Here is a 72,089-nt window from a genome sequence, read left to right as displayed (position 1 = left end):
ATTGGACTAGGGTAACTCACTTGCGGTCAGAGAGTTCATATAAAGGGGCTAGGATAACTCACTTGGGGTCAGGGAGTACTACTATGGGACTACGGTAACTCACTTGCAGTCAGGGAGTACTTATATAGGGGCTAGGGTAACTCACTTGGGGTGTGGGAGTACTTCTATGGAACTAGGGTAACTCACTTGGGGCTTGGGAGTACTTATATGGGATTAGGGTAACTCACTTAGGGTCAGGGAGTACATATAAAGGGGCTAGGGTAACTCACTGTGGGTCAAGGAGTACTTATATGGGACTAGGGTAACTCACTTGGTTTCTGTGAGTACTTATATGGAACCAGGGTAACTCACTTGGGGCCAGGGTGTACTTATTAAGGGGATAGGGTAACTCACTTGGGGTCAGGAAGTACTTATAAGGGACTAGGGTAACTCACTTGGGGTCTGGGAGTACATATAAAGCGGCTAGGGTAACTCACTTGCGGTCAGAGAGTACACATAAAGGGGATAGGGTAACTCACTAGCGGTCAGGGAGTACTTATATTGGACTAGGGTAACTCACTTGCGGTCAGAGAGTACATACAAAGTGGCTAGGATAAATCACTTGGGGTCAGGGAGTACTTATAAGGGACTAGGGTAACACATTTGGGGGTCAGGGAGTACTTATAAAGGGGCTAAGGTAACTCACTTGCGGTCAGAGAGTACATATAAAGGGGATAGGATAACTCACTTGGGGTTGGGGAGTACTTATGAAGGGGCTAAGGTAACTCACTTGGGGTCAGGAAGTACTTATAAGGGACTAGGGTAACTCACTTTGGGTCTGGGAGTACATATAAAGCGGCTAGGGTAACTCACTTGCGGTCAGAGAGTACATATAAAGGGGATAGGGTAACTCACTAGCGGTCAGAGAGTACATATAAAGGGGATAGGGTAACTCACTAGCGGTCAGGTAGTACTTATATGAGATTAGGGTAACTCATTTGGGGTCAGGGAGTACTAATAAAGGGGCTATGGTAACTCACTTGGGGCCAGAGAGTACTTATAAAGGTGATATGGTAACTCACTTGGGTTCAGGGAGTACTTCTATGGGACTTGGGTAACTCGCTTGGGGTCAGGGAGTACTTATATGGGACCAGGGTCACTCACTTGGGGCCAGGGTGTACTTATTAAGTGACTAAGGTAACTCACTTGGAGTCTGGGAGTACATATAAAGGGGCTATGATAATTGAATTGCGGTCAGAGAGTACATACAAAGAGGCTAGGATAACTCACTTGGGGTCAGGGAGTACTTATATGGGACCAGGGTCACTTACTTGGGGCCAGGGAGTACTTATAAAGGGGCTATGGTAACTCACTTGGGTTCAGGGAGTACTTATAAAGGGGCAATGGTAACTCATTTGGGGTCAGGGAGTACTTATAAAGGGGCTATGGTAACTCACTTGGGGTCAGGGTGTACTTATAAAGGGGCTACGGTAACTCACTTGCGGTCAGAGAGTTCATATAAAGGGGCTAGGATAACTCAATTGGTGTCAGGGCGTACTATTTTGGGACTACGGTAACTCACTTGCGGTCAGAGAGTACATCTAAAGGGGCTAGGATAACTCACTTGGGGTCAGGGAGTACTAATAAAGGTGATGTGGTAACTCACTTGGGGTCAGGGAGTACTTATAAAGGGGCTATGGTAACTCACTTAGGGTCAAGGAGTACTTATATGGGACTAAGGTAACTCACTTGGTGTCTGTGAGTACTTATAAGGGACTAGTGTAACTCACTTGGGGTCTGGGAATACTTATATGGGATTAGGGTAACTCACTTGGGGTCAGGGAGTACTTCTATGGGACTAGGGTAACTCACTTGGGGTCAGGGAGTACTTATAAAGGGGCTATGGTAACTCACTTGGGGTCAGGGAGTACTTATATTGGACTAGGGTAACTCACTTTGGGTCAAGGAGTACTTATATGGGATTAGGGTAACTCACTTGGTGTCTGTGAGTACTTATATAGGACCAGGTTAACTCAGTTGGGTTCAGGGAGTACTTATAAAGGGGCTAGGGTAACTCACTTTGGGTCAAGGAGTACTTATAAAGGGGATATGGTAACTCACTTAGGGTCAAGGAGTACTTATATGGGACTAAGGTAACTCACTTGGTGTCTGTGAGTACTTATAAGGGACTAGGGTAACTCACTTGGGTTCTGAAAGTACTTATAAAGGGGCTATGGTAACTCACTTGGGGTCAGGGAGTACTTATCTGTGACTGGGGTAACTCACTTGCGGTAAGAGAGTACTTATAAAGGGGCTAGGATAACTCACTTGGGATCAGGGAGTACTTATATAGGGGCTAGGGTAACTCACTTGGGGTCAGGGAGTACTTCTATGGGACTAGGGTAACTCACTTGGGGTCTGGGAGTACTTATATGGGATTAGGGTAACTCACTTGGGGTCAGGGAGTACTTCTATGGGACTAGGGTAACACACTTGGGGTCAGGGAGTACTTATAAAGGGGTTTGAATAACTCACTTGCGGTCAGAGAGTGCATATAAAGAGGCTAGGATAATTCACTTGGGGTCAGAGAGTACTTAAAATGGGGCTATGGTAACTCACTTGGGGTCAGGGTGTACTTATAAAGGGGCTACGGTAACTCACTTGGTGTCAGGGAGTACTTATATTGGACTAGGGTAACTCACTTGCGGTCAGAGAGTTCATATAAAGGGGCTAGGATAACTCACTTGGGGTCAGGGAGTACTACTATGGGACTACGGTAACTCACTTGCAGTCAGGGAGTACTTATATAGGGGCTAGGGTAACTCACTTGGGGTGTGGGAGTACTTCTATGGAACTAGGGTAACTCACTTGGGGCTTGGGAGTACTTATATGGGATTAGGGTAACTCACTTAGGGTCAGGGAGTACATATAAAGGGGCTAGGGTAACTCACTGTGGGTCAAGGAGTACTTATATGGGACTAGGGTAACTCACTTGCGGTCAGAGAGTACATACAAAGTGGCTAGGATAAATCACTTGGGGTCAGGGAGTACTTATAAAGGACTAGGGTAACACATTTGGGGGTCAGGGAGTACTTATAAAGGGGCTAAGGTAACTCACTTGCGGTCAGAGAGTACATATAAAGGGGATAGGATAACTCACTTGGGGTTGGGGAGTACTTATGAAGGGGCTAAGGTAACTCACTTGGGGTCAGGAAGTACTTATAAGGGACTAGGGTAACTCACTTGGGGTCTGGGAGTACATATAAAGCGGCTAGGGTAACTCACTTGCGGTCAGAGAGTACACATAAAGGGGATAGGGTAACTCACTAGCGGTCAGGGAGTACTTATATTGGACTAGGGTAACTCACTTGCGGTCAGAGAGTACATACAAAGTGGCTAGGATAAATCACTTGGGGTCAGGGAGTACTTATAAAGGACTAGGGTAACACATTTGGGGGTCAGGGAGTACTTATAAAGGGGCTAAGGTAACTCACTTGCGGTCAGAGAGTACATATAAAGGGGATAGGATAACTCACTTGGGGTTGGGGAGTACTTATGAAGGGGCTAAGGTAACTCACTTGGGGTCAGGAAGTACTTATAAGGGACTAGGGTAACTCACTTTGGGTCTGGGAGTACATATAAAGCGGCTAGGGTAACTCACTTGCGGTCAGAGAGTACATATAAAGGGGATAGGGTAACTCACTAGCGGTCAGAGAGTACATATAAAGGGGATAGGGTAACTCACTAGCGGTCAGGTAGTACTTATATGAGATTAGGGTAACTCATTTGGGGTCAGGGAGTACTAATAAAGGGGCTATGGTAACTCACTTGGGGCCAGAGAGTACTTATAAAGGTGATATGGTAACTCACTTGGGTTCAGGGAGTACTTCTATGGGACTTGGGTAACTCGCTTGGGGTCAGGGAGTACTTATATGGGACCAGGGTCACTCACTTGGGGCCAGGGTGTACTTATTAAGTGACTAAGGTAACTCACTTGGAGTCTGGGAGTACATATAAAGGGGCTATGATAATTGAATTGCGGTCAGAGAGTACATACAAAGAGGCTAGGATAACTCACTTGGGGTCAGGGAGTACTTATATGGGACCAGGGTCACTTACTTGGGGCCAGGGAGTACTTATAAAGGGGCTATGGTAACTCACTTGGGTTCAGGGAGTACTTATAAAGGGGCAATGGTAACTCATTTGGGGTCAGGGAGTACTTATAAAGGGGCTATGGTAACTCACTTGGGGTCAGGGTGTACTTATAAAGGGGCTACGGTACCTCACTTGCGGTCAGAGAGTTCATATATAGGGGCTAGGATAACTCAATTGGTGTCAGGGCGTACTATTTTGGGACTACGGTAACTCACTTGCGGTCAGAGAGTACATCTAAAGGGGCTAGGATAACTCACTTGGGGTCAGGGAGTACTAATAAAGGTGATGTGGTAACTCACTTGGGGTCAGGGAGTACTTATAAAGGGGCTATGGTAACTCACTTAGGGTCAAGGAGTACTTATATGGGACTAAGGTAACTCACTTGGTGTCTGTGAGTACTTATAAGGGACTAGTGTAACTCACTTGGGGTCTGGGAATACTTATATGGGATTAGGGTAACTCACTTGGGGTCAGGGAGTACTTCTATGGGACTAGGGTAACTCACTTGGGGTCAGGGAGTACTAATAAAGGGGCTATGGTAACTCACTTGGGGCCAGAGAGTACTTATAAAGGTGATATGGTAACTCACTTGGGGTCAGGGAGTACTTATATAGGGGCTAGGGTAACTCACTTGGGGTCAGGGAGTACTTCTATGGGACTAGGGTAACTCACTTGGGGTCTGGGAGTACTTATATGGGATTAGGGTAACTCACTTGGGGTCAGGGAGTACTTCTATGGAACTAAGGTAACACATTTGGGTGTGAGAGAGTACTTATAAAGGGGGTAGGGTAACTCACTTGCGGTCAGAGAGTACATATAAAGGGGATAGGATAACTCACTTGGGGTTGGGGAGTACTTATAAACGGGCTAAGGTAACACACTAGGGTACAGGGAGTACTTATATGAGACTAGGGTAACACACTTGGGGTCAGGGAGTACTTATAAAGGGGTTTTAATAACTCACTTGCGGTCAGAGAGTGCATATAAAGGGGCTAGGAAAACTCACTTGTGGTCAGGGAGTACTTATATGAGACTAGGATTACACACTTGGGGTCAGGGAGTACTTATAATGGGGCTATGGTAACTCACTTGGGTTCAGGGAGTACTTATAAAGGGGCAATGGTAACTCACTTGGGGTCAGGGAGTACTTATAAAGGGGATATGGTAACTCACTTGGGGTCTGGGTGTACTTATAAAGGGGCTACGGTAACTCACTTGCGGTCAGAGAGTACATATAAAGGGGCTAGGATAACTCAATTGGGGTCAGGGAGTACTATTTTGGGACTACGGTAACTCACTTGCGGGCAGAGACTACATATAAATTGGCTAGGATAACTCACTTGGGGTCAGGGAGTACTTATCTGGGACTGGGGTAACTCACTTGCGGTCGGAGAGTACATCTAAAGGGGCTAGGATAACTCACTTGGGGTCAGGGAGTACTCATAAAGGGGCTATGGTAACTCACTTGGGGCCAGGGAGTACTTATAAAGGTGATATGGTAACACAATTGGGGTCAGGGAGCACATTTATGGGACTAAGGTAACACATTTGGGGGCAGGGAGTACTTATAAAGGGGCTAGGGTAACTCACTTGCGGTCAGAGAGTACATATAAAGGGGCTAGGATAACTCACTTGGGGTCAGGGAGTACTATTTTGGGACTACGGTAACTCACTTGCGGTTAGAGACTACATATAAATGGGCTAGGATAACTCACTTTGGGTCAGGGAGTACTACTATGGGACTACGGTAACTCACTTGCGGTCAGAGAGAACATATAAAGGGGCTAGGATAACTCACTTCGGGTCAGGGAGTACTTATAAAGGTGATATGGTAACTCACTTGGGGTCAGGGAGTACATTTATTGGACTAAGGTAACACATTTGGGGGTCAGGGAGTACTTCTATGGGACTAGGGTAACTCACTTGGGGTCTGGGAGTACTTATATGGGATTAGGGTAACTCACTTGGGGTCAGGGAGTACTTCTATGGAACTAAGGTAACACATTTGGGGGTGAGAGAGTACTTATAAAGGGGGTAGGGTAACTCACTTGCGGTCAGAGAGTACATATAAAGGGGATAGGATAACTCACTTGGGGTTGGGGAGTACTTATAAAGGGGCTAAGGTAACACACTAGGGTTCAGGGAGTACTTATAAAGGGGCAATGGTAACTCACTTGGGGTCAGGGAGTACTTATAAAGGGGCTATGGTAACTCACTTGGGGTCTGGGTGTACTTATAAAGGGGCTACGGTAACTCACTTGCGGTCAGAGAGTACATATAAAGGGGCTAGGATAACTCAATTGGGGTCAGGGAGTACTATTTTGGGACTACGGTAACTCACTTGCGGTCAGAGACTACATATAAATTGGCTAGGATAACTCACTTGGGGTCAGGGAGTACTTATCTGGGACTGGGGTAACTCACTTGCGGTCAGAGAGTACATCTAAAGGGGCTAGGATAACTCACTTGGGGTCAGGGAGTACTCATAAAGGGGCTATGGTAACTCACTTGGGGCCAGGGAGTACTTATAAAGGTGATATGGTAACTCACTTAGGGTCAGGGAGCACATTTATGGGACTAAGGTAACACATTTGGGGGCAGGGAGTACTTATAAAGGGGCTAGGGTAACTCACTTGCGGTCAGAGAGTACATATAAAGGGGCTAGGATAACTCACTTGGGGTCAGGGAGTACTATTTTGGGACTACGGTAACTCACTTGCGGTCAGAGACTACATATAAATGGGCTAGGATAACTCACTTGGGGTCAGGAAGTACTACTATGGGACTACGGTAACTCACTTGCGGTCAGAGAGTACATATAAAGGGGCTAGGATAACTCACTTGGGGTCAGGGAGTACTTATAAAGGTGATATGGTAACTCACTTGGGGTCAGCGAGTACTTATAAAGGTGCTAGGGTGACTCATTTGGGGTCAGGGAGTACCTCTATGGGACTAAGGTAACTAACTTGGGTTCAGGGAATACATATATGAGACTAGGGTAGCACACTTGGGGTCAGGGAGTACTTATAAAGCGCCTAGGATAACTCACTTGCGGTCAGAGTGTACATATAAAGGATCTAGGATAACTCAGTTGGGCTCAGGGAGTACATTTATGGGACTAAGGTAACACATTTGGGGGTCAGGGAGTACTTATAAAGGGGTTTGAATAACTCACTTGCGGTCAGAGAGTGCATATAAAGAGGCTAGGATAATTCACTTGGGGTCAGAGAGTACTTAAAATGGGGCTATGGTAACTCACTTGGGGTCAGGGTGTACTTATAAAGGGGCTACGGTAACTCACTTGGTGTCAGGGAGTACTTATATTGGACTAGGGTAACTCACTTGTGGTCAGAGAGTTCATATAAAGGGGCTAGGATAACTCACTTGGGATCAGGGAGTACTACTATGGGACTACGGTAACTCACTTGCAGTCAGGGAGTACTTATATAGGGGCTAGGGTAACTCACTTGGGGTGTGGGAGTACTTCTATGGAACTAGGGTAAATCACTTGGGGCTTGGGAGTACTTATATGGGATTAGGGTAACTCACTTAGGGTCAGGGAGTACATATAAAGGGGCCAGGGTAACTCACTGTGGGTCAAGGAGTACTTATATGGGACTAGGGTAACTCACTTGGTTTCTGTGAGTACTTATATGGAACCAGGGTAACTCACTTGGGGCCAGGGTGTACTTATTAAGGGGATAGGGTAACTCACTTGGGGTCAGGAAGTACTTATAAGGGACTAGGGTAACTCACTTGGGGTCTGGGAGTACATATAAAGCGGCTAGGGTAACTCACTTGCGGTCAGAGAGTACACATAAAGGGGATAGGGTAACTCACTAGCGGTCAGGGAGTACTTATATTGGACTAGGGTAACTCACTTGCGGTCAGAGAGTACATACAAAGTGGCTAGGATAAATCACTTGGGGTCAGGGAGTACTTATAAGGGACTAGGGTAACACATTTGGGGGTCAGGGAGTACTTATAAAGGGGCTAAGGTAACTCACTTGCGGTCAGAGAGTACATATAAAGGGGATAGGATAACTCACTTGGGGTTGGGGAGTACTTATGAAGGGGCTAAGGTAACTCACTTGGGGTCAGGAAGTACTTATAAGGGACTAGGGTAACTCACTTTGGGTCTGGGAGTACATATAAAGCGGCTAGGGTAACTCACTTGCGGTCAGAGAGTACATATAAAGGGGATAGGGTAACTCACTAGCGGTCAGGTAGTACTTATATGAGATTAGGGTAACTCATTTGGGGTCAGGGAGTACTAATAAAGGGGCTATGGTAACTCACTTGGGTTCAGGGAGTACTTCTATGGGACTTGGGTAACTCGCTTGGGGTCAGGGAGTACTTATATGGGACCAGGGTCACTCACTTGGGGCCAGGGTGTACTTATTAAGTGACTAAGGTAACTCACTTGGAGTCTGGGAGTACATATAAAGGGGCTATGATAATTGAATTGCGGTCAGAGAGTACATACAAAGAGGCTAGGATAACTCACTTGGGGTCAGGGAGTACTTATATGGGACCAGGGTCACTTACTTGGGGCCAGGGAGTACTTATAAAGGGGCTATGGTAACTCACTTGGGTTCAGGGAGTACTTATAAAGGGGCAATGGTAACTCATTTGGGGTCAGGGAGTACTTATAAAGGGGCTATGGTAACTCACTTGGGGTCAGGGTGTACTTATAAAGGGGCTACGGTAACTCACTTGCGGTCAGAGAGTTCATATAAAGTGGCTAGGATAACTCAATTGGTGTCAGGGCGTACTATTTTGGGACTACGGTAACTCACTTGCGGTCAGAGAGTACATCTAAAGGGGCTAGGATAACTCACTTGGGGTCAGGGAGTACTAATAAAGGTGATGTGGTAACTCACTTGGGGTCAGGGAGTACTTATAAAGGGGCTATGGTAACTCACTTAGGGTCAAGGAGTACTTATATGGGACTAAGGTAACTCACTTGGTGTCTGTGAGTACTTATAAGGGACTAGTGTAACTCACTTGGGGTCTGGGAATACTTATATGGGATTAGGGTAACTCACTTGGGGTCAGGGAGTACTTCTATGGGACTAGGGTAACTCACTTGGGGTCAGGGAGTACTAATAAAGGGGCTATGGTAACTCACTTGGGGCCAGAGAGTACTTATAAAGGTGATATGGTAACTCACTTGGGGTCAGGGAGTACTTATATAGGGGCTAGGGTAACTCACTTGGGGTCAGGGAGTACTTCTATGGGACTAGGGTAACTCACTTGGGGTCTGGGAGTACTTATATGGGATTAGGGTAACTCACTTGGGGTCAGGGAGTACTTCTATGGAACTAAGGTAACACATTTGGGGGTGAGAGAGTACTTATAAAGTGGGTAGGGTAACTCACTTGCGGTCAGAGAGTACATATAAAGGGGATAGGATAACTCACTTGGGGTTGGGGAGTACTTATAAACGGGCTAAGGTAACACACTAGGGTTCAGGGAGTACTTATATGAGTCTAGGGTAACACACTTGGGGTCAGGGAGTACTTATAAAGGGGTTTTAATAACTCACTTGCGGTCAGAGAGTGCATATAAAGGGGCTAGGAAAACTCACTTGTGGTCAGGGAGTACTTATATGAGACTAGGATTACACACTTGGGGTCAGGGAGTACTTATAATGGGGCTATGGTAACTCACTTGGGTTCAGGGAGTACTTATAAAGGGGCAATGGTAACTCACTTGGGGTCAGGGAGTACTTATAAAGGGGATATGGTAACTCACTTGGGGTCTGGGTGTACTTATAAAGGGGCTAGGATAACTCAATTGGGGTCAGGGAGTACTTATCTGGGACTGGGGTAACTCACTTGCGGTCGGAGAGTACATCTAAAGGGGCTAGGATAACTCACTTGGGGTCAGGGAGTACTCATAAAGGGGCTATGGTAACTCACTTGGGGCCAGGGAGTACTTATAAAGGTGATATGGTAACACACTTGGGGTCAGGGAGCACATTTATGGGACTAAGGTAACACATTTGGGGGCAGGGAGTACTTATAAAGGGGCTAGGGTAACTCACTTGCGGTCAGAGAGTACATATAAAGGGGCTAGGATAACTCACTTGGGGTCAGGGAGTACTATTTTGGGACTACGGTAACTCACTTGCGGTTAGAGACTACATATAAATGGGCTAGGATAACTCACTTTGGGTCAGGGAGTACTACTATGGGACTACGGTAACTCACTTGCGGTCAGAGAGAACATATAAAGGGGCTAGGATAACTCACTTCGGGTCAGGGAGTACTTATAAAGGTGATATGGTAACTCACTTGGGGTCAGGGAGTACATTTATTGGACTAAGGTAACACATTTGGGGGTCAGGGAGTACTTCTATGGGACTAGGGTAACTCACTTGGGGTCTGGGAGTACTTATATGGGATTAGGGTAACTCACTTGGGGTCAGGGAGTACTTCTATGGAACTAAGGTAACACATTTGGGGGTGAGAGAGTACTTATAAAGGGGGTAGGGTAACTCACTTGCGGTCAGAGAGTACATATAAAGGGGATAGGATAACTCACTTGGGGTTGGGGAGTACTTATAAAGGGGCTAAGGTAACACACTAGGGTTCAGGGAGTACTTATAAAGGGGCAATGGTAACTCACTTGGGGTCAGGGAGTACTTATAAAGGGGCTATGGTAACTCACTTGGGGTCTGGGTGTACTTATAAAGGGGCTACGGTAACTCACTTGCGGTCAGAGAGTACATATAAAGGGGCTAGGATAACTCACTTGGGGTCAGGGAGTACTATTTTGGGACTACGGTAACTCACTTGCGGTCAGAGACTACATATAAATGGGCTAGGATAACTCACTTGGGGTCAGGAAGTACTACTATGGGACTACGGTAACTCACTTGCGGTCAGAGAGTACATATAAAGGGGCTAGGGTGACTCATTTGGGGTCAGGGAGTACCTCTATGGGACTAAGGTAACTAACTTGGGTTCAGGGAATACATATATGAGACTAGGGTAGCACACTTGGGGTCAGGGAGTACTTATAAAGCGCCTAGGATAACTCACTTGCGGTCAGAGTGTACATATAAAGGATCTAGGATAACTCACTTGGGCTCAGGGAGTACATTTATGGGACTAAGGTAACACATTTGGGGGTCAGTGAGTACTTCTATGGGACTAGGGTAACTCACTTGGGGTCTGGGAGTACTTATATGGGATTATTGTAACTCACTTGTGGTCAGGGAGTACTTCTATGGAACTTGGGTAACACATTTGGGGGTGAGAGAGTACTTATAAAGGGGCTAGGGTAACTCACTTGCGGTCAGAGAGTACATATAAAGGGGATAGGATAACTCACTTGGGGTTGGAGAGTACTTATAAAGGGGCTAAGGTAACACACTAGGGTTCAGGGAGTACTTATATGAGACTAGGGTAACACACTTGGGGTCAGGGAGTACTTATAAAGGGGTTTTAATAACTCACTTGCGGTCAGAGAGTGCATATAGAGGGGCTTGGATAACTCACTTGGGGTCAGGGAGTACTTATAAAGGGGCTATGGTAACTCACTTGGGTTCAGGGAGTACTTATAAAGGGGTTATGGTAACTCACTTGGGGTCAGGGAGTACTTATAAAGGGGCTAGGGTAAATCACTTGCGGTCAGAGAGTACATATAAAGGGGCTAGGATAACTCACTTGGGGTCAGGGAGTACTATTTTGGGACTACGGTAACTCACTTGCGGTCAGAGACTACATATAAATGGGCTAGGATAACTCACTTAGGGTCAAGGAGTACTTATATGGCACTAAGGTAACTCACTTGGTGTCTGTGAGTACTTATAAGGGACTAGGGTAACTCACTTGGGTTCTAAAAGTACTTATAAAGGGGCTATGGTAACTCACTTGGGGTCAGGGAGTACTTATCTGGGACTGGGGTTACTCACTTTCGGTCAGAGAGTACATATAAAGAGGCTAGGATAACTAACTTGGGGTCAGGGAGTACTCATAAAGGGGCTATGGTAACTCACTTGGGGCCAGGGAGTACTTATAAAGGTGATATGGTAACTCACTTGAGGTCAGGGAGTACTTCTATGGGACTAGGGTAACTCACTTGGGGTCTGGGTGTACTTATATGAGATTAGGGTGACTCATTTGGGGTCAGGGAGTACTTATATAGGGGCTAGGGTAACTCACTTGGGGTCAGGGAGTACTTCTATGTGACTAGGGTATCTCACATGGGGTCTGGGAGTAATTATATGGGATTAGGGTAACTCACTTGGGGTCAGGGAGTACTTATAAGGGACTAGGGTAACTCACTTGGGTTCTGAAAGTACTTATAAAGGGGCTATGATAACTCACTTGGGGTCAGGGAGTACTTATAATGGGGCTATGGTAACTCACTTGGGGTCAGGGAGTACTTATAAAGGGGCTACGGTAACTCACTTGGGGTCAGGGAGTACTTATAAAGGGGCTAGGATAACTCACTTGCGGTCAGAGTGTACATATAAAGGGGATAGGATAACTCACTTGGGGTAGGGGAGTACTTATAAAGGGGCTAAGGTAACACATTTGGGTTCTGGGAGTACTATATGAGACTAGGGTAACACACTTGGGGTCAGGGGGACTTATAAAGGGGCTATGGTAACTCACTTGGGGTCAGGGAGTACTTATAAAGGGGCTAGGGTAACTCACTTTGGGTCAAGGAGTCACTTGGGGTCAAGGAGTACTTATAAAGGGGCTAGGGTAACTCACTTTGGGTCAAGGAGTACTTATATGTGACTAGGGTAACTCACTTGGTGTCTTTGAGTACTTATATGGGACCAGGGTAACTCAATTGGGGTCATGGAGTACTTATAAAGGGGCTAGGATAACTCACTTGCGATCAGAGAGTACATATAAAGGCGCTAGGATAACTCACTTGGGGTCAGGGAGTACTCATAAAGGGGCTATGGTAACTCACTTGGGGCCAGGGAGTACTTATAAAGGTGATATGGTAACTCACTTGGGGTCAGGGAGTACTTATATAGGGGCTAGGGTAACTCACTTGGGGTCAGGGAGTACTTCTATGGGACTAGGGTAACTCACTTGAGGTCTGGGAGTACTTATATGGGATTAGGGTAACTCACTTGGGGTCAGGGAGTAATTCTATGGGACTAGGGTAACACACTTGGGGTCAGGGAGTACTTATAAAGGGGTTTGAATAACTCACTTGCGGTCAGAGAGTGCATATAAAGGGGCTAGGATAACACACTTGGGGTCAGAGAGTACTTATAATGGGGCTATGGTAACTCACTTGGGGTCAGGGTATACTTATAAAGGAGCTACGGTAACTCACTTGGCGTCAGGGAGTACTTATATTGGACTAGGGAAACTCACTTGCGGTCAGAGGGTTCATATAAAGGGGCTAGGATAACTCACTTGGGGTCAGGGAGTACTACTATGGGACTACGGTAACTCACTTGCGGTCAGAGAGAACATATAAAGGGGCTAGGATAACTCACTTGGGGTCAGGGAGTACTTATAAAGGTGATATGGTAACTCACTTGGGGACAGGGAGTACTTATAAAGGGGCTAGGGTAACTCACTTTGGGTCAAGGAGTAATTATATGGGACTAGGGTAATTCACTTGGGGGCAGGGAGTACTTATATGGGACCAGGGTCACTCACTTGGGGCCAGGGTGTACTTATTAAGGGACTAGGGTAACTCACTTGGGGTCTGGGAGTACATATAAAGGGGCTATGATAATTGACTTGCGATCAGAGAGTACATACAAAGAGGCTAGGATAACTCACTTGGGGTCAGGGAGTATTTATAAAGGGGCTATGGTAACACACTTGGGGTCAGGGAGTACTTATTTGGGACTAGGGTACTCACTTAGGGACAGGGAGTCCTTATTTGGGACTAGGGTAACTCACTTGCCGTCAGAGAATACTTATATTGGACTAGGGTAACTCACTTGCGGTCAGAGAGTACATATAAAGGGGCTAGGATAACTCACTTGGGGTCAGGGAGTACTACTATGGGACTACGGTAACTCACTTGCGGTCAGAGAGAACATATAAAGGGGCTAGGATAACTCACTTGGGGTCAGGGAGTACTTATAAAGGTGATATGGTAACTTACTTGGGGACAGGGAGTACATATAAAGGGGCTAGGGTAACTCACTTGCGGTCAGAGAATACATATGAAGGGGATAGGATAACTCACTTGGGGTCAGGGAGTATTTATAAAGGGGCTGTGGTAACTCACTAGGGGTCAGGGAGTACTTATTTGGCACTAGGGTACTCACTTAGGGACAGGGAGTTCTTATTTGGGACTAGGGTAACTCACTTGCGGTCAGAGAATACTTATATTTGACTAGGGTAACTCACTTGCGGTCAGAGAGTACATATAAAGGGGCTAGGATAACTCACTTGGGGTCAGGGAGTACTTATATAGGACCAGGCTAACACACTTGGGGTCAGGGAGTACATTTATGGGACTAAGGTAACACATTTGGGTGTCAGGGAGTACTTATATAGGGGCTAGGATAACACACTTGGGGTCAGAGAGTACTTATAATGGGGCTATGGTAACTCACTTGGGGTCAGGGTATACTTATAAAGGAGCTACGGTAACTCACTTGGCGTCAGGGAGTACTTATATTGGACTAGGGTAACTCACTTGCGGTCAGAGAGTTCATATAAATGGGCTAGGATAACTCACTTGGGGTCAGGGAGTACTATTATGGGACTACGGTAACTCACTTGCGGTCAGAGAGAACATATAAAGGGGCTAGGATAACTCACTTGGGGTCAGGGATTACTCATAAAGGGGCTATGGTAACTCACTTGGGGCCAGGGAGTACTTATAAAGGTGATATGGTAACTCACTTGGGGTCAGGGAGTACTTCTATGGGACTAGGTTAACTCACTTTGGGTCAGGGAGTACTTATATGGGACTAGGGTAATTCACTTGGGGGCAGCGAGTACTTATATGGGACCAGGTCACTCACTTGGGGCCAGGGTGTAATTATTAAGGGGATAGGGTAACTCACTTGGGGTCTGGGTGTACATATAAAGGGGATATGATAGTTGACTTGCGGTCAGAGAGTACATACAAAGAGGCTAGGATAACTCACTTGGGGTCAGGGAGTATTTATAAAGGGGCTATGGTAACTCACTTGGGGTCAGGGAGTACTTATTTGGGACTAGGGTTACTCACTTGCGGTCTGAGAGTACATATAAAGGGGCTAGGATAACTCACTTGGGGTAAGGGAGTACTTATATAGGTCCAGGGTAACTCACTTGGGGTCAGGGAGTACATTTATGGGACTAAGGTAACACATTTGGGGGTCAGGGAGTACTTATAAAGGGGCTAGGGTAACTCACTTGCGGTCAGAGAATACATATAAAGGGGATAGGATAACTCACTTGGGGTTGGGGAGTACTTATAAAGGGGTTAAGGTAACACACTTGGGTTCAGGGAGTACTTATATGAGACTAGGTTAACACACTTGGGGTCAGGGAGTACTTTTTCTGGGGTTTTAATAACTCACTTGCGGTCAGAGAGTGCATATAAAGGGGCTAGTATAACTCACTTGTTGGCAGGGAGTACTTATATGAGACTAGGATTACACTCTTGGGGTCAGGGAGTACTTATAAAGGGGCTATGGTAACTCACTTGGGGTCAGGGAGTACTTATCTGGGACTGGGGTAACTCACTTTCGATCAGAGAGTACATATAAAGAGGCTAGGATAACTCACTTGGGGTCAGGGAGTACTCATAAAGGGGCTATGGTAACTCATTTGGGGCCAGGGAGTACTTATAAAGGTGATATGGTAACTCACTTGCGGTCAGAGAGTACATATAAAGGGGATAGGATAACTCACTTGGGTTCAGGGAGTACTTATATGAGACTAGGGTAACTCACTTGGGGTCTGGTAGTACATATAAAGCGGCTAGGGTAACTCACTTGCGGTCAGAGAGTACATATAGAGGGGATAGGGTAACTCACTAGGGGTCAGGGAGTACATTTATGTGACTAAGGTAACTCACTTGCGGTCAGAGAGTACATATAAAGGGGATAGGATAACTCACTTGGGTTCAGGGAGTACTTATATGAGACTAGGGTAACACACTTGGGGTCAGGGAGTACTTATAAAGGGGTTACAATAACTCACTTGCGGTCAGAGTGTTAATATAAAGGGGCTAGGATAACTCACTTGGGGTCAGGGAGTACTTAGAAAGGGGCTATGGTAACTCACTTGGGGCCAGGAAGTACTTTTTTGAGACTAGGGTAACTCGCTTGGGGTCTGGGAGTAAATATAAAGCGTCTAGGGTAACTCAATTGGAGTCTGGGAGTACATATAATGGGGCTAGGATAACTCACTTGCGGCCAGGGTGTACTTATAAAGGGGCTATGGTAACTCACTTGGGGTCAGGGAGTACTTATTATGGGGCTATGGTAACTCACTTGGGGTCAGGGAGTACTTATAAAGGGGCTACGGTAACTCACTTGGGGTCAGGGAGTACTTATAAAGGGGCTAGGATAACTCACTTGCGGTCAGAATGTACATATAAGAGGATAGGATAACTCACTTGGGGTAGGGGAGTACTTATAAAGGGGCTGAGGTAACACATTTGGGTTCTGGGAGTACTTATATGAGACTAGGGTAACACACTTGGGGTCAGGGGGTACTTATAAAGGGGCTATGGTAACTCACTTGGGGTCAGGGAGTACTACTATGGGACTACGGTAACTCACTTGCGGTCAGAGAGAACATATAAAGGGGCTAGGATAACTCACTTGGGGTCAGGGAGTACTTATAAAGGTGATATGGTAACTTACTTGGGGACAGGGAGTACTTATAAAGGGGCTAGGGTAACTCACTTTGGGTCAAGGAGTACTTATATGGGACTAGGGTAATTCACTTGGGGGCAGGGAGTACTTATATGGGACCAGGGTCACTCACTTAGGGCCAGGGTGTACTTATTAAGGGACTAGGGTAACTCACTTGGGGTCTGGGAGTACATATAAAGGGGCTAGGATAACTCACTTGGGGTCAGGGAGTACTTATATAGGACCAGGGTAACACACTTGGGGTCAGGGAGTACATTTATAGGACTAAGGTAACACATTTGGGGGCAGGGAGTACTAATAAAGGGGCTAGGGTAACTCACTTGCGGTCAGAGAATACATATAAAGGGGATAGGATAACTCACTTGGGGTTGGGGAGTACTTATAAAGGGGTTAAGGTAACACACTTGGGTTCAGGGAGTACTTATATGAGACTAGTGTTACACACTTGTTGTCAGGGAGTACTTATAAAGGGGCTATGGTAACTCACTTGGGTTCAGGGAGTACTTATAAAGGGGCAATGGTAACTCACTTGGGGTCAGGGAGTACTTATAAAGGGGCTATGGTAACTCACTTGAGGTCAGAGAGTACATATAAAGGGGCTAGGATAACTCAATCGGGGTCAGGGAGTACTATTTTGGACTACGGTAACTCACTTGCGGTCAGAGACTACATATAAATTGGCTAGGATAACTCACTTGGGGTCAGGGAGTACTTATCTGGGACTGGGGTAACTCACTAGCGGTCAGAGAGTACATCTAAAGGGGCTAGGATAACTCACTTGGGGTCAGGGAGTACTCATAAAGGGGCTATGGTAACTCACTTGGGGTCAGGGAGTACATTTATAGGACTAAGGTAACACATTTGGGGGCAGGGAGTACTTATAAAGGGGCTAGGGTAACTCACTTGCGGTCAGAGAATACATATAAAGGGGATAGGATAACTCACTTGGGGTTGGGGAGTACTTATAAAGGGGTTAAGGTAACACACTTGGGTTCAGGGAGTACTTATATGAGACTAGGGTAACACACTTGGGGTCAGGGAGTACTTATAAAGGGGTTTTAATAACTTACTTGCGGTCAGAGAGTGCATATAGAGGGGCTAGGATAACTCACTTGGGGTCAGGGAGTACTTATATGAGACTAGGGAAACACACTTGGGTTCAGGGAGTACTTATAAAGGGGCTATGGTAACTCACTTGGGTTCAGGGAGTACTTATAAAGGGGTTATGGTAACTCACTTGGGGCCAGGGAGTACTTATAAAGGTGATATGGTAACTCACTTGGGGTCAGGGAGTACTTCTATGGGACTAGGTTAACTCACTTGGGGTCAGGGAGTACTACTATGGGACTACGGTAACTCACTTGCGGTCAGAGAGAACATATAAAGGGGCTAGGATAACTCACTTGGGGTCAGGGAGTACTCATAAAGGGGCTATGGTAACTCACTTGGGGGCAGGGAGTACTTATAAAGGTGATATGGTAACTCACTTGGGGTCAGGGAGTACTTCTATGGGACTAGGTTAACTCACTTGGGGTCAGGGAGTACTACTATGGGACTACGGTAACTCACTTGCGGTCAGAGAGAACATATAAAGGGGCTAGGATAACTCACTTGGGGTCAGGGAGTACTTATAAAGGTGATATGGTAACTCACTTGGGGTCAGGGAGTACTTATAAAGGGGCTAGGGTAACTCACTTTGGGTCAAGGAGTACTTATATGGGACTAGGGTAATTCACTTGGGGGCAGGGAGTACTTATATGGGACCAGGTCACTCACTTGGGGCCAGGGTGTAATTATTAAGGGGATAGGGTAACACACTTGGGGTCTGGGTGTACATATAAAGGGGCTATGATAGTTGACTTGCGGTCAGAGAGTACATACAAAGAGGCTAGGATAACTCACTTGGGGTCAGGGAGTATTTATAAAGGGGCTATGGTAACTCACTTGGGGTCAGGGAGTACTTATTTGGGACTAGGGTTACTCACTTGCGGTCTGAGAGTACATATAAAGGGGCTAGGATAACTCACTTGGGGTAAGGGAGTACTTATATAGGACCAGGGTAACTCACTTGGGGTCAGGGAGTACATTTATGGGACTAAGGTAACACATTTGGGGGTCAGGGAGTACTTATAAAGGGGCTAGGGTAACTCACTTGCGGTCAGAGAATACATATAAAGGGGATAGGATAACTCACTTGGGGTTGGGGAGTACTTATAAAGGGGTTAAGGTAACACACTTGGGTTCAGGGAGTACTTATATGAGACTAGGTTAACACACTTGGGGTCAGGGAGTACTTTTTCTGGGGTTTTAATAACTCACTTGCGGTCAGAGAGTGCATATAAAGGGGCTAGTATAACTCACTTGTTGGCAGGGAGTACTTATATGAGACTAGGATTACACACTTGGGGTCAGGGAGTACTTATAAAGGGGCTATGGTAACTCACTTGGGGTCAGGGAGTACTTATCTGGGACTGGGGTAACTCACTTTCGGTCAGAGAGTACATATAAAGAGGCTAGGATAACTCACTTGGGGTCAGGGAGTACTCATAAAGGGGCTATGGTAACTCATTTGGGGCCAGGGAGTACTTATAAAGGTGATATGGTAACTCACTTGCGGTCAGAGAGTACATATAAAGGGGATAGGATAACTCACTTGTGTTCAGGGAGTACTTATATGAGACTAGGGTAACTCACTTGGGGTCTTGTAGTACATATAAAGCGGCTAGGGTAACTCACTTGCGGTCAGAGAGTACATATAGAGGGGATAGGGTAACTCACTAGGGGTCAGGGAGTACATTTATGTGACTAAGGTAACTCACTTGCGGTCAGAGAGTACATATAAAGGGGATAGGATAACTCACTTGGGTTCAGGGAGTACTTATATGAGACTAGGGTAATACACTTGGGGTCAGGGAGTACTTATAAAGGGGTTACAATAACTCACTTGCGGTCAGAGTGTAAATATAAAGGGGCTAGGATAACTCACTTGGGGTCAGGGAGTACTTAGAAAGGGGCTATGGTAACTCACTTGGGGCCAGGAAGTACTTTTTTGAGACTAGGGTAACTCGCTTGGGGTCTGGGAGTAAATATAAAGCGTCTAGGGTAACTCACTTGGAGTCTGGGAGTACATATAATGGGGCTAGGATAACTCACTTGCGGCCAGGGTGTACTTATAAAGGGGCTGGGGTAAATCACTAGGGGTAAGAGAGTACTTACAAGGGACTAGGGTAAATCACTTGCGGTCAGAGAGTACATATAAAGGGGCTAGGATAACTCACTTGGGGTCAGAGAGTACTTATAATGGGGCTATGGTAACTCACTTGGGGTCAGGGAGTACTTATTATGGGGCTATGGTAACTCACTTGGGGTCAGGGAGTACTTATAAAGGGGCTACGGTAACTCACTTGGGGTCAGGGAGTACTTATAAAGGGGCTAGGATAACTCACTTGCGGTCAGAATGTACATATAAGAGGATAGGATAACTCACTTGGGGTAGGGGAGTACTTATAAAGGGGCTGAGGTAACACATTTGGGTTCTGGGAGTACTTATATGAGACTAGGGTAACACACTTGGGGTCAGGGGGTACTTATAAAGGGGCTGGGGTAAATCACTAGGGGTCAGAGAGTACATACAAAGAGGCTAGGATAACTCACTTGGGGTCAGGGAGTATTTATAAAGGGGCTATGGTAACTCACTTGGGGTCAGGGAGTACTTATTTGGGACTAGGGTTACTCACTTGCGGTCTGAGAGTACATATAAAGGGGCTAGGATAACTCACTTGGGGTAAGGGAGTACTTATATAGGACCAGGGTAACTCACTTGGGGTCAGGGAGTACATTTATGGGACTAAGGTAACACATTTGGGGGTCAGGGAGTACTTATAAAGGGGCTAGGGTAACTCACTTGCGGTCAGAGAATACATATAAAGGGGATAGGATAACTCACTTGGGGTTGGGGAGTACTTATAAAGGGGTTAAGGTAACACACTTGGGTTCAGGGAGTACTTATATGAGACTAGGTTAACACACTTGGGGTCAGGGAGTACTTTTTCTGGGGTTTTAATAACTCACTTGCGGTCAGAGAGTGCATATAAAGGGGCTAGTATAACTCACTTGTTGGCAGGGAGTACTTATATGAGACTAGGATTACACACTTGGGGTCAGGGAGTACTTATAAAGGGGCTATGGTAACTCACTTGGGGTCAGGGAGTACTTATCTGGGACTGGGGTAACTCACTTTCGGTCAGAGAGTACATATAAAGAGGCTAGGATAACTCACTTGGGGTCAGGGAGTACTCATAAAGGGGCTATGGTAACTCATTTGGGGCCAGGGAGTACTTATAAAGGTGATATGGTAACTCACTTGCGGTCAGAGAGTACATATAAAGGGGATAGGATAACTCACTTGGGTTCAGGGAGTACTTATATGAGACTAGGGTAACTCACTTGGGGTCTTGTAGTACATATAAAGCGGCTAGGGTAACTCACTTGCGGTCAGAGAGTACATATAGAGGGGATAGGGTAACTCACTAGGGGTCAGGGAGTACATTTATGTGACTAAGGTAACTCACTTGCGGTCAGAGAGTACATATAAAGGGGATAGGATAACTCACTTGGGTTCAGGGAGTACTTATATGAGACTAGGGTAATACACTTGGGGTCAGGGAGTACTTATAAAGGGGTTACAATAACTCACTTGCGGTCAGAGTGTAAATATAAAGGGGCTAGGATAACTCACTTGGGGTCAGGGAGTACTTAGAAAGGGGCTATGGTAACTCACTTGGGGCCAGGAAGTACTTTTTTGAGACTAGGGTAACTCGCTTGGGGTCTGGGAGTAAATATAAAGCGTCTAGGGTAACTCACTTGGAGTCTGGGAGTACATATAATGGGGCTAGGATAACTCACTTGCGGCCAGGGTGTACTTATAAAGGGGCTGGGGTAAATCACTAGGGGTAAGAGAGTACTTACAAGGGACTAGGGTAAATCACTTGCGGTCAGAGAGTACATATAAAGGGGCTAGGATAACTCACTTGGGGTCAGAGAGTACTTATAATGGGGCTATGGTAACTCACTTGGGGTCAGGGAGTACTTATTATGGGGCTATGGTAACTCACTTGGGGTCAGGGAGTACTTATAAATGGGCTACGGTAACTCACTTGGGGTCAGGGAGTACTTATAAAGGGGCTAGGATAACTCACTTGCGGTCAGAATGTACATATAAGAGGATAGGATAACTCACTTGGGGTAGGGGAGTACTTATAAAGGGGCTGAGGTAACACATTTGGGTTCTGGGAGTACTTATATGAGACTAGGGTAACACACTTGGGGTCAGGGGGTACTTATAAAGGGGCTATGATTACTCACTTGGGGTCAGGGAGAACTTATAAAGGGGCTACGGTAACTCACTTGGGGTCAGGGAGTACTTATAAAGGGGCTAGGGTAACTCGCTTTGGGTCAAGGAGTCACTTGTGGTCAAGGAGTACTTATAAAGGGGCTAGGGTAACTCACTTTGGGTCAAGGAGTCCTTATATGGGACTAGGGTAACTCACTTGGTGTCTTTGAGTACTTATATGGGACCAGGGTAACTCAATTGGGGTCATGGAGTACTTATAAAGGGGCTAGGATAACTCACTTGCGGTCAGAGTGTACATATAAAGGGGCTAGGATAACTAACTTGGGGTCAGGGAGTGCTACTATGGGACTAGGGTAACTCACTTGCGGTCACAGAGTACATATAAAGGGGCTAGGATAACTCACTTGGGGTCAGGGAGTACTTATAAAGGGGGCAATGGTAACTCACCTGGGATCAGGGAGTACTTATAAAGGGGCTTGGGTAACTCACTTTGGGTCAAGGAGTACTTATTTTGGACTAGGGTAACTCACTTGGGGTCAGAGAGTACTTATAATGGGGCTATGGTAACTCACTTGGGGTCAGGGAGTACTTATTATGGGGCTATGGTAACTCACTTGGGGTCAGGGAGTACTTATAAATGGGCTACGGTAACTCACTTGGGGTCAGGGAGTACTTATAAAGGGGCTAGGATAACTCACTTGCGGTCAGAATGTACATATAAGAGGATAGGATAACTCACTTGGGGTAGGGGAGTACTTATAAAGGGGCTGAGGTAACACATTTGGGTTCTGGGAGTACTTATATGAGACTAGGGTAACACACTTGGGGTCAGGGGGTACTTATAAAGGGGCTATGATTACTCACTTGGGGTCAGGGAGAACTTATAAAGGGGCTACGGTAACTCACTTGGGGTCAGGGAGTACTTATAAAGGGGCTAGGGTAACTCGCTTTGGGTCAAGGAGTCACTTGTGGTCAAGGAGTACTTATAAAGGGGCTAGGGTAACTCACTTTGGGTCAAGGAGTCCTTATATGGGACTAGGGTAACTCACTTGGTGTCTTTGAGTACTTATATGGGACCAGGGTAACTCAATTGGGGTCATGGAGTACTTATAAAGGGGCTAGGATAACTCACTTGCGGTCAGAGTGTACATATAAAGGGGCTAGGATAACTAACTTGGGGTCAGGGAGTGCTACTATGGGACTAGGGTAACTCACTTGCGGTCACAGAGTACATATAAAGGGGCTAGGATAACTCACTTGGGGTCAGGGAGTACTTATAAAGGGGGCAATGGTAACTCACCTGGGATCAGGGAGTACTTATAAAGGGGCTTGGGTAACTCACTTTGGGTCAAGGAGTACTTATTTTGGACTAGGGTAACTCACTTGGGGTCAGGGAGTACTTATAAAGGGGTTTTAATAACTCACTTGCGGTCAGAGAGTGCATATAAAGGGGCTAGGATAACTCACTTGCGGTCAGAGTGTACATATAAAGGGGCTAAGATAACTCACTTGGGGTCAGGGAGTACATTTTGGGACTAACGTAACACATTTGGGGGTCAGGGAGTACTTATAAAGGGGTTTGAATAACTCACTTGCGGTCAGAGAGTGCATATAAAGGGGCTAGGATAACTCACTTGCGGTCAGAGTGTACATATAAAGGGGCTAAGATAACTCACTTGGGGTCAGGGAGTACTTATTATGGGGCTATGGTAACTCACTAGGGTCAGGGAGTACTTCTATGGGACTAGGGTAACTCACTTGGGGTCTGGGAGTACATATAAAGCGGCTAGGGTAACTCACTTGCGGTCAGAGAGTACATATAGAGGGGATAGGGTAACTCACTAGGGGTCAGGGAGTACATTTATGTGACTAAGGTAACTCACTTGCGGTCAGAGAGTACATATAAAGGGGATAGGATAACTCACTTGGGGTCGGGGAGTACTTATAAAGGGGCTAAGGTAACACACTTGGGTTCAGGGAGTACTTATATGAGACTAGGGTAACACACTTGGGGTCAGGGAGTACTTATAAAGGGGTTACAATAACTCACTTGCAGTCAGAGTGTAAATATAAAGGGGATAGGGTAACTCACTAGGGGTCAGGGAGTACATTTATGTGACTAAGGTAACTCACTTGCGGCCAGAGAGTACATATAAATGGGATAGGATAACTCACTTGGGGTCGGGGAGTACTTATAAAGGGGCTAATGTAACACACTTGGGTTCAGGGAGTACTTATAAAGGGGTTTGAATAACTCACTTGCGGTCAGAGAGTGCATGTTAAGGGGACAGGATAACTCACTTGGGGTCAGGGAATACTTATTAAGGGGCTATGGTAACCCACTTGGGGTCAGGGAGTACTTATAAAGGGGTTTGAATAACTCACTTGCGGTCAGAGAGTACATATAAAGGGGCTAGGATAACTCACTTGCGGTCAGAGTGTTCATATAAAGGGGCTAAGATAACTCACTTGGGGTCAGGGAGTACATTTATGGGACTAAGGTAACACATTTGGGGGTCAGGGAGTACTTATAAAGGGGTTTGAATAACTCACTTGCGGTCAGAGAGTGCATATAAAGGGGCTAGGATAACTCACTTGGGGTCAGAGAGTACTTATAATGGGGCTATGGTAACTCACTTGGGGTCAGGGAGTACTTATTATGGGGCTATGGTAACTCACTTGGGGTCAGGAAGTACTTATAAAGGGGCTAGGATAACTCACTTGCGGTCAGAGTGTACATATAAAGGAGCTAGGATAACTCACTTGGGGTCAGGGAGTGCTACTATGGGACTAGGGTAACTCACTTGCGGTCAGAGAGTACATATAAAGGGGCTAGGATAACTCACTTGGGGTCAGGGAGTACTTATAAAGGGGGCAGTGGTAACTCACTTGGGGTCAGGGAGTACTTATAAAGGGGCTTGGGTAACTCACTTTGGGTCAAGGAGCACTTATTTTGGACTAGGGTAACCCACTTGGTGTCAGGGAGTACTTATAAAGGGGTTTTAATAACTCACTTGCGGTCAGAGAGTGCATATAAAGGGGCTAGGATAACTCAATTGGGGTCATGGAGTACTTATAAAGGGGCTAGGATAACTCACTTGCGGTCAGACTGTACATATAAAGGGGCTAGGATAACTCACTTGGGGTCAGGGAGTGCTACTATGGGACTAGGGTAACTCACTTGCGGTCAGAGAGTACATATAAAGGGGCTAGGATAACTCAATTGGGGTCATGGAGTACTTATAAAGGGGCTAGGATAACTCACTTGGGGTCAGGGAGTACATTTATGGGACTAAGGTAACACATTTGGGGGTCAGGGAGTACTTATAAAGGGGCTAGGGTAACTCACTTGCGGTCAGAGAGTACATATAAAGGGGATAGGATAACTCACTTGGGGTCGGGGAGCACTTATATAGGGGGCAATGGTAACTCACCTGGGGTCTGGGAGTACTTATAAAGGGGCTTGGGTAACTCACTTTGGGTCAAGGAGTACTTATTTTGGACTAGGGTAACTCACTTGGGGTCTGGGAGTACATATAAAGGGGCTAGGATAACTCACTCGCGGTCAGAGAGTACATAGAAAGGGGCTAGGATAACTCACTTGGGGTCAGGGAGTGCTACTATGGTACTAGGGTAACTCACTTGCGGTCAGAGAGTACATATAAAGGGGCTAGGATAACTCACTTGGGGTCAGGGAGTACTTATAAAGGGGGCAATGGTAACTCACCTGGGATCAGGGAGTACTTATAAAGGGGCTTGGGTAACTCACTTTGGGTCAAGGAGTACTTATTTTGGACTAGGGTAACTCACTTGGGGTCAGGGAGTACTTATAAAGGGGTTTGAATAACTCACTTGCGGTCAGAGAGTGCATATAAAGGGGCTAGGATAACTCACTTGGGGTCAGAGAGTACTTATAATGTGGCTATGGTAACTCACTTGGGGTCAGGGTGTACTTATAAAGGGGCTACGGTAACTCACTTGGGGTCAGGGAGTACTTATAAAGGGGCTAGGATAACTCACTTGCGGTCAGAGTGTACATATAAAGGGGATAGGATAACTCACTTGGGGTAGGGGAGTACTTATAAAGGGGCTAAGGTAACACATTTGGGTTCTGGGAGTACTTATATGAGACTAGGGTAACACACTTGGGGTCAGGGGGTACTTATAAAGGGGCTATGGTAACTCACTTGGGGTCAGGGAGCACTTATAAAGGGGCTACGGTAACTCACTTGGGGTCAGGGAGTACTTATAAAGGGGCTAGGGTAACTCGCTTTGGGTCAAGGAGTCACTTGTGGTCAAGGAGTACTTATAAAGGGGCTAGGGTAACTCACTTTGGGTCAAGGAGTACTTATATGGGACTAGGGTAACTCACTTGGTGTCTTTGAGTACTTATATGGGACCAAGGTAACTCAATTGGGGTCATGGAGTACTTATAAAGGGGCTAGGATAACTCACTTGCGGTCAGAGTGTACATATAAAGGGGCTAGGATAACTCACTTGGGGTCAGGGAGTGCTACTATGGGACTAGGGTAACTCACTTGCGGTCAGAGAGTACATATAAAGGGGCTAGGATAACTCACTTGGGGTCAGGTAGTACTTATAAAGGGGGCAATGGTAACTCACTTGGGGTCAGGGAGTACTTATAAAGGGGCTACGGTAACTCACTTGGGGTCAGGGAGTACTTATAAAGGGGCTAGGGTAACTCACTTTGGGTCAAGGAGTCACTTGGGGTCAAGGAGTACTTATAAAGGGGCAAGGGTAACTCACTTTGGGTCAAGGAGTACTTATATGGGACTAGGGTAACTCACTTGGTGTCTTTGAGTACTTATATGGGACCAGGGTAACTCACTTGGGGTCAGGGAGTACTTATAAGGGACTAGGGTAGCACACTTGGGGTCAGGGAGTACTTATAAAGCGCCTAGGATAACTCACTTGCGGTCAGAGTGTACATATAAAGGGTCTAGGATAACTCACTTGGGGTCAGGGAGTACATTTATGGGACTAAGGTAACACATTTGGGGTCAGGGAGTACTTCTATGGGACTAGGGTAGCTCACTTGGGGTCTGGGAGTACTACTATGGGACTAGGGTAACTCACTTGCGGTCAGAGAGTACATATAAAGGCGCTAGGATAAGTCACTTGCAGTCAGGGAGTACTTATATAGGGGCTAGGGTAACTCACTTGGGGTGTGGGAGTACTTCTATGGGACTAGGGTAAACCACTTGGGGTCTGGGAGTACTTATATGGGATTAGGGTAACTCACTTGGGGTCAGGGAGTACTTATAGAGGGGCTAGAGTAACTCACTGTGGGTCAAGGAGTACTTATATGGGACTAGGGTAACTCACTTGGTGTCTGTGAGTACTTATAAGGGACCAGGCTAACTCACTTGGGGCCAGGGTGTACTTATTAAGGGGATAGGGTAACTCACTTGGGGTCAGGAAGCACTTTTAAGGGACTAGGGTAACTCACTTGGTGTCTGGGAGTACTTATAATGGGGCTATGGTAACTCACTTGGGGTCAGGGTATACTTATAAAGGGGCTACGGTAACTCACTTGGGGTCAGGGAGTACTTATATTAGACTAGGGTAACTCACTTGCGGCCAGAGAGTTCATATAAAGGGGCTAGGATAACTCACTTCGGGTCAGGAAGTACTTATAAAGGTGATATGGTATCTCACTTGGGGTCAGGGAGTACTTATATGGGACTAGGGTAATTCACTTGGGGGCAGGGAGTACTTATATGGGACCAGGGTCACTCACTTGGGGCCAGGGTGTACTTATTAAGGGACTAAGGTAACTCACTTCGGGTCTGGGAGTACATATAAAGGGGCTATGAATATTGACTTGCGGTCAGAGAGTACATACAAAGAGGCTAGGATAACTCACTTGGGGTCAGGGAGTATTTATAAAGGGGCTATGGTAACTCACTTGGGGTCAGGGAGTACTTATTTGGGACTAGGGTACTCACTTGCGGTCAGAGAATACTTATATTGGACTAGGGTAACTCACTTGCGGTCAGAGAGTACATATAAAGGGGCTAGGATAACTCACTTGGTGTCAGGGAGTACTTATATAGGACCAGGGTAACTCACTTGGGGTCAGGGGGTACATTTATGGGACTAAGGTAACACATTTGGGGGTCAGGGAGTACTTATAAAGGGGCTAGGGTAACTCACTTGCGGTCAGAGAATACATATAAAGGGGATAGGATAACTCACTTGGGGTTGGGGAGTACTTATAAAGGGGTTAAGGTAACACACTTGGGTTCAGGAAATACTTATATGAGACTAGGGTAACACACTTGGGGTCAGGGAGTACTTATATGAGACTAGGGTTACACACTTGGGGTCAGGGAGTACTTATAAAGGGGCTATGGTAACTCACTTGGGTTCAGGGAGTACTTATAAAGGGGCAATGGTAACTCACTTGGGGTCAGGGAGTACTTATAAAGGGGCTATAGTAACTCACTTGGGGTCAGGGTGTACTTATAAAGGGGCTACGGTAACTCACTTGCGGTCAGAGAGTACATATAAAGGGGCTAGGATAACTCAATTGGGGTCAGGGCGTACTATTTTGGGACTACGGTAACTCACTTGCGGTCAGAGACTACATATAAATTGGCTAGGATAACTCACTTGGGGCCAGGGAGTACTTATCTGGGACTGGGGTAACTCACTTGCGGTCAGAGAGTACATCTAAAGGGGCTAGGATAACTCACTTGGGGTCAGGGAGTACTTATAAAGGTGATATGGTAACTCACTTGGGGTCAGGGAGTACTTATATAGGGGCTAGGGTAACTCACTTGGGGTCAGGGAGTACTTCTATGGGACTAGGGTAACTCACTTGGGGTCTGGGAGTACATATATGGGATTAGGGTAACTCACTTGGGGTCAGGGAGTACTTATATGGGACTAGGGTAACTCACTTGCGGTCAGAGAGTACATATAAAGGGGCTAGGATAACTCACTTGGGGTCAGAGAGTACTTATAATGGGGTATGGTAACTCACTTGGGGTCAGGGAGTACTTATTATGGGGCTATGGTAACTCACTTGGGGTCAGGGAGTACTTATAAAGGGGCTAGGATAACTCACTTGCGGTCAGAGTGTACATATAAAGGAGCTAGGATAACTCACTTGGGGTCAGGGAGTGCTACTATGGGACTAGGGTAACTCACTTGCGGTCAGAGAGTACATATAAAGGGGCTAGGATAACTCACTTGGGGTCAGGGAGTACTTATAAAGGGGGCAATGATAACTCACTTGGGGTCAGGGAGTACTTATAAAGGGGCTTGGGTAACTCACTTTGGGTCAAGGAGTACTTATTTTGGACTAGGGTAACTCACTTGGGGTCAGGGAGTACTTATAAAGGGGTTTTAATAACTCACTTGCAGTCAGAGAGTGCATATAAAGGGGCTAGGATAACTCAATTGGGGTCATGGAGTACTTATAAAGGGGCTAGGATAACTCACTTGCGGTCAGACTGTACATATAAAGGGGCTAGGATAACTCACTTGGGGTCAGGGAGTGCTACTATGGAACTAGGGTAACTCACTTGCGGTCAGAGAGTACATATAAAGGGGCTAGGATAACTCAATTGGGGTCATGGAGTACTTATAAAGGGGCTAGGATAACTCACTTGCGGTCAGACTGTACAAATAAAGGGGCTAGGATAACTCACTTGGGGTCAGGGAGTACATTTATGGGACTAAGGTAACACATTTGGGGGTCAGGGAGTACTTATAAAGGGGTTTGAATAACTCACTTGCGGTCAGAGAGTACATATAAAGGGGCTAGGATAACTCACTTGCGGTCAGAGTGTACATATAAAGGGGCTAAGATAACTCACTTGGGGTCAGGGAGTACATTTATGGGACTAAGGTAACACATTAGGGGGTCAGGGAGTACTTATAAAGGGGTTTGAATAACTCACTTGCGGTCAGAGAGTGCATATAAAGGGGCTAGGATAACTCACTTGGGGTCAGAGAGTACTTATAATGGGGCTATGGTAACTCACTTGGGGTCAGGGAGTACTTATTATGGGACTATGGTAACTCACTTGGGGTCAGGGAGTACTTATAAAGGGGCTACGGTAACTCACTTGGGGTCAGGGAGTACTTATAAAGGGGCTAGAGTAACTCGCTTTGGGTCAAGGAGTCACTTGTGGTCAAGGAGTACTTATAAAGGGGCTAGGGTAACTCACTTTGGGTCAAGGAGTACTTATATGGGACTAGGGTAACTCACTTGCTGTCTTTGAGTACTTATATGGGACCAGGGTAACTCAATTGGGGTCATGGAGTACTTATAAAGGGGCTAGGATAGCTCACTTGCGGTCAGAGTGTACATATAAAGGAGCTAGGATAACTCACTTGGGGTCAGGGTGTGCTACTATGGGACTAGGGTAACTCACTTGCGGTCAGAGAGTACATATAAAGGGGCTAGGATAACTCACTTGGGGTCAGGGAGTACTTATAAAGGGGGCAATGGTAACTCACTTGGGGTCAGGGAGTACTTATAAAGGGGCTTGGGTAACTCACTTTCGGTCAAGGAGTACTTATTTTGGACTAGGGTAACTCACTTGGGGTCAGGGAGTACTTATAAAGGGGTTTTAATAACTCACTTGCGGTCAGAGAGTGCATATAAAGGGGCTAGGATAACTCACTTGGGGTCAGGGAGTGCTACTATGGGACTAGGGTAACTCACTTGCGGTCAGAGAGTACATATAAAGGGGCTAGGATAACTCAATTGGGGTCATGGAGTACTTATAAAGGGGCTAGGATAACTCACTTGCGGTCAGACTGTACAAATAAAGGGGCTAGGATAACTCACTTGGGGTCAGGGAGTACATTTATGGGACTAAGGTAACACATTTGGGGGTCAGGGAGTACTTATAAAGGGGCTAGGGTAACTCACTTGCGGTCAGAGAGTACATATAAAGGGGATAGGATAACTCACTTGGGGTCGGGGAGCACTTATATAGGGGGCAATAATAACTCACCTGGGGTCTGGGAGTACTTATAAAGGGGCTTGGGTAACTCACTTTGGGTCAAGGAGTACTTATTTTGGACTAGGGTAACTCACTTGGGGTCAGGGAGTACTTATAAAGGGGTTTTAATAACTCACTTGCGGTCAGAGAGTGCATATAAAGGGGCTAGGATAACTCACTTGGGTTCAGGGAGTACTTATATAGGGGGCAATGGTAACTCACATGGGGTCAGGGAGTACTTATAAAGGGGCTTGGGTAACTCACTTTGGGTCAAGGAGTACTTATTTTGGACTAGGGTAACTCACTTGTGGTCTGGGAGTACATATAAAGGGGCAAGGATAACTCACTCGCGGTCAGAGAGTACATAGAAAGGGGCTAGGATAACTCACTTGGGGTCAGGGAGTGCTACTATGGTACTAGGGTAACTCACTTGCGGTCAGAGAGTACATATAAAGGGGCTAGGATAACTCACTTGGGGTCAGGGAGTACTTATAAAGGGGGCAATGGTAACTCACCTGGGATCAGGGAGTACTTATAAAGGGGCTTGGGTAACTCACTTTGGGTCAATGAGTACTTATTTTGGACTAGGGTAACTCACTTGGGGTCAGGGAGTACTTATAAAGGGGTTTTAATAACTCACTTGCGGTCAGAGAGTGCATATAAAGGGGCTAGGATAACTCACTTGCGGTCAGACTGTACATATAAAGGGGCTAGGATAACTCACTTGGGGTCAGGGAGTGCTACTATGGGACTAGGGTAACTCACTTGCGGTCAGAGAGTACATATAAAGGGGCTAGGATAACTCACTTGGGGTCAGGGAGTACTTATAAAGGGGGCAATGATAACTCACTTGGGGTCAGGGAGTACTTATAAAGGGGCTTGGGTAACTCACTTTGGGTCAAGGAGTACTTATTTTGGACTAGGGTAACTCACTTGGGGTCAGGGAGTACTTATAAAGGGGTTTTAATAACTCACTTGCAGTCAGAGAGTGCATATAAAGGGGCTAGGATAACTCAATTGGGGTCATGGAGTACTTATAAAGGGGCTAGGATAACTCACTTGCGGTCAGACTGTACATATAAAGGGGCTAGGATAACTCACTTGGGGTCAGGGAGTGCTACTATGGAACTAGGGTAACTCACTTGCGGTCAGAGAGTACATATAAAGGGGCTAGGATAACTCAATTGGGGTCATGGAGTACTTATAAAGGGGCTAGGATAACTCACTTGCGGTCAGACTGTACAAATAAAGGGGCTAGGATAACTCACTTGGGGTCAGGGAGTACATTTATGGGACTAAGGTAACACATTTGGGGGTCAGGGAGTACTTATAAAGGGGTTTGAATTACTCACTTGCGGTCAGAGAGTACATATAAAGGGGCTAGGATAACTCACTTGCGGTCAGAGTGTACATATAAAGGGGCTAAGATAACTCACTTGGGGTCAGGGAGTACATTTATGGGACTAAGGTAACACATTAGGGGGTCAGGGAGTACTTATAAAGGGGTTTGAATAACTCACTTGCGGTCAGAGAGTGCATATAAAGGGGCTAGGATAACTCACTTGGGGTCAGAGAGTACTTATAATGGGGCTATGGTAACTCACTTGGGGTCAGGGAGTACTTATTATGGGACTATGGTAACTCACTTGGGGTCAGGGAGTACTTATAAAGGGGCTACGGTAACTCACTTGGGGTCAGGGAGTACTTATAAAGGGGCTAAAGTAACTCGCTTTGGGTCAAGGAGTCACTTGTGGTCAAGGAGTACTTATAAAGGGGCTAGGGTAACTCACTTTGGGTCAAGGAGTACTTATATGGGACTAGGGTAACTCACTTGCTGTCTTTGAGTACTTATATGGGACCAGGGTAACTCAATTGGGGTCATGGAGTACTTATAAAGGGGCTAGGATAGCTCACTTGCGGTCAGAGTGTACATATAAAGGAGCTAGGATAACTCACTTGGGGTCAGGGTGTGCTACTATGGGACTAGGGTAACTCACTTGCGGTCAGAGAGTACATATAAAGGGGCTAGGATAACTCACTTGGGGTCAGGGAGTACTTATAAAGGGGGCAATGGTAACTCACTTGGGGTCAGGGAGTACTTATAAAGGGGCTTGGGTAACTCACTTTCGGTCAAGGAGTACTTATTTTGGACTAGGGTAACTCACTTGGGGTCAAAGAGTACTTATAAAGGGGTTTTAATAACTCACTTGCGGTCAGAGAGTGCATATAAAGGGGCTAGGATAACTCACTTGGGGTCAGGGAGTGCTACTATGGGACTAGGGTAACTCACTTGCGGTCAGAGAGTACATATAAAGGGGCTAGGATAACTCAATTGGGGTCATGGAGTACTTATAAAGGGGCTAGGATAACTCACTTGCGGTCAGACTGTACAAATAAAGGGGCTAGGATAACTCACTTGGGGTCAGGGAGTACATTTATGGGACTAAGGTAACACATTTGGGGGTCAGGGAGTACTTATAAAGGGGCTAGGGTAACTCACTTGCGGTCAGAGAGTACATATAAAGGGGATAGGATAACTCACTTGGGGTCGGGGAGCACTTATATAGGGGGCAATAATAACTCACCTGGGGTCTGGGAGTACTTATAAAGGGGCTTGGGTAACTCACTTTGGGTCAAGGAGTACTTATTTTGGACTAGGGTAACTCACTTGGGGTCAGGGAGTACTTATAAAGGGGTTTTAATAACTCACTTGCGGTCAGAGAGTGCATATAAAGGGGCTAGGATAACTCACTTGGGTTCAGGGAGTACTTATATAGGGGGCAATGGTAACTCACATGGGGTCAGGGAGTACTTATAAAGGGGCTTGGGTAACTCACTTTGGGTCAAGGAGTACTTATTTTGGACTAGGGTAACTCACTTGTGGTCTGGGAGTACATATAAAGGGGCAAGGATAACTCACTCGCGGTCAGAGAGTACATAGAAAGGGGCTAGGATAACTCACTTGGGGTCAGGGAGTGCTACTATGGTACTAGGGTAACTCACTTGCGGTCAGAGAGTACATATAAAGGGGCTAGGATAACTCACTTGGGGTCAGGGAGTACTTATAAAGGGGGCAATGGTAACTCACCTGGGATCAGGGAGTACTTATAAAGGGGCTTGGGTAACTCACTTTGGGTCAAGGAGTACTTATTTTGGACTAGGGTAACTCACTTGGGGTCAGGGAGTACTTATAAAGGGGTTTTAATAACTCACTTGCGGTCAGAGAGTGCATATAAAGGGGCTAGGATAACTCACTTGCGGTCAGACTGTACATATAAAGGGGCTAGGATAACTCACTTGGGGTCAGGGAGTGCTACTATGGGACTAGGGTAACTCACTTGCGGTCAGAGAGTACATATAAAGGGGCTAGGATAACTCAATTGGGGTCATGGAGTACTTATAAAGGGGCTAGGATAACTCACTTGGGGTCAGGGAGTACATTTATGGGACTAAGGTAACACATTTGGGGGTCAGGGAGTACTTATAAAGGGGTTTGAATAACTCACTTGCGGTCAGAGAGTACATATAAAGGGGCTAGGATAACTCACTTGCGGTCAGAGTGTACATATAAAGGGGCTAAGATAACTCACTTGGGGTCAGGGAGTACATTTATGGGACTAAGGTAACACATTTGGGGGTCAGGGAGTACTTATAAAGGGGTTTGAATAACTCACTTGCGGTCAGAGAGTGCATATAAAGGGGCTAGGATAACTCACTTGGGGTCAGAGAGTACTTATAATGGGGCTATGGTAACTCACTTGGGGTCAGGGAGTACTTATTATGGGACTATGGTAACTCATTTGGGGTCAGGGAGTACTTATAAAGGGGCTACGGTAACTCACTTGGGGTCAGGGAGTACTTATAAAGGGGCTAGAGTAACTCGCTTTGGGTCAAGGAGTCACTTGTGGTCAAGGAGTACTTATAAAGGGGCTAGGGTAACTCACTTTGGGTCAAGTAGTACTTATATGGGACTAGGGTAACTCACTTGGTGTCTTTGAGTACTTATATGGGACCAGGGTAACTCAATTGGGGTCATGGAGTACTTATAAAAGGGCTAGGATAACTCACTTGCGGTCAGAGTGTACATATAAAGGAGCTAGGATAACTCACTTGGGGTCAGGGTGTGCTACTATGGGACTAGGGTAACTCACTTGCGGTCAGAGAGTACATATAAAGGGGCTAGGATAACTCATTTGGGGTCAGGGAGTACTTATAAAGGGGGCAATGGTAACTCACTTGGGGTCAGGGAGTACTTATAAAGGGGCTTGGGTAACTCACTTTCGGTCAAGGAGTACTTATTTTGGACTAGGGTAACTCACTTGGGGTCAGGGAGTACTTATAAAGGGGTTTTAATAACTCACTTGCGGTCAGAGAGTGCATATAAAGGGGCTAGGATAACTCACTTGGGGTCAGGGAGTGCTACTATGGGACTAGGGTAACTCACTTGCGGTCAGAGAGTACATATAAAGGGGCTAGGATAACTCAATTGGGGTCATGGAGTACTTATAAAGGGGCTAGGATAACTCACTTGCGGTCAGACTGTACAAATAAAGGGGCTAGGATAACTCACTTGGGGTCAGGGAGTACATTTATGGGACTAAGGTAACACATTTGGGGGTCAGGGAGTACTTATAAAGGGGCTAGGGTAACTCACTTGCGGTCAGAGAGTACATATAAAGGGGATAGGATAACTCACTTGGGGTCGGGGAGCACTTATATAGGGGGCAATGGTAACTCACCTGGGGTCTGGGAGTACTTATAAAGGGGCTTGGGTAACTCACTTTGGGTCAAGGAGTACTTATTTTGGACTAGGGTAACTCACTTGGGGTCAGGGAGTACTTATAAAGGGGTTTTAATAACTCACTTGCGGTCAGAGAGTGCATATAAAGGGGCTAGGATAACTCACTTGGGTTCAGGGAGTACTTATATAGGGGGCAATGGTAACTCACATGGGGTCAGGGAGTACTTATAAAGGGGCTTGGGTAACTCACTTTGGGTCAAGGAGTACTTATTTTGGACTAGGGTAACTCACTTGTGGTCTGGGAGTACATATAAAGGGGCTAGGATAACTCACTCGCGTTCAGAGAGTACATAGAAAGGGGCTAGGATAACTCACTTGGGGTCAGGGAGTGCTACTATGGTACTAGGGTAACTCACTTGCGGTCAGAGAGTACATATAAATGGGCTAGGATAACTCACTTGGGGTCAGGGAGTACTTATAAAGGGGCTTGGGTAACTCACTTTGGGTCAAGGAGTACTTATTTTGGACTAGGGTAACTCACTTGGGGTCAGGGAGTACTTATAAAGGGGTTTTAATAACTCACTTGCGGTCAGAGAGTGCATATAAAGGGGCTAGGATAACTCACTTGCGGTCAGAGTGTACATATAAAGGGGCTAAGATAACTCACTTGGGGTCAGGGAGTACATTTATGGGACTAAGGTAACACATTAGGGGGTCAGGGAGTACTTATAAAGGGGTTTGAATAACTCACTTGCGGTCAGAGAGTGCATATAAAGGGGCTAGGATAACTCACTTGGGGTCAGAGAGTACTTATAATGGGGCTATGGTAACTCACTTGGGGTCAGGGAGTACTTATTATGGGACTATGGTAACTCACTTGGGGTCAGGGAGTACTTATAAAGGGGCTACGGTAACTCACTTGGGGTCAGGGAGTACTTATAAAGGGGCTAAAGTAACTCGCTTTGGGTCAAGGAGTCACTTGTGGTCAAGGAGTACTTATAAAGGGGCTAGGGTAACTCACTTTGGGTCAAGGAGTACTTATATGGGACTAGGGTAACTCACTTGCTGTCTTTGAGTACTTATATGGGACCAGGGTAACTCAATTGGGGTCATGGAGTACTTATAAAGGGGCTAGGATAGCTCACTTGCGGTCAGAGTGTACATATAAAGGAGCTAGGATAACTCACTTGGGGTCAGGGTGTGCTACTATGGGACTAGGGTAACTCACTTGCGGTCAGAGAGTACATATAAAGGGGCTAGGATAACTCACTTGGGGTCAGGGAGTACTTATAAAGGGGGCAATGGTAACTCACTTGGGGTCAGGGAGTACTTATAAAGGGGCTTGGGTAACTCACTTTCGGTCAAGGAGTACTTATTTTGGACTAGGGTAACTCACTTGGGGTCAAAGAGTACTTATAAAGGGGTTTTAATAACTCACTTGCGGTCAGAGAGTGCATATAAAGGGGCTAGGATAACTCACTTGGGGTCAGGGAGTGCTACTATGGGACTAGGGTAACTCACTTGCGGTCAGAGAGTACATATAAAGGGGCTAGGATAACTCAATTGGGGTCATGGAGTACTTATAAAGGGGCTAGGATAACTCACTTGCGGTCAGACTGTACAAATAAAGGGGCTAGGATAACTCACTTGGGGTCAGGGAGTACATTTATGGGACTAAGGTAACACATTTGGGGGTCAGGGAGTACTTATAAAGGGGCTAGGGTAACTCACTTGCGGTCAGAGAGTACATATAAAGGGGATAGGATAACTCACTTGGGGTCGGGGAGCACTTATATAGGGGGCAATAATAACTCACCTGGGGTCTGGGAGTACTTATAAAGGGGCTTGGGTAACTCACTTTGGGTCAAGGAGTACTTATTTTGGACTAGGGTAACTCACTTGGGGTCAGGGAGTACTTATAAAGGGGTTTTAATAACTCACTTGCGGTCAGAGAGTGCATATAAAGGGGCTAGGATAACTCACTTGGGTTCAGGGAGTACTTATATAGGGGGCAATGGTAACTCACATGGGGTCAGGGAGTACTTATAAAGGGGCTTGGGTAACTCACTTTGGGTCAAGGAGTACTTATTTTGGACTAGGGTAACTCACTTGTGGTCTGGGAGTACATATAAAGGGGCAAGGATAACTCACTCGCGGTCAGAGAGTACATAGAAAGGGGCTAGGATAACTCACTTGGGGTCAGGGAGTGCTACTATGGTACTAGGGTAACTCACTTGCGGTCAGAGAGTACATATAAAGGGGCTAGGATAACTCACTTGGGGTCAGGGAGTACTTATTATGGGACTATGGTAACTCATTTGGGGTCAGGGAGTACTTATAAAGGGGCTACGGTAACTCACTTGGGGTCAGGGAGTACTTATAAAGGGGCTAGAGTAACTCGCTTTGGGTCAAGGAGTCACTTGTGGTCAAGGAGTACTTATAAAGGGGCTAGGGTAACTCACTTTGGGTCAAGTAGTACTTATATGGGACTAGGGTAACTCACTTGGTGTCTTTGAGTACTTATATGGGACCAGGGTAACTCAATTGGGGTCATGGAGTACTTATAAAAGGGCTAGGATAACTCACTTGCGGTCAGAGTGTACATATAAAGGAGCTAGGATAACTCACTTGGGGTCAGGGTGTGCTACTATGGGACTAGGGTAACTCACTTGCGGTCAGAGAGTACATATAAAGGGGCTAGGATAACTCATTTGGGGTCAGGGAGTACTTATAAAGGGGGCAATGGTAACTCACTTGGGGTCAGGGAGTACTTATAAAGGGGCTTGGGTAACTCACTTTCGGTCAAGGAGTACTTATTTTGGACTAGGGTAACTCACTTGGGGTCAGGGAGTACTTATAAAGGGGTTTTAATAACTCACTTGCGGTCAGAGAGTGCATATAAAGGGGCTAGGATAACTCACTTGGGGTCAGGGAGTGCTACTATGGGACTAGGGTAACTCACTTGCGGTCAGAGAGTACATATAAAGGGGCTAGGATAACTCAATTGGGGTCATGGAGTACTTATAAAGGGGCTAGGATAACTCACTTGCGGTCAGACTGTACAAATAAAGGGGCTAGGATAACTCACTTGGGGTCAGGGAGTACATTTATGGGACTAAGGTAACACATTTGGGGGTCAGGGAGTACTTATAAAGGGGCTAGGGTAACTCACTTGCGGTCAGAGAGTACATATAAAGGGGATAGGATAACTCACTTGGGGTCGGGGAGCACTTATATAGGGGGCAATGGTAACTCACCTGGGGTCTGGGAGTACTTATAAAGGGGCTTGGGTAACTCACTTTGGGTCAAGGAGTACTTATTTTGGACTAGGGTAACTCACTTGGGGTCAGGGAGTACTTATAAAGGGGTTTTAATAACTCACTTGCGGTCAGAGAGTGCATATAAAGGGGCTAGGATAACTCACTTGGGTTCAGGGAGTACTTATATAGGGGGCAATGGTAACTCACATGGGGTCAGGGAGTACTTATAAAGGGGCTTGGGTAACTCACTTTGGGTCAAGGAGTACTTATTTTGGACTAGGGTAACTCACTTGTGGTCTGGGAGTACATATAAAGGGGCTAGGATAACTCACTCGCGTTCAGAGAGTACATAGAAAGGGGCTAGGATAACTCACTTGGGGTCAGGGAGTGCTACTATGGTACTAGGGTAACTCACTTGCGGTCAGAGAGTACATATAAATGGGCTAGGATAACTCACTTGGGGTCAGGGAGTACTTATAAAGGGGCTTGGGTAACTCACTTTGGGTCAAGGAGTACTTATTTTGGACTAGGGTAACTCACTTGGGGTCAGGGAGTACTTATAAAGGGGTTTTAATAACTCACTTGCGGTCAGAGAGTGCATATAAAGGGGCTAGGATAACTCACTTGCGGTCAGAGTGTACATATAAAGGGGCTAAGATAACTCACTTGGGGTCAGGGAGTACATTTATGGGACTAAGGTAACACATTTGGGGGTCAGGGAGTACTTATATAGGGGTTTGAATAACTCACTTGCGGTCAGAGAGTGCATATAAAGGGGCTAGGATAACTCACTTGGGGTCAGAGAGTACTTATAATGGGGCTATGGTAACTCACTTGGGGTCAGGGAGTACTTATTATGGGGCTAGGATAACTCACTTGCGGTCAGAGTGTACATATAAAGGGGATAGGATAACTCACTTGGGGTAGGGGAGTACTTATAAAGGGGCTAAGGTAACACATTTGGGTTCTGGGAGTACTTATATGAGACTAGGGTAACACACTTGGGGTCAGGGGGTACTTATAAAGGGGCTATGGTAACTCACTTGGGGTCAGGGAGTACTTATAAAGGGGCTACGGTAACTCACTTGGGGTCAGGGAGTACTTATAAAGGGGCTAGGGTAACTCGCTTTGGGTCAAGGAGTCACTTGTGGTCAAGGAGTACTTATAAAGGGGCTAGGGTAACTCACTTTGGGTCAAGGAGTACTTATATGGGACTAGGGTAACTCACTTGGTGTCTGTGAGTACTTATATGGGACCAGGCTAACTCACTTGGGGCCAGGGTGTACTTATTAAGGGGATAGGGTAACTCACTTGGGGTCAGGAAGCACTTATAAGGGACTAGGGTAACTCACTTGGTGTCTGGGAGTACTTATAATGGGGCTATGGTAACTCACTTGGGGTCAGGGAGTACTTATATTAGACTAGGGTAACTCACTTGCGGCCAGAGAGTTCATATAAAGGGGCTAGGATAACTCACTTCGGGTCAGGAAGTACTTATAAAGGTGATATGGTAACTCACTTGGGGTCAGGGAGTACTTATATGGGACTAGGGTAATTCACTTGGGGGCAGGGAGTACTTATATGGGACCAGGGTCACTCACTTGGGGCCAGGGTGTACTTATTAAGGGACTAAGGTAACTCACTTGGGGTCTGGGAGTACATATAAAGGGGCTATGATAATTGACTTGCGGTCAGAGAGTACATACAAAGAGGCTAGGATAACTCACTTGGGGTCAGGGAGTATTTATAAAGGGGCTATGGTAACTCACTTGGGGTCAGGGAGTACTTATATGAGACTAGGGTAACACACTTGGGGTCAGGGAATACTTATAAAGGGGTTTTAATAACTCACTTGTGGTCAGAGAGTGCATATAAAGGGGCTAGGATAACTCACTTGTGGTCAGGGAGTACTTATATGAGACTAGGGTTACACACTTGGGGTCAGGGAGTACTTATAAAGGGGCTATGGTAACTCACTTGGGTTCAGGGAGTACTTATAATGGGGCTATGGTAACTCACTTGGGGTCAGGGTATACTTATAAAGAAGCTACGGTAACTCACTTGGCGTCAGGGAGTACTTATATTGGACTAGGGTAACTCACTTGCGGTCAGAGAGTACATTTATAGGGGCTAGGATTACTCACTTGGGGTCAGGGAGTACTCATAAAGGGGCTATGGTAACTCACTTGGGGCCAGGGAGTACTCATAAAGGGGCTATGGTAACTCACTTGGGGCCAGGGAGTACTTATATGAGACTAGGATTACACACTTGGGGTCAGGGAGTACTTATAAAGGGGCTATGGTAACTCACTTGGGGTCAGGGAGTACTTATCTGGGACTGAGGTAACTCACTTTCGGTCAGAGAGTACATATAAAGAGGCTAGGATAACTCACTTGGGGTCAGGGAGTACTCATAAAGGGGCTATGGTAACTCATTTGGGGCCAGGGAGTACTTATAAAGGTGATATGGTAACTCACTTGCGGTCAGAGAGTACATATAAAGGGGATAGGATAACTCACTTGGGTTCAGGGAGTACTTATATGAGACTAGGGTAACTCACTTGGGGTCTGGTAGTACATATAAAGCGGCTAGGGTAACTCACTTGCGGTCAGAGAGTACATATAGAGGGGATAGGGTAACTCACTAGGGGTCAGGGACTACATTTATGTGACTAAGGTAACTACCTTGCGGTCAGAGAGTACATATAAAGGGGATAGGATAACTCACTTGGGTTCAGGGAGTACTTATATGAGACTAGGGTAACACACTTGGGGTCAGGGAGTACTTATAAAGGGGTTACAATAACTCACTTGCGGTCAGAGTGTAAATATACAGGGGCTAGGATAACTCACTTGGGGTCAGGGAGTACTTAGAAAGGGGCTATGGTAACTCACTTGGGGCCAGGAAGTACTTTTTTGAGACTAGGGTAACTCGCTTGGGGTCTGGGAGTAAATATAAAGCGTCTAGGGTAACTCACTTGGAGTCTGGGAGTACATATAATGGGGCTAGGATAACTCACTTGCGGCCAGGGTGTACTTATAAAGGGGCTACGGTAACTCACTTGGGGTCAGGGAGTACTTATAAAGGGGATAGGATAACTCACTTGGGGTCGGGGAGCACTTATATAGGGGGCAATGGTAACTCACTTGGGATAAGGAAGTACTTACATAGGACTTGGGTAACTCACTTGCGGTCAGAGAGTACATATAAAGGGGCTAGGATAACTCACTTAGGGTCAGAGTGTACATATAAAGGGGCTAAGATAACTCACTTGGGGTCAGGGAGTACATTTATGGGACTAGGGTTACTCACTTGCGGTCAGATAGAACATATAAAGGGGCTAGGGTAATTCACTTGGGGTCAGAAAGTACTTCTATGTGACTAGGGTAACTCACTTGCGGTCAGAGAGTACATATAATTGGGCTAAAGTAACTCATTTGCGGTCAGAGAGTACATATAAAGGGGATAGGGTAACTCACTAGGGGTCAGGGAGTACATTTATGTGACTAAGGTAACTCACTTGCGGCCAGAGAGTACATATAAATGGGATAGGATAACTCACTTGGGGTCGGGGAGTACTTATAAAGGGGCTAATGTAACACACTTGGGTTCAGGGAGTACTTATAAAGGGGTTTGTATAACTCACTTGCGGTCAGAGAGTGCATATTAAGGGGACAGGATAACTCACTTGGGGTCAGGGAATACTTATTAAGGGGCTATGGTAACCCACTTGGGGTCAGGGAGTACTTATAAAAGGGTTTGAATAACTCACTTGCGGTCAGAGAGTACATATAAAGGGGCTAGGATAACTCACTTGCGGTCAGAGTGTACATATAAAGGGGCTAAGATAACTCACTTGGGGTCAGGGAGTACATTTATGGGACTAAGGTAACACATTTGGGGGTCAGGGAGTACTTATAAAGGGGTTTGAATAACTCACTTGCGGTCAGAGAGTGCATATAAAGGGGCTAGGATAACTCACTTGGGGTCAGAGAGTACTTATAATGGGGCTATGGTAACTCACTTGGGGTCAGGGAGTACTTATTATGGGGCTATGGTAACTCACTTGGGGTCAGGGAGTACATTTATGGGACTAGGGTTACTCACTTGCGGTCAGATAGAACATATAAAGGGGCTAGGGTAATTCACTTGGGGTCAGAAAGTACTTCTATGTGACTAGGGTAACTCACTTGCGGTCAGAGAGTACATATAATTGGGCTAAAGTAACTCATTTGCGGTCAGAGAGTACATATAAAGGGGATAGGGTAACTCACTAGGGGTCAGGGAGTACATTTATGTGACTAAGGTAACTCACTTGCGGCCAGAGAGTACATATAAATGGGATAGGATAACTCACTTGGGGTCGGGGAGTACTTATAAAGGGGCTAATGTAACACACTTGGGTTCAGGGAGTACTTATAAAGGGGTTTGTATAACTCACTTGCGGTCAGAGAGTGCATATTAAGGGGACAGGATAACTCACTTGGGGTCAGGGAATACTTATTAAGGGGCTATGGTAACCCACTTGGGGTCAGGGAGTACTTATAAAAGGGTTTGAATAACTCACTTGCGGTCAGAGAGTACATATAAAGGGGCTAGGATAACTCACTTGCGGTCAGAGTGTACATATAAAGGGGCTAAGATAACTCACTTGGGGTCAGGGAGTACATTTATGGGACTAAGGTAACACATTTGGGGGTCAGGGAGTACTTATAAAGGGGTTTGAATAACTCACTTGCGGTCAGAGAGTGCATATAAAGGGGCTAGGATAACTCACTTGGGGTCAGAGAGTACTTATAATGGGGCTATGGTAACTCACTTGGGGTCAGGGAGTACTTATAAAGGGGCTACGGTAACTCACTTGGGGTCAGGGAGTACTTATAAAGGGGCTAGAGTAACTCGCTTTGGGTCAAGGAGTCACTTGTGGTCAGGGAGTACTTATAAAGGGGTTTGAATAACTCACTTGCGGTCAGAGAGTGCATATAAAGGGGCTAGGATAACTCACTTGGGGTCAGAGAGTACTTATTATGGGGCTATGGTAACTCACTTGGGGTCAGGGAGTACTTATAAAGGGGCTACGGTAACTCACTTGGGGTCAGGGAGTACTTATAAAGGGGCTAGAGTAACTCGCTTTGGGTCAAGGAGTCACTTGTGGTCAAGGAGTACTTATAAAGGGGCTAGGGTAACTCACTTTGGGTCAAGGAGTACTTATATGGGACTAGGGTAACTCACTTGGTGTCTTTGAGTACTTATATGGGACCAGGGTAACTCAATTGGGGTCATGGAGTACTTATAAAGGGGCTAGGATAACTCACTTGCGGTCAGAGTGTACATATAAAGGAGCTAGGATAACTCACTTGGGGTCAGGGAGTGCTACTATGGGACTAAGGTAACTCACTTGCGGTCAGAGAGTACATATAAAGGGGCTAGGATAACTCACTTGGGGTCAGGGAGTACTTATAAAGGGGGCAATGGTAACTCACTTGGGGTCAGGGAGTACTTATAAAGGGGCTTGGGTAACTCACTTTGGGTCAAGGAGTACTTATTTTGGACTAGGGTAACTCACTTGGGGTCAGGGAGTGCATATAAAGGGGCTAGGATAACTCAATTGGGGTCATGGAGTACTTATAAAGGGGCTAGGATAACTCACTTGCGGTCAGACTGTACATATAAAGGGGCTAGGATAACTCACTTGGGGTCAGGGAGTGCTACTATGGGACTAGGGTAACTCACTTGCGGTCAGAGAGTACATATAAAGGGGCTAGGATAAATCAATTGGGGTCATGGAGTACTTATAAAGGGGGCAAGGGTAACTCACCTGGGATCAGGGAGTACTTATAAAGGGGCTTGGGTAACTCACTTTGGGTCAAGGAGTACTTATTTTGGACTATGGTAACTCACTTGGGGTCACGGAGTACTTATAAAGGGGTTTTAATAACTCACTTGCGGTCAGAGAGTGCATATAAAGGGGCTAGGATAACTCACTTGGGTTCAGGGAGTACTTATATAGGGGGCAATGGTAACTCACCTGGGGTCAGGGAGTACTTATAAAGGGGCTTGGGTAACTCACTTTGGGTCAAGGAGTACTTATTTTGGACTAGGGTAACTCACTTGTGGTCTGGGAGTACATATAAAGGGGCTAGGATAACTCACTCGCGGTCAGAGAGTACATAGAAAGGGGCTAGGATAACTCACTTGGGGTCAGGGAGTGCTACTATGATACTAGGGTAACTCACTTGCGGTCAGAGAGTACATATAAAGGGGCTAGGATAACTCACTTGGGGTCAGGGAGTACTTATAAAGGGGGCAATGGTAACTCACCTGGGATCAGGGAGTACTTATAAAGGGGCTTGGGTAAATCACTTTGGGTCAAGGAGTACTTATTTTGGACTAGGGTAACTCACTTGGGGTCAGGGAGTACTTATAAAGGGGTTTTAATAACTCACTTGCGGTCAGAGAGTGCATATAAAGGGGCTAGGATAACTCACTTGCGGTCAGAGTGTACATATAAAGGGGCTAAGATAACTCACTTGGGGTCAGGGAGTACATTTATGGGACTAAGGTAACACATTTGGGGGTCAGGGAGTACTTATATAGGGGTTTGAATAACTCACTTGCGGTCAGAGAGTGCATATAAAGGGGCTAGGATAACTCACTTGGGGTCAGAGAGTACTTATAATGGGGCTATGGTAACTCACTTGGGGTCAGGGAGTACTTATTATGGGGCTATGGTAACTCACTTGGGGTCAGGGAGTACTTATAAAGGGGCTACGGTAACTCACTTGGGGTCAGGGAGTACTTATAAAGAGGCTAGGATAACTCACTTGCGGTCAGAGTGTACATATAAAGGGGATAGGATAACTCACTTGGGGTAGGGGAGTACTTATAAAGGGGCTAAGGTAACACATTTGGGTTCTGGGAGTACTTATATGAGACTAGGGTAACACACTTGGAGTCAGGGGGTACTTATAAAGGGGCTATGGTAACTCACTTGGGGTCAGGGAGTACTTATAAAGGGGCTACGGTAACTCACTTGGGGTCAGGGAGTACTTATAAAGGGGCTAGGGTAACTCGCTTTGGGTCAAGGAGTCACTTGTGGTCAAGGAGTACTTATAAAGGGGCTAGGGTAACTCACTTTGGGTCAAGGAGTACTTATATGGGACTAGGGTAACTCACTTGGTGTCTTTGAGTACTTATATGGGACCAAGGTAACTCAATTGGGGTCATGGAGTACTTATAAAGGGGCTAGGATAACTCACTTGCGGTCAGAGTGTACATATAAAGGGGCTAGGATAACTCACTTGGGGTCAGGGAGTGCTACTATGGGACTAGGGTAACTCACTTGCGGTCAGAGAGTACATATAAAGGGGCTAGGATAACTCACTTGGGGTCAGGGAGTACTTATAAAGGGGGCAATGGTAACTCACTTGGGGTTAGGGAGTACTTATAAAGGGGCTACGGTAACTCACTTGGGGTCAGGGAGTACTTATAAAGGGGCTAGGGTAACTCACTTTGGGTCAAGGAGTCACTTGGGGTCAAGGAGTACTTATAAAGGGGCAAGGGTAACTCACTTTGGGTCAAGGAGTACTTATATGGGACTAGGGTAACTCACTTGGTGTCTTTGAGTATTTATATGGGACCAGGGTAACTCACTTGGGGTCAGGGAGTACTTATAAGGGACTAGGATAACTCACTTGTGGTCAGGGAGTACTTATATGAGACTAGGGTTACACACTTGGGGTCAGGGAGTGCTACTATGGGACTAGGGTAACTCACTTGCGGTCAGAGAGTACATATAAAGGGGCTAGGATAACTCACTTGGGGTCAGGGAGTACTTATAAAGGGGGCAATGGTAACTCACTTGGGGTTAGGGAGTACTTATAAAGGGGCTACGGTAACTCACTTAGGGTCAGGGAGTACTTATAAAGGGGCTAGGGTAACTCACTTTGGGTCAAGGAGTCACTTGGGGTCAAGGAGTACTTATAAAGGGGCAAGGGTAACTCACTTTGGGTCAAGAAGTACTTATATGGGACTAGGGTAACTCACTTGGTGTCTTTGAGTATTTATATGGGACCAGGGTAACTCACTTGGGGTCAGGGAGTACTTATAAGGGACTAGGATAACTCACTTGTGGTCAGGGAGTACTTATATGAGACTAGGGTTACACACTTGGGGTCAGGGAGTGCTACTATGGGACTAGGGTAACTCACTTGCGGTCAGAGAGTACATATAAAGGGGCTAGGATAACTCACTTGGGGTCAGGGAGTACTTATAAAGGGGGCAAGGGTAACTCACCTGGGATCAGGGAGTACTTATAAAGGGGCTTGGGTAACTCACTTTGGGTCAAGGAGTACTTATTTTGGACTAGGGTAACTCACTTGGGGTCAGGGAGTACTTATAAAGGGGTTTTAATAACTCACTTGCGGTCAGAGAGTGCATATAAAGGGGCTAGGGTAACTCACTTGCGGCCAGAGAGTTCATAGAAAGGGGCTAGGATAACTCACTTGGGGTCAGGGAGTGCTACTATGGGACTAGGGTAACTCACTTGCGGTCAGAGAGTACATATAAAGGGGCTAGGATAACTCACTTGGGGTCAGGGAGTACTTATAAAGGGGGCAAGGGTAACTCACCTGGGATCAGGGAGTACTTATAAAGGGGCTTGGGTAACTCACTTTGGGTCAAGGAGTACTTATTTTGGACTATGGTAACTCACTTGGGGTCAGGGAGTACTTATAATGGGTTTTAATAACTCACTTGCGGTCAGAGAGTGCATATAAAGGGGCTAGGATAATTCACTTGGGTTCAGGGAGTACTTATATAGGGGGCAATGGTAACTCACCTGGGGTCAGGGAGTACTTATAAAGGGGCTTGGGTAACTCACTTTGGGTCAAGGAGTACTTATTTTGGACTAGGGTAACTCACTTGTGGTCTGGGAGTACATATAAAGGGGCTAGGATAACTCACTCGCGGTCAGAGAGTACATAGAAAGGGGCTAGGATAACTCACTTGGGGTCAGGGAGTGCTACTATGGTACTAGGGTAACTCACTTGCGGTCAGAGAGTACAAATAAAGGGGCTAGGATAACTCACTTGGGGTCAGGGAGTACTTATAAAGGGGGCAATGGTAACTCACCTGGGATCAGGGAGTACTTATAAAGGGGCTTGGGTAACTCACTTTGGGTCAAGGAGTACTTATTTTGGACTAGGGTAACTCACTTGGGGTCAGGGAGTACTTATAAAGGGGTTTTAATAACTCACTTGCGGTCAGAGAGTGCATATAAAGGGGCTAGGATAACTCACTTGCGGTCAGAGTGTACATATAAAGGGGCTAAGATAACTCACTTGGGGTCAGGGAGTACATTTATGGGACTAAGGTAACACATTTGGGGGTCAGGGAGTACTTATATAGGGGTTTGAATAACTCACTTGCGGTCAGAGAGTGCATATAAAGGGGCTAGGATAACTCACTTGGGGTCAGAGAGTACTTATAATGGGGCTATGGTAACTCACTTAGGGTCAGGGAGTACTTATTATGGGGCTATGGTAACTCACTTGGGGTCAGGGAGTACTTATAAAGGGGCTACGGTAACTCACTTGGGGTCAGGGAGTACTTATAAAGGGGCTAGGATAACTCACTTGCGGTCAGAGTGTACATATAAAGGGGATAGGATAACTCACTTGGGGTAGGGGAGTACTTATAAAGGGGCTAAGGTAACACATTTGGGTTCTGGGAGTACTTATATGAGACTAGGGTAACACACTTGGAGTCAGGGGGTACTTATAAAGGGGCTATGGTAACTCACTTGGGGTCAGGGAGTACTTATAAAGGGGCTACGGTAACTCACTTGGGGTCAGGGAGTACTTATAAAGGGGCTAGGGTAACTCGCTTTGGGTCAAGGAGTCACTTGTGGTCAAGGAGTACTTATAAAGGGGCTAGGGTAACTCACTTGGTGTCTTTGAGTACTTATATGGGACCAAGGTAACTCAATTGGGGTCATGGAGTACTTATAAAGGGGCTAGGATAACTCACTTGCGGTCAGAGTGTACATATAAAGGGGCTAGGATAACTCACTTGGGGTCAGGGAGTGCTACTATGGGACTAGGGTAACTCACTTGCGGTCAGAGAGTACATATAAAGGGGCTAGGATAACTCACTTGGGGTCAGGGAGTACTTATAAAGGGGGCAATGGTAACTCACTTGGGGTCAGTTAGTACTTATAAAGGGGCTACGGTAACTCACTTGGGGTCAGGGAGTACTTATAAAGGGGTTTTAATAACTCACTTGCGGTCAGAGAGTGCATATAAAGGGGCTAGGATAATTCACTTGGGTTCAGGGAGTACTTATATAGGGGGCAATGGTAACTCACCTGGGGTCAGGGAGTACTTATAAAGGGGCTTGGGTAACTCACTTTGGGTCAAGGAGTACTTATTTTGGACTAGGGTAACTCACTTGTGGTCTGGGAGTACATATAAAGGGGCTAGGATAACTGACTCGCGGTCAGAGAGTACATAGAAAGGGGCTAGGATAACTCACTTGGGGTCAGGGAGTGCTACTATGGTACTAGGGTAACTCACTTGCGGTCAGAGAGTACAAATAAAGGGGCTAGGATAACTCACTTGGGGTCAGGGAGTACTTATAAAGGGGGCAATGGTAACTCACCTGGGATCAGGGAGTACTTATAAAGGGGCTTGGGTAACTCACTTTGGGTCAAGGAGTACTTATTTTGGACTAGGGTAACTCACTTGGGGTCAGGGAGTACTTATAAAGGGGTTTTAATAACTCACTTGCGGTCAGAGAGTGCATATAAAGGGGCTAGGATAACTCACTTGCGGTCAGAGTGTACATATAAAGGGGCTAAGATAACTCACTTGGGGTCAGGGAGTACATTTATGGGACTAAGGTAACACATTTGGGGGTCAGGGAGTACTTATATAGGGGTTTGAATAACTCACTTGCGGTCAGAGAGTGCATATAAAGGGGCTAGGATAACTCACTTGGGGTCAGAGAGTACTTATAATGGGGCTATGGTAACTCACTTAGGGTCAGGGAGTATTTATTATGGGGCTATGGTAACTCACTTGGGGTCAGGGAGTACTTATAAAGGGGCTACGGTAACTCACTTGGGGTCAGGGAGTACTTATAAAGGGGCTAGGATAACTCACTTGCGGTCAGAGTGTACATATAAAGGGGATAGGATAACTCACTTGGGGTAGGGGAGTACTTATAAAGGGGCTAAGGTAACACATTTGGGTTCTGGGAGTACTTATATGAGACTAGGGTAACACACTTGGAGTCAGGGGGTACTTATAAAGGGGCTATGGTAACTCACTTGGCGTCAGGGAGTACTTATAAAGGGGCTACGGTAACTCACTTGGGGTCAGGGAGTACTTATAAAGGGGCTAGGGTAACTCGCTTTGGGTCAAGGAGTCACTTGTGGTCAAGGAGTACTTATAAAGGGGCTAGGGTAACTCACTTTGGGTCAAGGAGTACTTATATGGGACTAGGGTAACTCACTTGGTGTCTTTGAGTACTTATATGGGACCAAGGTAACTCAATTGGGGTCATGGAGTACTTATAAAGGGGCTAGGATAACTCACTTGCGGTCAGAGTGTACATATAAAGGGGCTAGGATAACTCACTTGGGGTCAGGGAGTGCTACTATGGGACTAGGGTAACTCACTTGCGGTCAGAGAGTACATATAAAGGGGCTAGGATAACTCACTTGGGGTCAGGGAGTACTTATAAAGGGGGCTATGGTAACTCACTTGGGGTCAGTTAGTACTTATAAAGGGGCTACGGTAACTCACTTGGGGTCAGGGAGTACTTATAAAGGGGCTAGGGTAACTCACTTTGGGTCAAGGAGTCACTTGGGGTCAAGGAGTACTTATAAAGGGGCAAGGGTAACTCACTTTGGGTCAAGGAGTACTTATATGGGACTAGGGTAACTCACTTGGTGTCTTTGATTATTTATATGGGACCAGGGTAACTCACTTGGGGTCAGGGAGTACTTATAAGGGACTAGGATAACTCACTTGTGGTCAGGGAGTACTTATATGAGACTAGGGTTACACACTTGGGGTCAGGGAGTACTTATAATGGGGCTATGGTAACTCACTTGGGGTCAGGGAGTACTTATAAAGGTGATATGGTAACTCACTTGGGGTCAGGGAGTACTTATAAAGGGGCTAGGGTAACTCACTTGGGGCCAGGGAGTACTTATAAAGGTGATATGGTAACTCACTTGGGGTCAGGGAGCACATTTATGGGACTAAGGTAATACATTTGGGGGCAGGGAGTACTTATAAAGGGGCTAGGGTAACTCACTTGCGGTCAGAGAGTACATATAAAGGGGCTAGGATAACTCACTTGGGGTCAGGGAGTACTATTTTGGGACTACGGTAACTCACTTTCGGTCAGAGACTACATATAAATGGGCTAGTATAACTCACTTGGGGTCAGGGAGTACTACTATGGGACTACGGTAACTCGCGGTCAGAGAGTACATATAAAGGGGCTAGGATAACTCACTTGGGGTCAGGGAGTACTTATAAAGGTGATATGGTAACTCACTTGGGGTCAGCGAGTACTTATAAAGGTGATAGGGTGACTCATTTGGGGTCAGGGAGTACCTCTATGGAACTAAGGTAACTAATTTGGGTTCAGGGAATACATATATGAGACTAGGGTAGCACACTTGGGGTCGGGGAGTACTTATAAAGCGGCTAGGATAACTCACTTGCGGTCAGAGTGTACATATAGAGGGTCTAGGATAACTCACTTGGGGTCAGGGAGTACTTCTATGGAACTAAGGTAACACATTTGGGGGTGAGAGAGTACTTATAAAGGGGGTAGGGTAACTCACTTGCGGTCAGAGAGTACATATAAAGGGGATAGGATAAATCACTTGGGGTTGGGGAGTACTTATAAAGGGGCTAAGGTAACACACTAGGGTTCAGGGAGTACTTATATGAGACTAGGGTAACACACTTGGGGTCAGGGAGTACTTATATGGGATTAGGGTAACTCACTTGGGGTCAGGGAGTAATTCTATGGGACCAGGGTAACACACTTGGGGTCAGGGAGTACTTATAAAGGGGTTTGAATAACTCACTTGCGGTCAGAGAGTGCATATAAAGGGGCTAGGATAACACACTTGGGGTCAGAGAGTTCATATAAAGGGGCTAGGATAACTCACTTGGGGTCAGGGAGTACTATTTTGGGACTACGGTAACTCACTTGCTGTCAGAGACTACATATAAATGGGCTAGGATAACACACTTGGGGTCAGGGAGTACTTATAAAGGTGATATGGTAACTCACTTGGGGTCAGAGAGTACTTATAATGGGGCTATGGTAACTCACTTGGGGCCAGGGAGTACTTATAAAGGTGATATGGTAACTCACTTGGGGTCAGAGAGCACTTATATTGGACTAGGGTCACTCACTTGGGGCCAGGGTGTAATTATTAAGGGACTAGGGTAACTCACTTGGGGTCTGGGTGTACATATAAAGGGGCTATGATAGTTGACTTGCGGTCAGAGAGTACATACAAAGAGGCTAGGATAACTCACTTGGGGTCAGGGAGTATTTATAAAGGGGTTTTAATAACTCACTTGCGGTCAGAGAGTGCATATAAAGGGGCTAGGATAACTCACTTATGGTCAGGGAGTACCTATATGAGACTAGGATTACACACTTGGGGTCAGGGAGTACTTATTTGGGACTAGGGTACTCACTTAGGGACAGGGAGTTCTTATTTGGGACTAGGGTAACTCACTTGCGGTCAGAGAGTACATATAAAGGTGCTAGGATAACTCACTTGGGCTCAGGGAGTACTTACATAGGACCAGGGTAACTCACTTGGGGTCAGGGAGTACATTTATGGGACTAAGGTAACACATTTGGGGGTCAGGGAGTACTTATAAAGGGGCTAAGGTAACTCACTTGCGGTCAGAGAATACATATAAAGGGGATAGGATAACTCACTTGGGGTTGGGGAATACTTATAAAGGGGTTAAGGTAACACACTTGGGTTCAGGGAGTACTTATATGAGACTAGGTTAACACACTTGGGGTCAGGGAGTACTTATAAAGGGGTTTTAATAACTCACTTGCGGTCAGAGAGTGCATATAAAGGGGCTAGGATAACTCACTTATGGTCAGGGAGTACCTATATGAGACTAGGATTACACACTTGGGGTCAGGGAGTACTTATAAAGGGGCTATGGTAACTCACTTTGGGTCAGGGAGTACTTATCTGGGACTGGGGTAACTCACTTTCGGTCAGAGAGTACATATAAAGAGGATAGGATAACTCACTTGGGGTCAGGGAGTACTCATAAAGGGGCTATGGTAACTCACTTGGGGCCAGGGAGTACTTATAAAGGTGATATGGTAACTCACTTGAGGTCAGGGAGTACTTCTATGGGACTAGGGTAACTCACTTGGGGTCTGGGTGTACTTATATGAGATTAGGGTAACTCATTTGGGGTCAGGGAGTACTTATATAGGGGCTAGGGTAACTCACTTGGGGTCAGGGAGTACTTCTATGGGACTAGGGTAACTCACTTGGGGTCTGGGAGTACTTATATAGGATTAGGGTAACTCACTTGGGGTCAGGGAGTACTTCTATGGGACTAGGGTAACACACTTGGGGTCAGGGAGTACTTATAAAGGGGTTTGAATAACTCACTTGCGGTCAGAGAGTGCATATAAAGGGGCTAGGATAACTCACTTGGGGTCAGAGAGAACTTATAATGGGGCTATGGTAACTCACTTGGGGTCAGGGAGTACTAATATGAGACTAGGGTAACACACTTGGGGTCAGGGAGCACTTATAAAGGGGTTATAATAACTCACTTGCGGTCAGAGTGTAAATATAAAGGGGCTAGGATAACTCACTTGGGGTCAGGGAGCACTTATAAAGGGGCTATGGTAACTCACTTGGGGCCAGGAAGTACTTTTTTGAGAATAGTGTAACTCGCATGGGGTCTGGGAGTAAATATAAAGCGTCTAGGGTAACTCACTTGCGGCCAGGGTGTACTTATAAAGGGGCTGGGGTAACTCACTAATGGTAAGAGAGTACTTACAAGGGACTAGGGTAACTCACTTGCGGTCAGAGAGTACTTATAAAGGGGTTTTAATAACTCACTTGCGGTCAGAGAGTGCATATAAAGGGGCTAGGATAACTCACTTATGGTCAGGGAGTACTTATATGAGACTAGGATTACACACTTGGGGTCAGGGAGTACTTATAAAGGGGCTATGGTAACTCACTTGGGTTCTGAAAGTACTTATAAAGGGGCTATGGTAACTCACTTGGGGTCAGGGAGTACTTATCTGGGACTGGGGTAACTCACTTTCGGTCAGAGAGTACATATAAAGAGGCTAGGATAACTCACTTGGGGTCAGGGAGTTCTCATAAAAGGCTATGGTAACTCACTTGGGGCCAGGGAGTACTTATAAAGGTGATATGGTAACTCACTTGAGGTCAGGGAGTACTTCTATGGGACTAGGGTAACTCACTTGGGGTCTGGGTGTACTTATATGAGATTAGGGTAACTCATTTGGGGTCAGGGAGTACTTATATAGGGGCTAGGGTAACTCACTTGGGGTCAGGGAGTACTTCTATGGGACTAGGGTAACTCACTTGGGGTCTGGGAGTACTTATATAGGATTAGGGTAACTCACTTGGGGTTAGGGAGTACTTCTATGGGACTAGGGTAACACTCTTGGGGTCAAGGAGTACTTATAAAGGGGTTTGAATAACTCACTTGCGGTCAGAGAGTGCATATAAAGGGGCTAGGATAACTCACTTGGGGTCAGAGAGAACTTATCATGGGGCTATGGTAACTCACTTGGGGTCAGAGAGTACTAATATGAGACTAGGGTAACACACTAGGGTCAGGGAGTACTTCTATGGGACTAGGGTAACTCACTTGGGGTCTGGGAGTACATATAAAGCGGCTCGGATAACTCACTTGCGGTCAGAGAGTACATATTAAGGGTCTAGGGTAACTCACTTGCGATCAGAGAGTACATATAAAAGGGCTAGGATAAAACACATGGGGTCAGGGAGTACTTATAAAGGGGCTATGGTAACTCGCTTGGGGTCAGGGAGTACTAATATGAGACTAGGGTAACACACTTGGGGTCAGGGAGTACTTATAAAGGGGTTAGAATAACTCACTTGCGGTCAGAGAGTACATATAAATGGGATAGGATAACTCACTTGGGGTCGGGGAGTACTTATAAAGGGGCTAAGGTAACACACTTGGGTTCAGGGAGTACTTATAAAGGGGTTTGAATAACTCACTTGCGGTCAGAGAGTGCATATAAAGGGGACAGGATAACTCACTTGGGGTCAGGGAATACTTATTAAGGGGCTATGGTAACCCACTTGGGGTCAGGGAGTACTTATAAAGGGGTTTGAATAACTCACTTGCGGTCAGAGAGTACTTATAATGGGGCTATGGTCACTCACTTGGGGTCAGGGAGTATTTATAAAGGGGCTACGGTAACTCACTTGGGGTCAGGGAGTATTTATAAAGGGGCTAGGGTAACTCACTTTGGGTCAAGGAGTACTTTATGGGACTAGGGTAACTCACTTGGTGTCTTTGAGTACTTATATGGGACCAGGGTAACTCACATGGGGTCAGGGAGTACTTATAAGGGACTAGGGTATCTCACTTGGGGTCTGGGAGTACATATAAAGCGGCTAGGATAACTGACTTGCGGGCAGAGAGTACATATAAAGAGGCTAGGATAACTCACTTGGGGTCAGGGAGTACTTATTTGAGACTAGGGTGCTCACTTAGGGACAGGGAGTTCTTATATGGGACTAGGGTAACTCACTTGCGGTCAGAGAGTACATATAAAGGGGATAGGATAACTCACTTGGGGTCAGAGAGTACTTATAAAGGTGCTAGGGTGACTCATTTGGGGTCAGGGAGTACCTCCATGGGACTAGTGTACCTCACTTGGGTTCAGGGAATACATATATGAGGCTAGGGTAACACACTTGGGGTCAGGGAGTACTTATATGGGACTAGGGTAACTCATTTGCGGTCAGAGAGTACATATAAAGGGCTAGGGAAACTCACTTGGGGTCAGGGAGTACTTGTATGGGACTAGGGTAACTCACTTGGGGTCAGGGAGTACTTATATGGTACAAGGATAACTCACTTGGGGCCAGGGTGTACTTATAAAGGCTCTAGGGTAACTCACTTGGGATCAGGGAGTAGTTAGAAGGGACTAGGGTAACTCACTTGGGGTCTGGGAGTAGATATAAAGGGGCTAGGATAACTAACTTGCGGTCAGAGAGTACATATAAAGAGGCTAGTATAACGCACATGGGGTCAGGGAGTACTTATAATGGGTCTATGGTAATTCACTTGGGGTCAGGGAGTACTTATTTGGGACTAGAGTACCCACTTAGCAACAGGGAGTTCTTATATGGGACTAGGGTAACACACTGACGGTCAGAGAGTCCATATAAAGGGGATAGGATAACTCACTTGGGGTCAGGGAGTACATTTATGTGACTAAGGTAACACACTTGGGGGTCAGAGAGTACTTATAAAGGGGTTAGGGTAGCTCACTTGCGGCCAGATAGTACATATTAAGTGGATAGGATAACTCACTTGGGGCCAGGGTGTACTTATAAAGGGGCTAGGATAACTCACTTGGGGTCAGGGAGTACTTATAAAGGGGCTATGGTAACTCACTTGGGGTCAGGGAGTACTTACATAAGACTAGGGTAACACATTTGGGGTCAGGGAGAACTTATATGGGACTAGGGTAACTCACTTGGGGTCTGGGAGTACTTTTATGGGACTAGGGTAACTCATTTGCGGTCAGAGAGTACATATAAAGGGGCTAGGATAACTCACTTGCAGCCAGGGAATACTTATATAGGGGCTAGGGTAACTCACTTGGGGTGTGGGAGTACTTCTATGGGACCAGGGTAACTCACTTGGGGTCAGGAAGTACTTATAAGGGACTAGGGTAACTCACTTGGATTCTGGGAGTACATATAAAGCGGCTAAGGTAACTCACTTGCGGTCAGAGAGTACATATAATTGGGCTAGGGTAACTCACTTGCGGTCAGAGAGTACATATAAAGGGGTTAGGGTAACTCACTTTGGGTCAAGGAGTACTTATATGGGACTAAGGTAACTCACGTGGTGTCTGTAAGTAATTATATGAGACCAGGATAATTCACTTGGGGCCAGGGTGTACTTATTAAAGGGCTAGGGTAACTCACTTGGGGTCAGGTAGTACATATAAGGTACTTGGGTTACTCACTTGGGGTCTGGGTGTACATATAAAGCGGCTAGGATAACTCACTTGCGGTCAGAGAGTACATATAATTGGGCTAAAGTAACTCAATTGCGGTCAGAGTGTACATATAAAGGGGCAAGGGTTACTCACTTTGTGTCAAGGAGTAATTATATGGGACTAGGGTAACTCACTTGGTGTCTGTGAGTACTTATATGAGACCAGGATAATTCCCTTGGGGCAAGGGTGTACTTATTAAAGGGCTAGGGTAACTCACTTGGGATCAGGGAGTACTTATAATGTACTAGGGTAACTCACTTGGGGTCTGGGAGTACATATAAAGCGGCTCGGATAACTCACTTGCGATCAGAGAGTACATATAAAGGGGCTAGGATAAAACACATGGGGTCAGGGAGTATTTATAAAGGGGCTATGGTAACTCACTTGGGGTCAGGGAGTACTTATAAAGGGGTTAGAATAACTCACTTGCGGTCAGAGAGTACATATAAAAGGGCTAGGATAACTCACTTGAGGTCAGAGAGTACTTATTAAGGGGCTATGGTAACTCACTTGGGGCCAGGAAGTACTTCTATGGGACTAGGGTAACTCACTTGGGGTCTGGGAGTACATATAAAACGTCTAGGATAACTCACTTGGGGCCAGGATGTACTTATAAAGGGGCTAGGATAACTCACTTGGGGTCAGGGAGTACTTATAAAGGGGCTATGGTAACTCACTTGGGGTCAGGGAGTACTTATATAAGACTAGGGTAACACACTTGGGGTCAGTGAGTACTTATAAAGGGGTTAGAATAACTCACTTGCGGTCAGAGTGTAAATATAAAGGGGCTAGGATAACTCACTTGGGGTCAGGGAGTACTTATATGGCACCAGGATAACACACTTGGGGCCAGGGTGTACTTATAAAGGGGCTAGGGTAATTCACTTTGGGTCAGGGAGTAGTTATAAGGGACTAGGGTAACTCACTTTGGGTCTGGGAGTACTTTTATAGGACTAGGGTAACTCACCTGCGGTCAGAGAGTACATATAAAGGGGCTAGGATAACTCACTTGGGGTCAGGAAGTACTTATAAGGGACTAAGGTAACTCACTTGTATTCTGGGAGTACATATAAAGCGGCTATGGTAACTCACTTGCGGTCAGAGAGTACATATAATTAGGCTAGGGTAACTCACTTGCGGTCAGAGAGTACATATAAATGGGCTAGGATAAATCACATGGGGTCAGGGAGTACTTATAAAGGGGCTATGGTAACTCAGTTGGGGTCAGGGAGTACTAATATGAGACTAGGGTAACACACTTGGGGTCAGTGAGTACTTATAAAGGGGTTAGAATAACTCACTTGCGGTTAGAGTGTAAATATAAAGGGGCTAGGATAACTCACTTGGGGTCAGGGAGTACTTATATGGCACCAGGATAACTCACTTGGGGCCAGGGTGTACTTATAAAGGGGCTAGGGTAACTCACTTTGGGTCAGGGAGTAGTTATAAGGGACTAGGGTAACTCACTTGGGGTCTGGGAGTACATATAAAGGGGCTAGGATAACTGACTTGCGGTCAGAGAGTACATATAAAGAAGCTAGTATAACTCACTTGGGGTCAGGGAGTACTTATTTGAGACTAGTGTGCTCACTTAGGGACAGGGAGTTCTTATATGGGACTATGGTGACTCACTTGCGGTCAGAGAGTACATATAAAGGGGATAGGATAACCCACTTGGGGTTAGGGAGTACTTATAAAGGTGCTAGGGTGACTCATTTGGGGTCAGGGAGTACCTCTATGGTACTAGGGTAACTCACTTGGGGTCAGGGAGTACTTATAAAGGGGTTTGAATAACTCACTTGCGGTCAGAGAGTGCATATAAAGGGGATAGGATAACTCACTTGGGGTCAGGGAGTACTTATAAAGGGGCTATGGTAACCCACTTGGGGTCAGGGAGTACTTATAAAGGGGCTATGGTAACTCACTTGGGGTCAGGGTTTACTTATATTGGACTAGGGTAACTCACTTGCGTTCAGAGAGTACATATAAAGGGGCTAGAATATCTCACTTGCGGTCAGAGTGTACATATAAAGGGGCTAAGATAACTCACTTGGGGTCAGGGATTACATTTATGGGACTAAGATAACTCATTTGGGGGTCAGGGATTATTTATAAAGGGGCTAGGGTAACTCCCTTGCGGTCAGAGAGTACATATAAAGGGGATAGGATAACTCACTTGGGGTAGGGGAGTACTTATAAAGGGGCTAAGGTAACACATTTGGGTTCTGGGAGTACTTATATGAGACTAGGCTAACACACTTGGGGTCAGGGAGTACTTATAAAGGGGCTACGGTAACTCACTTGGGGTCAGGGAGTACTTATAAAGGGGCTAGGGTAACTCACTTTGGGTCAAGGAGTCAGTTGGGGTCAAGGAGTACTTATAAAGGGGCTAGGGTAACTCACTTTGGGTCAAGGAGTACTTATATGGGACTAGGGCAACTCACTTGGTGTCTTTGAGTACTTATATGGGACCAGGGTAACTCACTTGGGGTCAGGGAGTACTTATAAGGGACTAGGGTATCTCACTTGGGGTCTGGGAGTACATATAAAGCGGCTAGGATAACTGACTTGCGGTCAGAGAATACATATAAGGAGGCTAGGATAACTCACTTAGCGTCAGGGAGTACTTATTTGAGACTAGGGTGCTCACTTAGGGACAGGGAGTTCTTATATGGGACTAGGGTAACTCACTTGCGGTCAGAGAGTACATATAAAGGGGCTAGGATAACTAACTTGCGGTCAGAGAGTACATATAAAGAGGCTAGTATAACTCACTTGGGGTCAGGGAGTACTTATAATGGGGCTATGGTAACTCACTTGGTGTCAGGGAGTACTTATTTGGGACTAGGGTACTCACTTAGGGACAGGCAGTTCTTATATGGGACTAGGGTAACACACTTGCGGTCAGAGAGTAAATATAAAGGGGATAGGATAACACACTTGGTGTCAGAGAGTACATTTATGTGACTAAGGTAACACACTTGGGGGTCAGGGAGTACTTATAAAGGGGCTAGGGTAACTCACTCTGGGTCAAGGAGTACTTATATGGGACTAGGGTAACTCACTTGGTGTCTGTGAGTACTTATATGGGACCTGGGTAACTCACTTGGGGCCAGGGTGTATTTATTAAGGGGCTAGGGTAACTCACTTGGGGTCAGGAAGTACTTATAAGGGACTAGGGTAACTCACTTGGGGTCTGGGAGTACATATAAAGCGGCTAGGGTAACTCACTTGCGGTCAGAGAGTACATATAATTGGGCTAGGGTAACTCACTTGCGGTCAGAGAGTACATATAAAGGGGTTAGGGTAACTCACTTTGGGTCAAGGAGTACTTATATGGGACTAGGGTAAATCAATTGGTGTCTGTAAGTACTTATATGAGACCAGGATAATTCACTTGGGGCCAGGGTGTACTTATTAAAGGGCTAGGGTAACTCACTTGGGGTCAGGGAGTACATATAAAGGGGCTAGGGTAATTCACTTGCGGTCAGGGAGTACTTCTATGGGACTAGGGTAACTCACTTGCGGTCAGAGAGTACATATAAAGGGGCTAGGCCAACTCACTTGGGGTCAGGGAGTGCTTATAAAGGTGATATGGTAACTCACTTGGGGTGAGAGAGTACTTCTATGGGACTAGGGTATCTCACTAGCGGTCAGAGAGTACATATAAAGGGGTTAGGATAACTCACTTGGGGTCAGGGAGTACTTATAAAGGTGATATGGTAACTCACTTGGGGTCAGGGAGTACTTATTTGGGACTAGGGTACTCACTTGCGGTCAGAGGGTACATATAAAGGGGCTAGGATAACTCACTTGGGGTCAGGGAGTACTTATAAAGGTGATATGGTAACTCACTTGGGGTCAGGGAGTACTTATTTGGGACTAGGGTACTCACTTGCGGTCAGAGGGTACATATAAAGGGGCTAGGATAACTCACTTGGGGTCAGGGAGTACTTATAAAGGTGATATGGTAACTCACTTGGGGTCAGGGAGTACTTATTTGGGACTAGGGTACTCACTTGCGGTCAGAGGGTACATATAAAGGGGCTAGGATAACTCACTTAGGGTCAGGGAGTACTTATAAAGGTGATATGGTAACTCACTTGGGGTCAGGGAGTACTTGTATGGGACTAGGGTAACTTACTAGGGGTCAGAGAGTACATATAAAGGGGGTAGGATAACACACTTGGGGTCAGGGAGTACTTATAAAGGGGCTATGGTAACTCACTTGGGGCCAGGTAGTACTTCTATGGGACTAGGGTAACTCACTTGGGGTCTGGGAGTACATATAAAGCGGCTAGGGTAACTCACTTGGAGTCTGGGAGTACAAATAAAGGGGTTACGATAACTCACTTGGGGCCAGGGTGTACTTATAAAGGGGCTGGGGTAACTCACTTGGGGTCAGAGAGTACTTATAAGGGACTAGGGTAATTCACTTGCGGTCAGAGAGTACATATAAAGGGGCTAGGATAACTCACTTGGGGTCAGGGAGTGCTTATACAGGTGATATGGTAACTCACTTGGGGTCAGGGAGTACTTATAAAGGGGCTATTGTAACTCACTTGGGGTCAGGGAGTACTTATATGGCACTAGGGTAACTCACTTGCGGTCAGAGGGTACATATAAAGGGGCTAGGATAACTCACTTGGGGTCAGGGAGTACTTATAAAGGGGATATTGTAACTCACTTGGGGTCAGGGAGTACTTATATGGCACTAGGGTAACTCACTTGCGGTCAGAGGGTACATATAAAGGGGCTAGGATAACTCACTTGGGGTCAGGGAGTACTTATAAAGGTGATATGGTAACTCACTTGGGGTCAGGGAGTACTTGTATGGGACTAGGGTAACTCACTTGGGGTCAGGGAGTACTTATAAAGGGGCTATGGTAACTCACTTGGGGTTAGGGAGTACTTATTTGGGACTAGGGTACTCACTTGCGGTCAGAGGGTACATATAAAGGGGCTAGGATAACTCACTTGGGGTCAGGGAGTACTTATAAAGGTGATATGGTAACTCACTTGGGGTCAGGGAGTACTTATTTGGGACTAGGGTACTCACTTAGGGACAGGGAGTTCTTATATGGGACTAGGGTAACACACTTGCGGTCAGAGAGTACATATAAAGGGGATAGGATAACTCACTTGTGGTCAGAGTGTACATATAAAGGGGCTAGGATAACTCACTTGGGGTCAGGGAGTACATTTATGGGACTAAGGTAACACATTTGGGGGTCAGGGAGTACTTTCAAAGGGGCTAGGGTAACACACTTGGGTTCAGGGAGTACTTATAAAGGTGATATGGTAACTCACTTGGGGTGAGAGAGTACTTCTATGGGACTAGGGTATCTCACTAGCGGTCAGAGAGTACATATAAAGGGGTTAGGATAACTCACTTGGGGTCAGGGAGTACTTATAAAGGTGATATGGTAACTCACTTGGGGTCAGGGAGTACTTATTTGGGACTAGGGTACTCACTTGCGGTCAGAGGGTACATATAAAGGGGCTAGGATAACTCACTTGGGGTCAGGGAGTACTTATAAAGGTGATATGGTAACTCACTTGGGGTCAGGGAGTACTTATTTGGGACTAGGGTACTCACTTGCGGTCAGAGGGTACATATAAAGGGGCTAGGATAACTCACTTGGGGTCAGGGAGTACTTATAAAGGTGATATGGTAACTCACTTGGGGTCAGGGAGTACTTATTTGGGACTAGGGTACTCACTTGCGGTCAGAGGGTACATATAAAGGGGCTAGGATAACTCACTTAGGGTCAGGGAGTACTTATAAAGGTGATATGGTAACTCACTTGGGGTCAGGGAGTACTTGTATGGGACTAGGGTAACTCACTTGGGGTCAGAGAGTACATATAAAGGGGGTAGGATAACACACTTGGGGTCAGGGAGTACTTATAAAGGGGCTATGGTAACTCACTTGGGGCCAGGTAGTACTTCTATGGGACTAGGGTAACTCACTTGGGGTCTGGGAGTACATATAAAGCGGCTAGGGTAACTCACTTGGAGTCTGGGAGTACAAATAAAGGGGTTACGATAACTCACTTGGGGCCAGGGTGTACTTATAAAGGGGCTGGGGTAACTCACTTGGGGTCAGAGAGTACTTATAAGGGACTAGGGTAATTCACTTGCGGTCAGAGAGTACATATAAAGGGGCTAGGATAACTCACTTGGGGTCAGGGAGTGCTTATACAGGTGATATGGTAACTCACTTGGGGTCAGGGAGTACTTATAAAGGGGCTATTGTAACTCACTTGGGGTCAGGGAGTACTTATATGGCACTAGGGTAACTCACTTGCGGTCAGAGGGTACATATAAAGGGGCTAGGATAACTCACTTGGGGTCAGGGAGTACTTATAAAGGGGATATTGTAACTCACTTGGGGTCAGGGAGTACTTATATGGCACTAGGGTAACTCACTTGCGGTCAGAGGGTACATATAAAGGGGCTAGGATAACTCACTTGGGGTCAGGGAGTACTTATAAAGGTGATATGGTAACTCACTTGGGGTCAGGGAGTACTTGTATGGGACTAGGGTAACTCACTTGGGGTCAGGGAGTACTTATAAAGGGGCTATGGTAACTCACTTGGGGTTAGGGAGTACTTATTTGGGACTAGGGTACTCACTTGCGGTCAGAGGGTACATATAAAGGGGCTAGGATAACTCACTTGGGGTCAGGGAGTACTTATAAAGGTGATATGGTAACTCACTTGGGGTCAGGGAGTACTTATTTGGGACTAGGGTACTCACTTAGGGACAGGGAGTTCTTATATGGGACTAGGGTAACACACTTGCGGTCAGAGAGTACATATAAAGGGGATAGGATAACTCACTTGCGGTCAGAGTGTACATATAAAGGGGCTAGGATAACTCACTTGGGGTCAGGGAGTACATTTATGGGACTAAGGTAACACATTTGGGGGTCAGGGAGTACTTTCAAAGGGGCTAGGGTAACACACTTGGGTTCAGGGAGTACTTATATGAGACTAGGGTAACACACTTGGGTCAGGGAGTACTTTTAAAGGGGATTGAATAACTCACTTGCGTTCAGAGAGTGCATATAAAGGGGCTAGGATAACTCACTTGCGGTCAAAGAGTACATATAAAGAGGCTAGTATAACTCACTTGGGGTCAGGGAGTACTTATAATGGGGCTATGGTAACTCACTTGGGGTCAGGGAGTACTTATTTGGGACTAGTGTACTCACTTGGCGTCTGGGAGTACTTATAAAGGGGCTAGAATAACCCACTTGGGGTCAGGGAGTACTACTGTGGGACTACGGTAACTCACTTGCCGTCAGAGAATATTTATAAAGGGGCTAGGATAACTCACTTGGGGTCAGGGAGTACTTATAAAGGGGCTAAGGTAACACACTTGGGTTCAGGGAGTACTTATATGAGACTAGGGTAACACACTTGGGGTCAGGGAGTACTTATAAAGGGGTTTGAATAACTCACTTGCGTTCAGAGAGTGCATATAAAGGGGCTAGGATAACTCACTTGCGGCCAGGGTGTACTTATAAAGGGGCTGGTGTAACTCACTTGGGGTCAGAGAGTACTTATAAGGGACTAGGGTAACTCACTTGCGGTGAGAGAGTACATATAAAGGGACTAGAGTAACTCAATTGGCGTCTGGGAGTACTTATAAAGGGGCTAGAATAACCCACTTGGGGTCAGGGAGTACTACTGTGGGACTACGGTAACTCACTTGCGGTCAGGGAATATATATAAAGGGGCTAGGATAACTTACTTGGGGTCAGGGAGTACTTATAAAGGTGATATGGTAACTCACTTGCGATCAGAGAGTACTTATAAAGGGGCTAGGGTAACTTACTTTGGGTCAGAGAGTACTTATAAAGGGGCTAGGATAACTCACTTGGGTCTAGGAGTACTTATATGGACTAGGGTAACTCACTTGGTGTCTTTGTGTACTTATATGAGACCAGGGTAACTCACTTGGGGCCAGGGTGTACTTATTAAAGGGTTAGGGTAACTCACTTGGGGTCAGGGAGTACTTATAAAGGGGCTATGGTAACTCACTTGGGATCAGGAAGTACTTCTATGGGACTAGGGTAACTCAATTGCGGTCAGAGAGTACATATAAAGGGACTAGGGTAACTCATTTGGGTTCAGGTAGTACTTATAAAGGTGATATGGTAACTCACTTGGGGTCAGAGAGTACTTATAAAGGGGCTCCGATAACTCACTTGGGGCCAGGGAGTACTTGTATGGGACTAGGGTAACTCACTTGGGGACAGGGAGTACTTATATGGTACCAGGATAACTCACTTAGGGCCAGGGTGTACTTATAAAGGGGGTAAGGTAACTCACTTGGTGTCTGTGAGTACTTATATAAGACCAGGGTAACTCACATGGGGCCAGTGTGTACTTATTAAAGGGCTAGGGTAACACACTTGGGGTCAGGGAGTACTTATAAGGGACTAGGGTAACTCACTTGGGGTCTGGGAGTACATATAAAACGGCTAGGATAACTCACTTGCTGTCAGATAGTACATATAAAGGGGCTAGTATAATTCACATGGGGTCAGGGAGTACTTATAAAGGGGCTATGGTAACTCACTTGGGGTCAGGGAGTACTTATTTGGGACTAGGGTACTCACTTAGGGACAGGGTGTACTTATTAAAGGGCTAGGGTAACTCACTTAAGGTCAGGGAGTACTTGTATGGGACTAGGGTAACTCATTTGCGGTCAGAGAGTACATATAAATGGGCTAGGATAACTCACTTGGGGTCAGGGAGTGCTTATAAAGGTGATATGGTAACTCACATGGGGTCAGAGAGTACTTCTATGGGACTAGGGTAACTCACTTTGGGTCAAGGAGTACTTATAAAGCGGCTAAGGTAACTCACTTGGAGTCTGGGAGTACAAATAAAGGGCTACGATAACTCACTTGGGGCGAGGGTGTACTTATAAAGGGGCTGGGGTAACTCACTTGGGGTCAGAGAGTACTTATAAGGGACTAGGGTAACTCACTTGCGGTCAGAGAGTACATATAACGGGGCTAGGATTACTCACTTGGGGTCAGGGAGTACTTATAAAGGGGCTATGGTAACTCACTAGGGTCAGGGAGTACTTCTATGGGACTAGGGTAACTCACTTGCGGTCAGAGAGTACGTATAAAGGGGCTAGGCCAACTCACTTGGGGTCAGGGAGTGCTTATAAAGGTGATATGGTAACTCACTTGGGGTGAGAGAGTACTTCTATGGGACTAGGGTATCTCACTAGCGGTCAGAGAGTACATATAAAGGGGTTAGGATAACTCACTTGGGGTCAGGGTGTACTTATATAGGGGCTAGGATAACTAACTTGGGTTCAGGGTGTACTTATAAAGGGGCTAGGGTAACTCACTTGGTGTCAGGGAGTACTTATAAGGGACTAGGGTAACTCACTTGGGTTCTGGGAGTACTTATAAAGGGGCTATGGTAACTCACTTGGGGCCAGGAAGTACTTTTTTGAGACTAGGGTAACTCACTTGGGGTCTGGGAGTAAATATAAAGCGTCTAGGGTAACTCACTCGGAGTCTGGGAGTACATATAAAGGGGCTAGGATAACTCACTTGCGGCCAGGGTGTACTTATAAAGGGGCAGGGGTAACTCACTAGGGGTCAGAGAGTACTTACAAGGGACTAGGGTAACTCACTTGCGGTCAGAGAGTACACATAAAGAGGCTAGGATAACTCACTTGGGGTCAGGGAGTACTTATAAAGGGGCTATGGTAACTCACTTGGGGTCAGGGAGTATTTATTTGGGACTAGGGTACTCACTTGCGGTCAGAGGGTACATATAAAGGGGCTAGGATAACTTACTTGGGGTCAGGGAGTACTTATAAAGGTGATATGGTAACTCACTTGGAGTCAGGGAGTACTTATTTGGGACTAGGGTACTCACTTGCGGTCAGAGGGTACATATAAAGGGGCTAGGATAACTCACTTGGGGTCAGGGAGTACTTATAAAGGTGATATGGTAACTCACTTGGGGTCAGGGAGTACTTGTATGGGACTAGGGTAACTCACTTGGGGTCAGAGAGTACATATAAAGGGGGTAGGATAACACACTTGGGGTCAGGGAGTACTTATAAAGGGGCTATGGTAACTCACTTGTGGCCAGGTAGTACTTCTATGGGACTAGGGTAACTCACTTGGGGTCTGGGAGTACATATAAAGCGGCTAGGGTAACTCATTTGGGTTCAGGTAGTACTTATAAAGGTGATATGGTAACTCACTTGGGGTCAGAGAGTACTTATAAAGGGGCTCCGATAACTCACTTGGGGCCAGGGAGTACTTGTATGGGACTAGGGTAACTCACTTGGGGACATGGAGTACTTATATGGTACCAGGATAACTCAATTAGGGCCAGGGTGTACTTATAAAGGGGGTAAGGTAACTCACTTGGTGTCTGTGAGTACTTATATAAGACCAGGGTAACTCACATGGGGCCAGTGTGTACTTATTAAAGGGCTAGGGTAACTCACTTGGGGTCAGGGAGTACTTATAAGGGACTAGGGTAACTCACTTGGGGTCTGGGAGTACATATAAAACGGCTAGGATAACTCACTTGCTGTCAGATAGTACATATAAAGGGGCTAGTATAATTCTCATGGGGTCAGGGAGTACTTATAAAGGGGCTATGGTAACTCACTTGGGGTCAGGGAGTACTTATTTGGGACTAGGGTACTCACTTAGGGACAGGGTGTACTTATTAAAGGGCTAGGGTAACTCACTTAAGGTCAGGGAGTACTTGTATGGGACTAGGGTAACTCATTTGCGGTCAGAGAGTACATATAAATGGGCTAGGATAACTCACTTGGGGTCAGGGAGTGCTTATAAAGGTGATATGGTAACTCACATGGGGTCAGAGAGTACTTCTATGGGACTAGGGTAACTCACTTTGGGTCAAGGAGTACTTATAAAGCGGCTAGGGTAACTCACTTGGAGTCTGGGAGTACAAATAAAGGGCTACGATAACTCACTTGGGGCGAGGGTGTACTTATAAAGGGGCTGGGGTAACTCACTTGGGGTCAGAGAGTACTTATAAGGGACTAGGGTAACTCACTTGCGGTCAGAGAGTACATATAACGGGGCTAGGATTACTCACTTGGGGTCAGGGAGTACTTATAAAGGGGCTATGGTAACTCACTAGGGTCAGGGAGTACTTCTATGGGACTAGGGTAACTCACTTGCGGTCAGAGAGTACGTATAAAGGGGCTAGGCCAACTCACTTGGGGTCAGGGAGTGCTTATAAAGGTGATATGGTAACTCACTTGGGGTGAGAGAGTACTTCTATGGGACTAGGGTATCTCACTAGCGGTCAGAGAGTACATATAAAGGGGTTAGGATAACTCACTTGGGGTCAGGGTGTACTTATATAGGGGCTAGGATAACTAACTTGGGTTCAGGGTGTACTTATAAAGGGGCTAGGGTAACTCACTTGGTGTCAGGGAGTACTTATAAGGGACTAGGGTAACTCACTTGGGTTCTGGGAGTAATTATAAAGGGGCTATGGTAACTCACTTGGGGCCAGGAAGTACTTTTTTGAGACTAGGGTAACTCACTTGGGGTCTGGGAGTAAATATAAAGCGTCTAGGGTAACTCACTCGGAGTATGGGAGTACATATAAAGGGGCTGGGATAACTCACTTGCGGCCAGGGTGTACTTATAAAGGGGCAGGGGTAACTCACTAGGGGTCAGAGAGTACTTACAAGGGACTAGGGTAACTCACTTGCGGTCAGAGAGTACACATAAAGAGGCTAGGATAACTCACTTGGGGTCAGGGAGTACTTATAAAGGGGCTATGGTAACTCACTTGGGGTCAGGGAGTATTTATTTGGGACTAGGGTACTCACTTGCGGTCAGAGGGTACATATAAAGGGGCTAGGATAACTCACTTGGGGTCAGGGAGTACTTATAAAGGTGATATGGTAACTCACTTGGAGTCAGGGAGTACTTATTTGGGACTAGGGTACTCACTTGCGGTCAGAGGGTACATATAAAGGGGCTAGGATAACTCACTTGGGGTCAGGGAGTACATTTATGGGACTAAGGTAACACATTTGGGGGTCAGGGAGTACTTTTAAAGGGGCTAGGGTAGCTCACTTGCGGACAGATAGTACATATTAAGGGTATAGGATAACTCACTTGGGGTCGGGGAGTACTTATAAAGGGGCTAAGGTAACACACTTGGGTTCAGGGAGTACTTATATGAGACTAGGGTAACACACTTGGGGTCAGGGAGTACTTATAAAGGGGTTTGAATAACTCACTTGCGTTCAGAGAGTGCATATAAAGGGGCTAGGATATCTCACTTGCGGCCAGGGTGTACTTATAAAGGGGCTGGTGTAACTCACTTGGGGTCAGAGAGTACTTATAAGGGACTATGGTAACTCACTTGCGGTGAGAGAGTACATATAAAGGGGCTAGGATAACTCACTTGGGGTCAGGGAGTGCTTATAAAGATGATATGGTAACTCACTTGGGGTCAGGGAGTACTTATAAAGGGGCTATTGTAACTCACTTGTGGTCAGGGAGTACTTATATGGCACTAGGGTAACTCACTTGCGGTCAGAGGGTACATATAAAGGGGCTAGGATAACTCACTTAAGGTCAGGGAGTACTTATAAAGGGGCTGGGGTAACTCACTTGGGGTCAGAGAGTACTTATAAGGGACTAGGGTAACTCACTTGCGGTCAGAGAGTACATATAAAGGGGCTAGGATAACTCACTTGGGGTCAAGGAGTGCTTATAAAGGTGATGTGGTAACTCACTTGGGGTCAGAGAGTACTTCTATGGGGCTAGGATAACTCACTTGCGGTCAGAGGGCACATATAAAGGGGCTAGGATAACTCACTTGGGGTCAGGGAGTACTTATAAAAGGGCTATGGTAACTCACTTGGGGTCAGGGAGTATTTATATGGGACTAGGTTAACTCACTTGCGGTCAGAGAGTACATATAAAGGGGCTAGGGAAACTCACTTGGGGTCAGGGAGTACTTGTATGGGACTAGGGTAACTCACTTGGGGTCAGGGAGTACTTATATGGTACCAGGATAACTCACTTGCGGTGAGAGAGTACATATGAAGGGGCTAGGATAACTCACTTGGGGTCAGGGAGTGCTTATAAAGATGATATGGTAACTCACTTGGGGCCAGGGTGTACTTATAAAGGGGCTGGGGTAACTCACTTGGGGTCAGAGAGTACTTATAAGGGACTAGGGTAACTCACTTGCGGTCAGAGAGTACATATAAAGTGGCTAGGATAACTCACTTGGGGTCAGGGAGTGCTTATAAAGGTGATATGGTAACTCACTTGGGGTCAGGGAGTACTTATAAAGGGGCTATTGTAACTCACTTGGGGTCAGGGAGTACTTATATGGCACTAGGGTAACTCACTTGCGGACAGAGGGTACATATAAAGGGGCTAGGATAACTCACTTGGGGTCATGGAGTACTTATAAATGGGCTATGGTAACTCACTTGGTGTCAGGGAGTACTATTATGGGACTAGGGTAACTTACTTGCGGTCAGAGAGTACATATAAAGGTGCTAGGATAACTCACTTGGGGTCAGGGAGTACTTGTATAGGACTAGGGTAACTCACTTGGGGTCAGGGAGTACTTATATGGTACCAGGATAACTCACTTAGGGCCAGGGTGTACTTATAAAGGGGGTAAGGTAACTCACATGGGGTCAAGGAGTGGTTATAAGGGAATAGGGTAACTCACTTGGGGTCTGAGAGTACATATAAAGGGGATAGGATAACTGACTTGCGGTCAGAGAGTACATATAAAGAGGCTAGTATAACTCACTTGGGGTCAGGGAGAACTTATAATGGGGCTAGGATAACTCACTTGCGGTCAGAGTGTACATATAAAGGGGCTAGGAAAACTCACTTGGGGTCGGGGAGTACTTATAAAGGGGCTAAGGTAAAACACTTGGGTTCAGGGAGTACTTATATGAGACTAGGGTAACACACTTGGGGTCAGGGAGTACTTATAAAGGGGTTTGAATAACTCACTTGCGTTCAGAGAGTGCATATAAAGGGGCTAGGATAACTCACTTGCGGCCAGGGAGTACTTGTATGGGACTAGGGTAACTCACTTGGGGTCAGGGAGTGCTTATATGGTACCAGGATAACTCACTTAGGGCCAGGGTGTACTTATAAAGGGGGTAAGGTAACTCAATTGGTGTCTGTGAGTACTTATATGAGACCAGGGTAACTCACATGGGGCCAGTGTGTACTTATTAAAGGGCTAGGGTAACTCACTTGGGGTCAGGGAGTACTTATAAGGGACTAGGGTAACTCACTTAGGGACAGGGTGTACTTATTAAAGGGCTAGGGTAACTCACTTAAGGTCAGGGAGTACTTGTATGGGACTAGGGTAACTCATTTGCGGTCAGAGAGTACATATAAATGGGCTAGGATAACT

This window comes from Prorops nasuta, unplaced genomic scaffold, assembly GCF_024137725.1.
Source record: "Prorops nasuta isolate Cenicafe-Biocafe unplaced genomic scaffold, Cenicafe_Pnas_1.2 PNAS00043, whole genome shotgun sequence".
In the NCBI taxonomy this organism is placed as follows: domain Eukaryota; kingdom Metazoa; phylum Arthropoda; class Insecta; order Hymenoptera; family Bethylidae; genus Prorops; species Prorops nasuta.
The sequence above is the reverse complement of the archived record's forward strand: the minus strand, read 5'-3'. Positions refer to the sequence as shown.